Source organism: Castanea sativa, chromosome 1, assembly GCF_040712315.1.
Source record: "Castanea sativa cultivar Marrone di Chiusa Pesio chromosome 1, ASM4071231v1".
NCBI classification, from domain to species: Eukaryota; Viridiplantae; Streptophyta; class Magnoliopsida; order Fagales; family Fagaceae; genus Castanea; species Castanea sativa.
The window spans coordinates 10,563,428-10,634,656 of record NC_134013.1 but is presented as its reverse complement, the minus strand read 5'-3'; the positions used below and the strand labels follow the sequence as shown (position 1 = coordinate 10,634,656).

General features: G+C 38.2%; 5 protein-coding genes and 4 non-coding genes across 10 annotated transcripts; 4 read left to right on the top strand and 5 right to left on the bottom strand.

The window, feature by feature from the left end:
- Positions 1–247: 247 nt before the first annotated feature.
- Positions 248–320, bottom strand: TRNAE-CUC (transfer RNA glutamic acid (anticodon CUC)). The gene has a single exon. It is a non-coding gene; the product is annotated as a tRNA-Glu (tRNA).
- Positions 321–404: 84 nt separating this feature from the next.
- Positions 405–4,787, top strand: LOC142636273 (protein ACCUMULATION AND REPLICATION OF CHLOROPLASTS 6, chloroplastic). The gene is made up of 6 exons (XM_075813530.1): positions 405–1,032; positions 1,126–1,350; positions 1,841–2,101; positions 2,203–3,166; positions 3,493–3,626; positions 4,231–4,787. Exons 1-6 carry the CDS (start codon positions 514–516, stop codon positions 4,519–4,521), a joined length of 2,394 nt encoding a protein of 797 aa, XP_075669645.1. The 5' UTR covers positions 405–513; the 3' UTR covers positions 4,522–4,787.
- A 10,695-nt stretch (positions 4,788–15,482) lies between these two features.
- LOC142627546 (uncharacterized) lies at positions 15,483–16,698 on the bottom strand. Its single transcript, XM_075801426.1, has 2 exons — positions 16,070–16,698; positions 15,483–15,983 (listed from the first exon to the last, which is right to left on the bottom strand). Exons 1-2 carry the CDS (start codon positions 16,413–16,415, stop codon positions 15,934–15,936), a joined length of 396 nt encoding a protein of 131 aa, XP_075657541.1. The 5' UTR covers positions 16,416–16,698; the 3' UTR covers positions 15,483–15,933.
- Positions 16,699–23,497: 6,799 nt separating this feature from the next.
- LOC142608230 (kinesin-like protein KIN-7F) lies at positions 23,498–31,380 on the bottom strand. The gene is made up of 12 exons (XM_075779999.1): positions 31,182–31,380; positions 30,613–30,702; positions 30,429–30,529; positions 30,225–30,338; positions 30,046–30,127; positions 29,871–29,938; positions 29,714–29,779; positions 29,478–29,602; positions 28,055–28,391; positions 25,826–27,109; positions 24,455–24,753; positions 23,498–23,962 (listed from the first exon to the last, which is right to left on the bottom strand). The coding sequence occupies exons 1-12, from the start codon at positions 31,378–31,380 to the stop codon at positions 23,632–23,634; spliced, it is 3,096 nt and encodes a 1,031-aa protein (XP_075636114.1). The 3' UTR covers positions 23,498–23,631.
- A 5,779-nt stretch (positions 31,381–37,159) lies between these two features.
- LOC142619169 (putative TPR repeat-containing protein At1g05150) lies at positions 37,160–40,090 on the top strand. Its single transcript, XM_075792250.1, has one exon. The coding sequence runs from the start codon at positions 37,494–37,496 to the stop codon at positions 39,888–39,890; it is 2,397 nt and encodes a 798-aa protein (XP_075648365.1). The 5' UTR covers positions 37,160–37,493; the 3' UTR covers positions 39,891–40,090.
- A 3,021-nt stretch (positions 40,091–43,111) lies between these two features.
- TRNAE-CUC (transfer RNA glutamic acid (anticodon CUC)) lies at positions 43,112–43,184 on the top strand. Its single transcript has one exon. It is a non-coding gene; the product is annotated as a tRNA-Glu (tRNA).
- A 71-nt stretch (positions 43,185–43,255) lies between these two features.
- Positions 43,256–43,328, top strand: TRNAE-CUC (transfer RNA glutamic acid (anticodon CUC)). Its single transcript has one exon. It is a non-coding gene; the product is annotated as a tRNA-Glu (tRNA).
- An 18,703-nt stretch (positions 43,329–62,031) lies between these two features.
- On the bottom strand, positions 62,032–67,806 carry LOC142620579 (uncharacterized). 2 transcript variants are annotated; one of them, XM_075793939.1, is made up of 5 exons: positions 67,201–67,806; positions 66,674–67,096; positions 64,401–65,012; positions 63,986–64,113; positions 62,032–62,475 (listed from the first exon to the last, which is right to left on the bottom strand). In XM_075793939.1, the coding sequence occupies exons 1-5, from the start codon at positions 67,636–67,638 to the stop codon at positions 62,472–62,474; spliced, it is 1,605 nt and encodes a 534-aa protein (XP_075650054.1). In that variant the 5' UTR covers positions 67,639–67,806; the 3' UTR covers positions 62,032–62,471. The 2 variants fall into 2 exon arrangements, 1 of the variants encoding a protein (XP_075650054.1); XR_012841634.1 differs by having other exon boundaries at positions 62,338–62,475; positions 63,910–64,113.
- A 158-nt stretch (positions 67,807–67,964) lies between these two features.
- TRNAE-CUC (transfer RNA glutamic acid (anticodon CUC)) lies at positions 67,965–68,037 on the bottom strand. The gene has a single exon. It is a non-coding gene; the product is annotated as a tRNA-Glu (tRNA).
- Positions 68,038–71,229: the final 3,192 nt, after the last annotated feature.

Sequence of the window (71,229 nt, the reverse complement as noted above, 5' to 3'; positions counted from 1 at the left end):
GCTTTGGCTTCAGTTAATAAGAAACACCCTTGAACATTTGAGGCAGTTCAGATGTGAGTCATGTTGTCTTTAAAATTCCTACAAAACAGTTGCCATGTAAAGAGTTCTGTTAACTATTTGTGGCGTCAAAATACTTGAGCCAATCTTGTGGTGGAGTTCTTGGGTTATGTGAGTTTATGTGACAAATTTATATTAATTCCCAAAAATAGAAGAGAAAAAGTGGTAGTAAAATTCTTTAAAAAAAAAATTCCGTTGCCGGGACTTGAACCCGGGTCTTTCGGGTGAGAGCCGAATATCCTGACCAACTAGACTACAACGGATTTGCGACTACTTGGGTACAATATAAAAATATAAGGATAATTAAAATCTACAACTGAAGATCTGCATGTTCAGGATAGTGAGTGAACTCTGCAGAGAGAGCGTCACTCACTACTACTCGTAGGAAAAAACAAAACAACGAAAGCAAAAGAAGTAATAATAACTTCGAAGCAGTCTGGCGCTTCTTCAATTTCAATGGAAGCCTTAGCCTCCAGACCCCTAGGCCTCAGCATTGGGCTCTGCAGCACTCCAAGACTTTCATTACTCCCACTCCCACCGCCTTACTCTTCAAAATCCCACAACAAGCTCAGCTTCTCAACCACCTGCTCCGCCAGCAAATGGGCCGACCGCCTCATCGCCGACTTCCAATTTTTCGCCGAACCTTCCTCCTCCTCCTCCGACCATTCTTCCTCCACCGCCACTCTTCTTCCTCCTCTGGCTCCTCCGGAGCGCCACGTGTCCATCCCCATCGACTTCTACCGTGTCCTCGGCGCCGAAACGCATTTCCTCGGCGATGGCATTAGGCGCGCTTACGAAGCTAGGGTTTCCAAGCCTCCACAGTACGGTTTCACCGACGACGCCTTGATTAGCCGCCGCCAAATCCTCCAAGCCGCTTGCGAAACCCTCACGAACTCGTCTTCGCGAAGAGATTACAATCAAGGCCTCGGTGAAGATCATCTCGGCACCATTCTCACCGAAGTCCCCTGGGACAAGGTAGTAATTTTACCAATTTTGCTGATTGCCAATTCTCTCACGCCCTGTGTTTGGTTTGCTTATACAAAAATTTAATGCATTTTAATTTTCTAGGTTCCTGGTGCTTTGTGCGTGTTGCAAGAGGCTGGAGAGACTGAGCTGGTTATTCAAACCGGAGAGAGTTTGCTTAGAGAGAGGCTGCCTAAATCGTTCAAGCAAGATGTTGTGTTGGTGTTGGCACTTGCTTATGTCGACATGTCGAGGGACGCAATGGCATTGTCTCCCCCGGATTTTATTCGGGGTTGCGAGGTGCTCGGAAGGGCTTTGAAGCTCTTGCAGGTTTACTATATCTCTGAGTTAAATGCTTTTCATTCCTTTTTTGAATGTTAATTGATTGATTGAATATTTTGTATTGTTTTATTAGATTTGTTTCATTTATAGACGCCATTCTGAGTTTCAAACCGGACCTAATTCACACCTCTATAGTGGTTTTCGCAATGCATTACATGCTGATCAATAATAAGGAGATTTGCTTATAGAATTTTTTTTGGATAGAAAGCCGTGTAACAGCATGCCATTTAGGTTGCCAATCAAAGAGATTACAAATGCTGCATTAATCGTGCCTGAAATACATTTTGTATCTCTCAAAGGGCTGCCTTAATGAGGTTTCACGTTATAAAAATAGAATAAAATAAAGTACAAGGGAGAGAGAGAAGAATGGAAAATATCAGGTGTCTGTGTGATGAGTTCTGAATTTCAATCTTTAGTGTAGCTTGCTAAGAATCTTTTTTTTTTGTAGAAAAGTGATATATTTATCTTGGGCTTATAGGAAGAAGGGGCTAGTAGTCTTTCACCAGATTTAGAAGCACAGATTGATGAGACATTGGAAGAAATTACCCCACGTTGTGTTCTGGAACTTCTAGCCCTACCCCTAGGTGATGAATACCGCTCAAGAAGGGAAGAGGGCCTCCTTGGTGTGCGTAACATTTTGTGGGCTGTTGGGGGAGGAGGAGCTGCTGTTATTGCTGGAGGATTCACACGTGAGGATTTCCTGAATGAGGCATTCTTGCGTATGACAACAGCTGAGCAGGTATTATCACTGATTCTCTTTTCAATTCCTTCCCGTGAAAGTTTTTGTTTTAAACTCAATTTTATTAATATCTATGTTGATTTTTTTTTCCCCCTTGAAAGGTTGATTTATATGTAGCTACACCACCTACTGTGCCAGCAGAATGTTTTGAAGTTTATGGAGTGGCACTTGCACTTGTTGCACAAGCCTTTGTTGGTAAAAAACCTCATCTCATAAAAGACGCTGATAACCTGTTCCAAAAACTTCAGCAAACTCAAGTAACAGCTCTTGATAATGCTGTCCTTGCTGATACTCCCAGAGGAAACCTTGAGGTAGACTTTGCATTGGAGAGGGGCCTTTGTTCATTACTTGTAGGGGAGCTTGATGAGTGTCACTCATGGTTGGGCTTAGATAGTGATAATTCACCTTTCAGAAATCCATCTATTGTAGAATTTATCTTGGAGAACTCAAAGGATGATTATGACAAGGATCTTCCTGGGCTTTGTAAACTGTTGGAGACATGGTTGATGGAGGTGGTTTTTCCCAGATTTAGAGATACTAAAAATATATGGTTCAAGCTTGGGGATTACTATGATGATCCCAAAGTCCTAAGGTATTTAGAACGGCTGGAGGGAGTTGGTGGTTCACCCTTAGCTGCAGCGGCAGCCATAGTGAGGATTGGCGCTGAGGCTACTGCAGTTCTTGATCATGTAAAGGCTAGTGCAATACAGGCGTTGCAGAAGGTGTTTCCTCTTAGTAACAGGGATCAGAGGGCTGGGCATCAAGAAGATGGTGACATGAATTACTCTGTTCCCAGTGTGGAAAGTGAAGAGCCTCTTGGAGAATCTGATCGAGGTGATTCTGCCAATTTAGCTGAGATTTCTGGAAGCAATGGCTCTGTTGAAATCCATGAAGAAGAATTGATTATTGACAAAATTAAAGATTCAAGTGTGAAGATCATGTGTGCTGGTGTGGTCATTGGACTAATGACTTTGGTTGGCTTGAGGTATTTACCAGCTAGGCATGGCTCATCTGTTTTACGTAAAGAAGTTGGTGCTGCAGCAGCATCTGATGTCATCAGTGTAGGTATGACACAATGATACGTATACTCAGCTACATGAATTCTTTAGGCCATTCGACTCGATCTAGAGCAACATCTCTACAAATAAATGTCATTTCACTTCTTGAATACCATTTCCTTCAATTTACGAGACCTGATCAAATTAAACATTCCTTAGAAATTATTTTTCTTTTGAAATGTAATTTAGATTAACTTCAAAATTCCTTGACTGCAATTGGTTTTGCACGTTTAGATTTGATATGTAGCATTTGATGTGGTGAATATTCAACTTCACAAGATGCATATAACTGTTGAATCAGGCATTTTGATCGCATCATGCCTTAAATTTCAGGCCTAGATGATGAAAAAGCTGGAGAGGAATTACCCAAAATGGATGCAAGGATTGCAGAGGATCTAGTTCGCAAATGGCAGAATATTAAATCTCAAGCCTTTGGACCAGATCATTACATAGAAAGACTGCCAGAGGTAAGTTTGTTGCCCAGAGTCTGTGGTAATTAGTAGGGGATCATTTCCATGAGCTAGCCACCAGATGTGGACACTACATAATTAAAAAAATCCTTATAATAATGCTGTGTGTGTGTGTGAAAGGATTACGGAAAGATATTTCTCATTGTTCATGTTATTAGAAGTGCTTAAAGTTAATTCCGGGCAAAATTCTGCACCAAAAGTTTGAATTTTACTCGAGCATACTGAAACCCCTTTGCTTACTTTTCTGTCACACACACCCAAGCAAAGATGACTTTTTTCTTTGGTACAGCTTTACTTGTCTATGCCAGTGTTAAGCTACTTTTCAAAATAGTATATTCTTGACCTGTTCTGTCTTTTGTTTTGGGCGATTTTTGTTGTTTGAATGCCAACATTGTACTACTGTGCAGTATATTGAGTTTATATTGCATCGAGGTAGGCAGTAAATTGTTTAAGCTATGCGTAAACTTGAGTTTGTCAGTAGATTGTTTGTGACAGCCAATGAAGGTGTTTGTTGATGCATTTTATCTTTAGAATATCTAGTTAGTTATCAAATATTGGTTAATATCTTTCTGAACATTTCTCTGATATTGAGGATTGCCAGCTTTTGGACGGAGAGATGTTGAAGATATGGACAGATCGTGCATCTGAAATTGCCCAGCTCGGTTGGTTCTATGACTATAATCTATTGAACCTCACTATTGACAGCATCACTGTCTCGCTAGATGGGCGGCGTGCTGTAGTGGAAGCAACCCTCGAAGAATCAGCCCATCTAACTGTTGTGGACCATCCAGAGCAGAATGCCTCCAACAGCAGAACCTACACAACGAGATACGAAATGTCTAGTTCCAGGTCAGGATGGAAAATTACTGAAGGAGCTGTCCTCGAAGCATAATTAGTGTATATAGTATAATTTTTCTTTTTGGTGATCACATTGGTGGCAGTTTTGTTGCTGGTTAAGTTCTTATTTAACTTCGCATGTTTGAAGGTTTATTGCCACTTGTAAGGTTGGTTTGTTAAAGTTTAAGTGTGGCATATGTTGTTACTACGCTCTTTTTGAGCTACATCAGCGTAGCATTTCAGTCTAGTCGGTCCATTTAGTTCAATACGGTCCATTTCAACTGTAAAATCTATTAGTAAATAATTAAATGAGTTAAATAATTAAATGAGTTAATTTAATTATTTTGCCCAAATCAATTAATATATAGTCATTTAAGTTTTTTTTCTTTAAAATTAATATTAATCAAATAAATTGTTTTTTCTAAATAATGCATCTTATGAATGTTTTCATTTAATTATTAATAGTAAAAAGAAACATTTAAGGAATAATGTTTACTAACTAAAAAATTTACAAAGTACATGATTGGTTAATTTCACTTCAATAACATGATAAATAAATGTATAATTCTTTTTTAGTGATACTGTAGTTATCACAAATTTTACCATGTATGTTTTATAAATCTATAAACAACTTCGGTCCATTAGGCCATATGGCCCACTTCAATTTGTTCGGTCCAATTTGTTAATTTATGTCCGATTTGGGGCCGAATCGGCCCAATACCACCATTTCTAAAAAAATTTAGGCAGAAAACACTGTTTCAGAACTAATTGGGGATGTACCACTTTTTCCAGTACTCGAGATTGGTGAACTCAAGTACTGGATTTTACACCTCCATCGTGGCATGCCAGCGTGGAATATCTATTTTAAAAAAATTCACCACGTACTCGAGTTTGAAGAGCTCGAGTACTGGCAAATCTGGTACCCGAGTGTTTCAAACGCGAGTACTAATCTGGATTGACACTGGAATTGCTGTGGGTTATGCCCGAGTAATACTCGAGCTTTATGCGCTCGAGTACTGTGAACAGTACCCGAGTTTTTCAAGCGCGAGTACTAATCTGGATTGCAACTGGAATTGCTGTGGGTTATGCCCGAGTAATACTCGAGCTTTATGAGCTCGAGTACTGTGAACAGTACCCGAGTTTTTGAAGCGCGAGTACTAATCTGGATTGGCCCGAAGTTCTTGGGTCATGCCAATTACCATCAACTTGATTTTTTACAGTATTGTTAGTAAGGTCCTGCTCCTTTATATATGCGAAGTACCCGAATTTGTTGAGCCCATTCATTGTTGCCAATCAACATAACAAAGTAGCAAAATATATGCAATAGTTGGCAACTTGGCTTTCTTTTAAGTTTTTACTGCTAGTTGGCAACTTGGCAGTTTCTTTAGGCCAGTCTATATTCACCTTTAATCCATTCAATAAAAAAATGCTGTGTGCACAGCTTCCGCTGCACCCATTAACAAAGAAGGTACTCAATTGCACAAATTACAGAAAAATGATTGAATTAGATTGGTCATTGGAATTCAGTCTGCATTTACAAAGAAATACCTAAAAATATCTATGCATCCCTAAAGTGAATATATTCTAATTTTCTTTTGCACTCCTTCACCAAGAGGCAATCCCATGGGCATTTGTCGATATAGTTACAACTTTTGAGGAAAGAAAGACATAGTTACACCTTTTGAGGAACGAAGTTGTGAGAACGAGGGAAGGTTGTTGAATAATATGTCAAGGGACCAATAAAACATGCACTCACTCTCTTGAACAGCTACTACAGTAGGTGAACATTTAATTTGCAGTCATTGGTTGCACTACATGGTACACAGCTTCTTATAAATACCTGCAAATTAAGAAAAGCAAATTCATTAAGGCATAAGAACTGACCGATGAAGGGGCAAATCTTGCCATTTTATCCACTTTATCAGACCAAAGTGAAGGACTTCTAAACAGTTTAGTGTTGCCACTTCCAAGTTTGTGCATTTGATTTAAAGTATGAATCCAGGCCAAGAAAAAACACAATGCCAGTCTATTATTTTATATGTTATCCTATCAAACATATTCCATCCACTAGTTTGCTGATCAAAATATGATGCTGAGAGCTCTGAAACAGGCCCCAACAAGATTACTAAGCACTAGTTTTCTTGTAATATAATTGGCTTGCATAAAAATTTAAATTTGGTTTATAGCTTCAAAACTTAACAACCAAAACAATCAGAGGATGAAAAATTTATTCATTTGAAAGAGAAACAATCAAATGTCTAAGATAAAATGTCTTTTTTGGACAAACTACATATTTTAAAAAGCTGAGTGCGCAACATGGATAACATTCCATACAATCAGGTTCCTCATTTAGAATTTGATAATACAAAATAGAGACCTCAATATTAGAAGTAAGTTTTGTACCTTGCACCTAGGATCTTTTAATTCTGTCGGATTCAAAAGACTGCCACAATTTTCACATTGATCTCCTTGGGCAGACTGGTAATTGCACCCTTCTTTTGGGCAAGTAGCCTCCACAAGCCAGTCAGCTAAGAACTTTTTGCATGTATCGCAGTAAAGCTGAATATAGTATGAATAAAGTGTTAGTAACAAGAGGTTAAATAAATTTATCACCATTAAAGTCTATAATTGACCACAATAAAAAAGCTGTAGAACAAAAAGGAGACACCAGAAAAATATCCAATAATTGGACAACTAAACAAGAATAGAGAAGTCTTCTTTTTCTTTTTCTTGCATAAAAGAATAGAGTGGTCGAGAATGTTATCATGTACAGAATCACACCAAGTATTAACAAGAAAATAAATCATACTTGCTGCATTGAATTCTCAGAAAGCCAATTGTTCTCCAAAATTTTATTAAAAATCGCTTGGCAAATTTCCGTCTATTGTGGGGTTGAGGTACGCCCAAATTTATCAAAACTTATACTGAACCAGTCATAGACTTCCTTATGAATAGCATGGTATCTGTAAATGCAGAACACATAAGATGGACTGATGCATGTACATATCGAGTAGTCAAAAAATGTTTGTACTCTGCACGTTCAAGAATTAGAAGGATGCCATGGTTCAAACTTAGCGTACCTAGTCCGCGAGACCACCACTCGCCGAGGCCTCATTCCGCTTAGGGCATGTTCTTCGGTTATGCCCCTCTTGGTCACACAACCCGCATTGCACCTTCCTCCTGCCCTCCTTCCATGGTGTGGTTCTAGGCCGTTTCCCACCCTCGTCCATCTCATTCCTGATTCGTGTTGAGACAGGGCGACCTTTCTCTCGAATCAATTGGGGGTTAGGGAGGACCCTTCGAGTTTCTTCATGATCTGGCCATGATAATCTATCTTTCAAGACAGGGAAAACGGGAGCATAGCTCCGAAATAGTGCGTCCACGCTATAGCATTGGTCAATGTACTGCTCTGCATCATGTCGATACCTAATACAAACTGCAATGACATGTGAGCATGGTATCTTATACAATTTCCATTTCTGACATGTGCAAGTTCTTTGCAACAAATTAACTCCATGTGTGTGATCCCCATGTCCAGCAGTCCCTGGATTATGCGGTGTATCTACTTGATATGACTGTTGTTGCGCACTCAATCTCGTCACCCTGTGATGCTCCGCCTTCTCCTTATTTCTCATGAAGATATCCAAGGCATATTTACACCATTTTTTCCTTAAATTCAACTGCTCTATGCTCTTATTGCGACGATCATCGAAATAAGCATTCAGTTTGAACCATGTGTATTTCACCATTGCTGTAATGGGTAGGATACGAGCACCCTTTAGAACACCATTGAAGCACTCGGAGACGTTTGTAGTCATCGTCCCATAACGGTAACCCTCGTCAAAAGTTAGAGCCCATTTCTCTTTGGGCACATCCTTCAGACATTGGTGCGCATCCCGGTTCACATTCTCAATTAAATCGAAGGTGGCATTGAACTTTCGCTCCTGGGTTGCACTTGCTGCCCTCCATACGAGGTTCTTTAAAGTTTCATTGTTCCATCTAGTGTTCACGTTACTGCATAGATGACGAAGGCAGTAACGATGTTCTGTCATGGGAGGCTGCAAATAGTCTCGATTAGTGTCTCTGAAGATAGCTTGTATCCTAGGGTGTCTGTCAGATATGACACACAGGTGTCTCCGGTCAGTAACATACCTTCTTATACAAGCCAAGAACCAACCCCAAGTCTCTGTGCTCTCGCTCTCCACAACGGCGAAGGCTAGTGGATAAATCTTATTATTAGCATCTATCGCCATTGCAATCATCAATTTCCCTTTATATTTTCCATAGAGGTGGGTTGCATCAATACTAATCACAGGCCTACAGTTCTTGAACCCAATAATACATGGATGAAACGCCCAAAATACGGACTTGAATGTACAGGTTCCTGGTTCATCATTATCGTCCACGTTTAACTTATACTTTGTACCCGGACTTGCATCCTTAAGTCCTGCCAAAAAACGTGGCAACTCTGCATAAGACTCCTTAAAATCCCCGTATATAGCTGCAACGGCCTTTTGTTTGGCGTCCCAAACCTTGTATGTGAACCATAATGATTATGTTAGAAATTAAGTACAAGTCAAATAATTATAGTTGAAGAAAACAAATCAAGACTTGTAAGGCTATAAGATGAAGATAATATTTCTTTCTCTTTATTCGTTTTTTTTTTTCAATTCAATTTCATTTTTCATAACATCAGGTATTCATGGGTTTTGGGAATTACAATCATGCTTATACTTCCATGTATTGAAAAAAGAATGCAAGTTAAAGAATACCTTGTAGTGAGATACTTCGTGTTTTAAGTTTGCCAAAGCAACGTGACGTAAGTTCTTTATCTTATACGCGGGGTCTTCTCGTATATAGCGCTCAAGTACGTATGCTAGGAACACCGAATCAATCATCCGTCCATCATGAGCATTCTGAATTTTGTCGCACGTGTGGGGGCCCTTGCATTTTGCGATCTTCCAGACATTGTCTCCTTTGCAACAGATCGCACGGACTGACCATGGGTAGGAATCATCCTCACAACTCACCATAAGCCTCTCTGAGTCTGAATGCTCAGTTTTAAACCTAAAATTCTCTCGCAGTGCGTACCAAGTCAATGCATGTCGCACCGCGAATTTAGTCGCGAATACCATTCCTTTCATTGGCTGCTGCCCAGGCGTCCAACTTGATACTTCTGCTTGCATAACCGGTGATGGATCAAACATATTATTCCAAGTGTTTTTGGTGAACCATTCCGGCGTAGGATTGGGAGCAGGGCATGTGTCTCTATTCTCTTCAACAACCACATCCTCGATATGATCAACATCATCATGTTCACCCATGGTTTCTAGAAGCTCCTCAAACTCATCCCTAGTAACATCAATATCGGTTGCATCGTCACCAAGTCCGTGATCATATTCGGGTTCAGATGTGCCCCCATGCAGCTCATCATGAGATAAATGCTCTCCAGCATGCACTTCCTGGGGCCCTTGCTCCTCCTCAACGTGTGAAGCATGGGGAAATGTTTGCCACAGTTCAGTACCATACTCATCTCTTGTGGTTTCTGCACACCCTTGATAAGATTGTAATGGTATTGACTCAATGTGCTCATCTATAGTTCCATCTAAAACTGTGTGTTGTGAACCCTCCCCGGCCTCTACTATGGTGGGCTCAACAGTGACATAGAGATCCGAAGCAAGAAATCCTTTCACCACCATTTGCTCAACAATTTCCCACATCATCTTCACTTGGGCGCCACTCGATAACTGTAGTGAATTGTAGAAAACATGGGTGTCTAGAACTCGTTAAGGTGCTCGATACACGATGGAAATGTTATGCCTAGAGTGGTCTAACCTCATCACCTTCAATATTCTTCGTTGCAATTTCATAAGGCCTATCCCACGCTTCACCCTAACACAATTTTGCTTTTGGTTCGAGCCTTGGTATGACAACCCATGCAAGTCATGATAATACATCTCTCCATCGTAGTATACATAGAAAAAGTGAAAATCCATCACTGACCTGTTGGCATCAATATAAAATTTGTCATAATGTATAACCACTTACAATTGATCTTGCGTATGATAAAAACAATTTATATTCAAACACTGTTTCGTAATTATGTAAACAAACCTTAATGGTGATCAATGATGCTAATATGATTCTAAACTAAAATTTATTTTTGATGCCCAATTTATACTTCCAAAAATCCCCAATTTATATTTTAACTAATTATGTAAACAAACCTTAATGGTCATATAAAATATAATATGATTCTAAACTAAAATTTATTTTTGATGCCCAATGTCAATCTACTCTATTTTATTGACAATCTTTCATAATTTTTTTATTATTATTTATAATTTTTCATATTATCAAATTGTTGAAAGATTTATATTTATAATTCTTTTTTTGTTTTAATGTCATTGAAAGATAAGTATTATGCACTTTTGTTAATTTTTCGCCCATGTCTATGATTAAAGAAATTACATAACTTAACTAAATGCTTATATGGCAGTGAAGACAATTTTGCTCCGCCTTGCCTTAGTTTGCCTCTCTTTATTATTTAAACAAATAAATCAATACTAGCTTATATAAATACATAGATATTAAGATTTTTATTTTTATTGTGATATTGTCTTGTTAAACACTTGGATAATATTATTAAGTTCTTGCTAAAATTTAGTTTGATTTGTTGGGATAAATTTATTTATAATGTTAAGTATATATATGTTAATGAAACATGTCTTATTAAAAAAAATTATAATAGTTGTGGGGCAAATTAACATGGAGTAAAAATTTATGAGGCAAGGAAGGGGCAAGTAAGTTTTTCTTGTCATATGGAGTGGGGTGGGAATGAGGCAAGATTAAACCATTCATGGTGAGAGTGAAGATCCTATCCTTTGGCTCTGCGCCTCCCCTCTCCAATATTCTCCATTGCCATCAATATTGTGTTTTTAAAGGATAACTTGGTCTAGTATAAATAATAGTGGCAGATTAACGGAATGATATATATATATATATATATATATATATATATACATATTTTTTTTTGAATTTTTTTAATTGATAAGATTATTGTTTTAAATATGACAGAAAACTTGAATTTAAACAAAATTTCAGTGACAATATAGTTGATGATTAAGGTTACTAGTGTTGGTGTGCATTGGCTATGGTTAAGGTTTTTATTTTTATACATATATAGTTGATGATTTATGTATTTGAATCTTATATATTTTGATTGGAAATTAAAAAATGCAAAAAGTATTAGCGTCTTCATTAGAATTATCTAAACCCATTTGTTTCTTTAGATTATTAAACTCTTTTGGTGAACATAAGGACATTGACACAAAGCTAGGATAGTTTGATGATACTCTTTTTTATTCGAATAATGGAGGTTTGGAATTATGTCGTACATCTATAATTGACTACAAAAATTTGGAATTAATGTATGTTTCTGTCTCTACTATGATAGGGTTCAAAATTTATGGTATCTTACACAATAATTGCATGCCTTTCAGTAACTATTTTAATTTTGGTGTAGATAAAATCCAAACGTAAAAAATTTCCACTGCTAGAGTATAAAATACCATATTAGTTGAGTTAATTAAAACACCAATTGCAACTATTTCTATCTAACACATAATAAAAATTGTGAATATAAAGATACATTATTGCTCAAATACTATATTAGTTGAGTTAATTAAAACACCAATTGCAACTATTTCTAACGTATACAAATTGTGAATATAAAAAACTGAATTTGCTCACTCCATATGGCAGATTATCCCATGCGACATTATAGTCCTATTTAGTATGTCAAAAAATATATCCCATGCAACAGTATCCCATTCTCAGTAGGGGGCACAAAAACGCCTCATGCAAACAAAGCACGTTGGTCACATAATCTAAAAAAAAATACTTAACCATTATCTCTACTTACTGGTCACAGCAGTTGGTCTTGAATGGAGAACTGACACTGAGACTCAAAGACTTGCAGATGGTGACCCAACTACTAGTACCTCCAGTTCTTACACAGTCCAAGAGCGCTGACTTGAGTTGGAAATATAGGTGAGAGTTGGAAAGGTGGTCACAGTTGGACAGCTTCTTCCAGAATTTGGAAAGATACCGAGAGTAATATGCTTACTCAAAATAGAAAGATGAAAGCTGACGGGAAGGGTATTGTGAAGAGGTACTCGAGCTCCAGAGACGCGAGTACCATTAATTATCCATTTTAGTGGTTGCTGCTGTCAGGGAAGTCGGTGTAAGTAATAAGTATCTGAACGGGTACTCGAGTTCCAGAGACTCGAGTACCATTAATTATCCTTTCATTATGTTGGTTGTGGTGGTTGCTGCTGCCAGGGAAGTCGGTGTAATACTACTCGAGTTTGAAGAACTCGAGTACAGTGTAATAGTACCCGAGTCCTGTAAACTCGAGTATGCCACGGGTACCGCTTCTAAGAGTTGTGTTTTGACACAGCGTGGTACTCGAGTTTAGAGACCTCGAGTACTTTGTCACAGTATTGTATAACTGCACAGTTGTACTCGATTTTGTGAGGCGTGAGTACTTTGCTATAGTACCCGAGTTCTAAAAACTCGAGTATGGATCGGGCATACCTCATTATACAAAGTACAACCATACAGCATAGTACTCGATTTCTTTAGACTCGAGTACTGTGTAAAAGTACCCAAGTTTTCTAAACTCGAGTACAGAGCTGTATGATTGCAATGTGCTCATACCCGAACCATTCGAGTTTTGTGTGCAATGTTTATCTGGTTAGGAAGCCATGCATGTGCCATGAGTTATCCTGTCATGTCGTGCCAGTGTCACTATTTTTTTCCCCCGAGTGGCTAATGTCATTGGAATTGCTCATATAATGCTCAAGGCCTCAAGGGTATAGATGGATTTTAACTGGGCATGCATGCATATTAATCTCTAGTAATAAAAATTGCACTAATTACAAATTTGGTAAGGTTTTCCGCTGGTCCTTCTTGTTGCTCAGCTTTCATGAGATTAGAACACTTGCACCTCCCCTAAATGCAAACAAAAAATTTGCAATTCACACTTCTCCCACTGTAGTACATTTTCCAAAAAATTATCCTCATCCCTCAAGCTGCAACACCTCTGCCATCAGCCTAGCATCACAAGAAGTCATTCAACAGTTTCATTTTTTAAACAAGAGCACAGCTACTATAAAGTCATTCATTTCAGCCATAAACTAATGTTTACAAGAAAAATATGATACCTTTTTTTTTTTATCCTACAGAAATCAAGCTTATACCCCAAAAAGTATATGATAAAAAAAAAAACTGACCCAAATGAAAGCAGAAAGACAAACACTAGTCAAAATTTTCAATACATCATGGCAACCAAGTTAATTGTTCTTGGTGTCTGCAGCCTGCTTAGCACCAACTGAGAAGAACTCGGTAATTACTTCAAGTGGCATACCCTTGGTTTCAGGGACTTTCAAGAAAACAAACACCCATGACAAAGAAGCAGAAGTAGAGAATAACACTAAGGGTTGAGATTGATGCGTTCACAACACTGCCCATATCCACAAGACTTCCAAGGACTAGGATGACAAGAGATACTATCAAGATAGGGATTGTGGTAAGCAACAAAGTCCTGCAATGGGGAAAAAACGAAAAACAAACCATGAGATGAACCAAAACATGAAAGAACAAAGCAATTAAGGGAAAATGTACACAAGTTCACATCAAACTAACAAACTCAAATTAGCAGAGGTAAGATATTGATTTTATATGACATGACATATTTGCATTTAGTGGCATCTTTCTTATCATCCATTCATGCAAACATCTTTGTAGACATCCTTACAATGAAATGAATGTCAAGGACTTTGGAAGTCCTAATGTTACTCATCATCACATACAACAAGAAAACTTCTTTGTTCAAGCAAAATTTTGCAGATTCCAGTACATGTGAAGCATTTATTCCCAAGGAAAAAAAAACAAAAAGACACAAAATTAACACTCATTGTGACTCCAGCTGCACATAAAACATTATAAGACTCTAAGCAAAGTTCACATAACTCATTCATAAATATAACCATAGGAGATCTATTTAATAAACACATTCAACGCTAGCATTAAAAAATATTCAAGGTAATACCAGAGGGTTAGGCCTGTAACGATAACCAAGCATCATCCGCTTCTTGTACTGCTCATATATATCATCCTCAGGAGTCACATCCCCAGGATTGTGAGCACCCACCCCCAAGTTGTCTATCTTAACATTCCCTGCCATGATTGGATCTGCAATACCACTTTTGGAGCTCCCAAGGCCTTCACCTGCAATTCACATAAAGGCAAGTAAGTTTCTCACCAAATACACAGCATCTTGAAAGAATTATTTGGATTGTGAATCAGATTTTAAGACATGTATGTGTTTATTTGTCTCTATGTGAAAATGTGTCTGCACGCATTTACATGTTTGTGTGTGTTTGTGATAGAGAGAGAGAGAGAGAGGCACCCATGTGATGCCCTTTTTTAGAAGAAGCCGCTGTGACCAAGAATTGGAAAGAGGACAAATATGTTCATGGTGAGCACAAAATCAAAAAAACACACACACAGGGGAAGGCCAAAGTTGCAGATAAAAATAGTTGGTCAATGAAGGCTCAAATAAAAACGCCTTCAAGGAAACCAAAGAAAAAAAAGTCTTACTGAGCAAATCGGAACCTGGGGGCAGCAGCTGGTGGTGGCATCTCATCTTTTGATTGTTTAGGTTGTTTAAATTTCTCTTCCTGTGCAGCCTTCTTCATGTAAAACTCCATCATTGCTATGGGATCTGCACCTGTTGGTGCAGTAGCTTCACCTACAAACAAAAAAGCATGCAATCATAAACACGTGTATCAAACAAGTATTCAATACCAATCAATCAAAAGCACTTATACTTCATAATTTGGGAGGCGTCCCAACATAACATGATAATAAACAAGCAAGATACCAAGTATAAATCTGTAAGATACTGCCAACACACATGATATCCTGTTTAAAAATGTAAGTTAAGCATTCTAAAACATTCCAAAACACTCAGATAAAATCTTCACTCTCAACGGAACACAAAAAAAAAATGCTCCTCATCAATTATAACAAAGTTCTTACCAGTGTATCAAAAACAAAACTAGGGATTATCCTCCAATATTTCATAAAATAATCTGGTTCTATTAGTCCTTTTTTCATTTTTGTGAATCACCATTGAATACTTCTTCTGAAACAGAAAACATATCTTAGGCTTTTCCAAGAAGTAATGGAGCAAGTCACTTCATTTTCAATGGGAACTGTGGGAAGTCTTTCAAAATCCAGTCATAGGGTATGTGCAAGAGAGAATAAACAAAGGACATCCTTTAAGAAAACAATAACCCTATGCTTGGATAGAGGGACTTGAGGGGGGGAGGAGTGGAGAGGAGAGTGGAGGGGACGTGGCTCACCCTTTGGTTCCACCAATGCAATTGACCATCGAAAATCATTCCCGTTTTCTTCTCCTCACTGGTTCCTTAACTGGTCTCACCTTGCCTAAAAAGAACACAAGCAAATACTCATATTCAAATCATTTAACCATAAAGAGATGCATATGTAATCAGTATAAGAGGGGAGAGTACCATGTCCAGTCCCACAGTCAGGAGGATGTGTCCGTGTCCGTTGCGGCCTTCGCGGCCGATCCTCACTGTGTGAAGCCTCAGGTGGGGGGGTGGGTATCTCTGTCTGGATGGCACCAGGGGTGGGCATGAATCTCATCTCATCTCTACCACATACATCTCCGGGGATAGTGCCGGTAGTCGGTGGGGGAGAGGATGTGGGTGGGCAGGTATCATCGCGAACCATGGATGGGGACCGACATGTCTGGGCAAACGTATGGGATGGACCCGCATCATCATGTGCCATGGAGCCCATGTCATAACGAGTGTCCTGCATCATCTCATCTGATGTCTGACTTGCCTCCTCCATCGTGTGGTCATGCACGGGTGTGTGACGGCCACCCGATGTGTGACGGCTCGCAGTTGTGGGATGCCGACTAGATGCATGGCACTGACTAGATTGACGACCTCCATGCCCTCGACGTCCACCTGCTTGTCAACCATGCCCTACAGCCGGTTCACTTGCGTTGCCCACAGTGCGTGCATCGTCCAAGGTCAATCGATTGATCTCTTCAACAGATTGCAAGGCATTCATACAGTCCGTGTAGATCTCAGACCCTGGTTCGAACTTCGCCATAATCCTCAACTGTGATTCAACCTGTCACAAGTATACAAGAGTAGTGTTAGGATTTGGAACTAAACTATGCAAAGCAAGGTACATTTATAATAGAACAATCTTTGTAAACTTACCAAAGTGTCCTAGTATGAGGTCTCTTTTGTAATATGCCGAACAATGATGGGACGATACCACACCATATTCTCGTCATTGTAGCTCATTACCCCATGAAAGGGCGGTGCTTCAGCAATTGTGGCATGCGCAGCCCATCTAGCAATATGAGTGGCATGTTCTTGAACCCAATTTTTTTCGTGCTTGCCTTGGAGTGTTATCTTGTGAAGTTCAATTGAAGTATCGACATTGTCCGGTACGCCTTGCTTCATCCCAAACTGTCAAAGAACACGTTCAGGGTGATGGCCTTCAATCACCCAAAAATGTATAAGCGGCACGATGGACCTCCATATGTGTTGGCCTGCCGTACAATATGCGGGCAGGGAACCCAAATAATCTCTATATGGCTCCCAGACAATCTACAATGATCCAACAAATGGGAACAACCATATTAACAATATATGTGTAACGATATCTTACAAACAACCATAAAGTGGTTGGTTCCCACTTATAAGGCACGATACCTGATTTGGCCGGAGCGAAGCAAGCGACACACGATAGGCGCGTAGGACATGCATTGGATGGTCAGTTGTTATCTTAGCCCCTTTCCATCTATCAAACAACACAGACATAACCTTCATATTAATTACTTACATAATTCTCATGCGAAAGAAATTAATGCGGAAATGTAAAACGATAACTAAGTTGAAGATCCTACATACCTAACAGCAAGTGGACCTGGGGGCAGTGCCTGGTGTGGATGCCTCATCACAGGACATATTTGTGGAAACCTCGCCCACGCCCACAACTGCACTAATAGCAGTGCACCACCAATTTGCTTGGCTGTCTTCTCTGATGCCTTACAGAGGTGTCTATATAGCCAACTTAGTGTTGCACTACCCCAATTATAATTCTTTCCATTGCTGATTGGATTGAAAAATTGTAGATACATGATTGAGAGCCGTTCGCCAGATTTGTCCATAAACAGTATACTACCCAACATTTGGAGTATGTAATACCGAGCATACTGTTGCACACGCACCTCAGTGGCGTCGGCGGAAGAGGGTTGCGAAACCGCTCCTCCAACCATTTGGCTTTTATCCTCGGCCCTTCCAACACTCGCAGTGTTCTTTTTTGTACCAAGCGGTCCGTCCGGTGGAAGGAAGCCTAGTAAATCTATGCAAAAGTCACGCCGAGTTGTCCATATGGGTAAATCCTACCACCGGCAAGCCATGTACGGGTACCCCCGGGATGACCTCTATGTCTTGTAGCGTGATGGTCATCTCACCGTGTGGCAAGTGGAATGAGTGCGTCTCGGCCGCCATCTCTCCACTAAGGCCGTGATCAGTGCATGGTCAAGGTCCATATGTGGGACTCGAAGTAGCCCATCTAACCCCGCATCTGTGATGTAAGTGGCAATCCGTGGATCTAACCCACCATCAAACAGACCTTTATCTCGGTGACGACAAGTCAAAACACCTGGCACTTCCTGCAAACAAAGCAGCTTAGTATTAATAATAACATTCACTAACCACGTAATAATTACACTTCAAACATAATGCCCAAAATCTTTCTACTACATATATTGATTACAATGACACAAGTGCATACCTCGCCTGCCAAAGGAGCATCCCAAAGCAAACTTGAACGATGCATAGGTTGCCTCGTCAAGACAGTCCCTATAGAGGGTCCTGCTCGATGTAGGTCCATACCTGACATAAATTAAAGGTGATTAATGGCCCATTAGCATATTCATCAAATACCCATAAGCTAAATCAAAATGATAGCATCTCACTAATTTGTTTACTTGTTCCTATATCAATAATTTTTTTGTGGCCTTTAAGAGGGGAAATGCTATTGTTGAGGGTGGCTCAAGTGTAATTTTATTGAACCAAATTGCTAAAGTCAGTACAAACAATGTTAGAAATCCTTAAACTCAAACATCGACGACCATGGAGAGATTTTTTGACCACCCCGAAAAAAAACAAAAAACAAAAAACTATAGAACTTTAAAAGGGGAAGTTCCCTTTTTTTTTTTCCCTCAAAAACTCTCCTAAGCACTTGATTGATTTTCTTTAAAGGGCTCTAATCTAAGCCTTTCAATTCATGTGTTCTTTCTATTTTTAAAACTAATAAGTTCTTTCTAATAAGTGAGTTCTTTCAATTCATGTTTTTTAAATTCACAATATCCAAGATTCAACATAGCACAATCACAAACTAATATAATTCTATAGGGAATATTTCCACAACTACCAAATCACAAACTAAATATGTTTTGGAATAATTATAAGAACTTGTACAATTAGATATACATAAAAAGATCATGCTTTTATTAAGAAAGCAAAAGAAAAAGAAAGATGAGACATTTCAACTTTTAAGTTTATGTTCCACAGGCAGAAATGTTTAAGCTAGATTCTAAGGCCTAACACATGAAATGTACACCTCACACTCTAAATGTATAAGATGGTGGATTTTCACAAACCACAACTTAATGGATTCAGTCAACATTGATAACCAACAAAAGTAGATAATGGTTGAATCAAGTTCAACCACCTACACTCACTAGGATAAACCGTAGCCCAATAAAGATTCTACATCATTTTGAGTTATTTAAGCCATGAAAAAACTGGAAGCATAAAGTAAAAGAAGCAACCAGCAAATAACTTAATCAAACACTAATGGAAGCATATTAGTTGGTGAAAATTGAAGAATTGACATTGGTTATGGAGGATAAAAACTGGTAATCTAGTCAAAATTCAACTAAACTCCATTTAGATTCAACTTTGGTATTATTCCAAGATATTTCCTCAAGATTTTAACTACATCTAAGGAAATCCGCTCAAAGATATGAGTAGGGGTAACCCCTATTTGTGAAAAGATAAGAGAGAGTCACTTGAGATGGTTTGGTCATTTTCAAAGGAGAGCGATTAATGCACCGGTAAGAAACAGTGACATGACCCAAGTTTAGGGAGCAAATTAAGGTAGAGAAAGACCCAAATAAAATTAGTTGAAGTAATAAAAAAGGACTTATCAATTAAAGAAATAACAGATATATGATTCCAAATAGAATAAAATGGAGGAAAAGAACGCGTGGCTGACCCTAACTAATTTGTTGAGGATCCATAGCCCTGTTGTTGTTGTGACTACATCTAGTGCCATTAAGACAGTATTATCAATTTGGTAGGGCTAATGAGCTAGTTATCATCACAAAAAGGGTTAAATGTTATTTTAAATTGGCATTGTGTACCTATTTTTAGAATACACAGTAAACATATATTAAAATCGCTGTGCAAACTGTTTTCAAATAAAATAAAGGACAGAAAATAGATTATAAGCATATTTAATTTCACAAAACTCATCTCTTATTAAATATAGGAATAGGAACAAGAAAAACATGGCTTTTAAAATTAACGGGTTTAAAAATTTATTTCAGTTATTTGCACTCATAACTCTGATAGAGATAAACCCTACACAATTACAGATTAAAATAAAGGTGGGTATTTCATCATTAGGAACTATTCAAAATAACCACAATTGACTTCATCCTAAAACCTTCTAGTCCTTTGCCATCATTGTGTCCTCTCTCTTCACATCATAACCCCAAAAAAAAAAAAAAACTATGCTTATTTTCTTAGCAAATTAAGATTTGTTTTATGACCAGCATGATAACCGTACCAAAAATAAAGCCCAAATGCAACACAACAGTTCCTTCAAAGAAGAGAACTAATAGGCCGACTTTCTAGAAAACGATATTTAAAGTGCTTCGCTCTTCTCTCACTTATTCCATGTGGGACATAGACACACTATAATAGAACATGTGCCAAGGCCGAGATCTTTTGGATACTCTGGTCATCAGACTCGTTGTATCAGGTGCCCTCATTGGCTTGCTGCCTTTCATAGCCTTAGACCTGGGACATGATGCTTCTAAGACTTGGTATAAATTTCAGGCACAAACCAGGGCATTTTTTGTTGTTGAATGCTATACATTAAAACTTGAACAAATGAATCAAAATCGACAATAAATGCCTACAATCTTCAAGGTTTTCCGCCTAGGAAGCACATCTGGAGGTGCGTTGGCACACAGAAGCACATCATTATGAACTGTTTTCTAGTTTCTAGAATGATGATTTGACATGCCATGGTGATAGGAGATTTCTAAAAAAGATCTCAAAGTGAGGTTTCGCTACTCAAATGTACTCATTGGCTTGGTCCCTTTATATAGACAGTATGTAAACAAACAAAGAAGAGAGGTGCAAAATTTTATTCATCTCTAAGTATCTAACTCACTTTTAACATGTTCTAGGTGTTATCCCAATCAAACTATGTACCAGTAGAGAAGCAAAGAAACTCAGTCATAGTTACAAGACAAAAATTACCACAATTAGTTAAAAACTCATGGAAAGAACAAAAAAAAACCCCAAACATTGCTAACCTTTGAGTGCGACGTCGCCGGCGATAAAATGGGTGGATATCTTGCGAGGTCGCCGGCGATGAAATGGGTTTGGGGTTTGAACGCCGACGCCGGCAAAGAAACGGGTTTGGGAGTCCGACGTTGCCGGCGATGAAAGGGGTTTGGGGTTTCTACGGCGGCGCCGGTGATGAAACGGGTTTGGGAGTCCGAGTTTCACCGGCGATGAAATGGGTTTTCGGTTTGGAGAGTGAGAGTGTGCAACTGAGTGAGAAATGAGAGATGAGAGATGAGTGGTTTTAGTTCGCCATACTCGAGTTTGATATAATCGAGTACTTTAAATAATACCCGAGCCCATGAAACTCGAGTAATGGGCATGCAATCCAGATTTATACTCGAGCCTCACATACTCGAGTACCATGAAAAGTACCCGAGTTCTTAAAACTCGAGTACCAATCTGGATATGCAATTTTGTACCAGTCTGGATTGTCCGCCAAGAAGGGATGGGAATCCAGATTAGTACTCGCGTTTGAAACACTCGGGTACCAGTTTTGCCAGTACTCGAGCTCTTCAAACTCGAGTACGTGGTGAATTTTTTTAAAATAGATATTCCACGCTGGCTTGCCACGGTGGAGGTGTAAAATCCAGTACTCGAGTTCACCAAACTCGAGTACTGGAAAAAGTGGTACATCCCCAATTAGTTCCGAAACAGTGTTTTCTGCCTAAATTTTTTTAGAAATGGTGGTATTGGGCCGATTTGGCCCTGATTTGGTCTATTAGGTCCATTTTGGACTAGTTGTCCTTTTTTATTTATTTATAGTTTTGAGCTTCAAAAATTCAATTTTGTTTCTTAATTTTTGGGTTGAAAAGTTTGAAATATTCTTCCATTTAGATCAAACTCTTTTTGAGCTAAAAAATATAAACAAAATAGACATTAGAAATTAGAGATATAGGTCCTAAAAAAGTACTTCCTGTGTCCCAATTTGTTTGTTCTATTTGAAAAGTCAAACGTTTTAAGAGAATATTATTTATTGTCTTGTTTACCTTATTAAAATGTATAAGTTCACAAAACCCCCTTAAATAAATTTATTAGCTTTTTTTTATATATTTTTTTTAAAGAGAGTTATTTTTAATGAGACAACTAAAAATGGAGTCCAAATCTTCTGTCACACTTTTTCTGCTCTACTATATATTTCACCAATAAAAATTTGCCCCATGTTCACCTAATTAATTAAATACTACCATTATTGACTTATTAATACTACCATTATTGATTAATGGTAGTATTTAATTAATTAGGTAAACATGTGACAAGTTTTTATTGGTGGAGTATAGAGTGGAGTAGGAAAAATAGGATAGCTAAAAATGTGCTCCAATTGGATTGATTTTCTAAATATTTGTTAGTTTTCTTTTCAAATAGTTTTGCAAATAAGGTAGGGGTATAGTAAGAATATTAGTAAATTAATGACTTTTATTTTTAGAAACTGGACAATATTTTGGAACATCTCAAAATGGAATAAAGAACAAACAAACTAGGACGAAGGAAATAATAAAAAAAAAAATATTTAAATGATTACCTTATATAATAATTTTGCAATAATATAAACATTATAGTTATACTTGGGAAAAAAAAGCTACAATTCTAAAGATTAATATAATCAGAATTGTTGCGCAATAGGCTGATTGAGATAGGATAGTGAAAAATCATATGGATGGACTTCTGATAAAAAGGCCATCTTGCCTTTTTAAAGATAAGTATATTGTGTTTTCATTACATGCAAGCTGAAACACATTCACATTGTAAGAGAAAGTATACATTGTATTGGGTATATGCAGCATTTCTTTCACAGCAGGTGGGTCCCACACACCAGTGGGCCCACTTATTGTGTGAGAGATGATATATACCTGATTATGGGTATAATTTTTCACCTTGTAGGGACCCCACAATGTGAGTGTGATGCTCTATGTTGAAGGTTGAAAGTAAAACACCATATGCTGCCTCTGCTCTTTGGGTTTGCCTCCTAGCTAGTGTTGCTAAGGGATATGAACACTCTGAGAAACAATATCAACACGATGTTAACTTTCTCGGCTCTTTGGTCAAATGAGTTTGGTTGTACAAAATTCTTTAACTAACGGATATGGATTATTTTTAAGCTTATAATAACCAATGATGATAGTGGCAGAACTACCAGTTTACTGTAAAAACAAGTTCATTAAAAGCAAATGCAGCCAAGAAGTTTGAAAAGATATGCATTCATAAACGAAACAAAGAATAACGTTTAAATGCAATCAGACCCCCTTACAAGCCTTTCAATTAGTATTCTTTCGAAATAGAAGAAACATTACTTTTACAATTGGAGATAAAACTGAACACCCTATAAGCTCATTTGAACCAGTGAACACAAAGCAGGACCAAATATCAACAAATGTACCTCCCTAATTCCAACAAACTTATGATACAGAAGACAAACTAGACAAACTGTGTTTCCACTTAAACGCTCTCTGGTTTACTGGTCCAGGTATGACACTGAGTCCAAATATCTCCTTGGGGGCTTGTCCTGGCTCCACAAACCCCATCAAATTTGCAATAAGGGAGGCACTCTCGTTTATATGGTTCATGTCTTTTGTGTCCTTCCATAAGAGGTATGCCAATTGTAGGCACCTTTGCTTTGTGTTCAACTTAATACCCCACTTCTGGTAAAGGAGTACTCGTTCCTTTTTCGAGAACTTCTTCTGCATTTTCCTGCACAACATTACCCTCTCTTGTTTGAGAGCCTTTGCACTGTCCCCCCCACCAGAAACAATGATATTAGAGATTGCTTGTTGGAACTTAAAAAAGGAAATCGTTTAAGGATTACTTGTGCAGGTTTATATATGCATCAGGATCTACACCTCATACTTTCTAACAAATGAGACATATCCAATACCTATGGATGAATATGCAAGTATAAGTTTCTTGCATGACTCAGTAAATGTAATGAGTTTCCTTATTAATATCATGCTAAGAATACTATAAGAGAGATTTCATACGAATATGATCAATTGCAAAACAATACAAGTTTACATTGCTTTTATACATTTTTAGAAACATTTCTTCAAAAGAATCACAAGGGTCTCTTATTTTCATCACCTTTTTTTTTAATGTCATGGTATCAAAATTTTAAATTTTATAATACTATCTTTGTAATAATCTACATTTGGGGGTGCATATGAATGTTTGCGCTTGTGTGATTGTGTGTAATATGAATCCCCAGAAAGAAGAGAAATTCTATACCTTAAAGCTGGATCACTCTCTTTAGTTCTGCTAGTTCCATGTGAAAATTTGTCCTTGAGAAAGGACAACCTTCTGTACTCTACTTCCATGTACACAGAGTCTGAAGATTCACCTTTAAAGAGAAGGAAGAAATAGGTTCTGTGGATCAATGGTACATTGCATGCATCCCAAAGTTCAATTATGACTCTCCGCTTCCTCTCAAACTCGATGGGCCAATCAAAGCCAGGCTGCAAAGCATCCAGGCCAGCATCTTTTACATTGTCTCTGGACTCATAGGTCATGGCTCTGGCCCTTTGTACCTATCACACATAAAAATGACATAATAAAGGACATATTTCGACCCCAAAAAAAAAAAAAAACTTTCTTTTTAAAAAAAAGGACAAGCGAGGGAGGGAGGAGGGAGGGAGACTTAAACTAAATTCTCTCTATGGGAAGAACCAAGCAGTACCACTTGGCTACAGGGCACATGATAAAGATTATGGAGGAAGTCAAACTACCTAAAATTTCCAAAAGAAATATCCATTATCTAGTTTGTATGACTGATCTCTGAAACCACCACCATACAGATGTTCCAGTGTTTGTATCTATAAACAAATCAAGCTGGTTTGTTCTCAATATAATTTCCTCCAACAAAAAAGTCTAGGTGTAAAAACCCACAAGGCATTATTTCTAAAATGAACGCTCCAAAAAGAAATGGTGGAGAACAGTCATATCTAAGAGTAGGAGTAATCAAGCCTATGAGAGCGCTAAGAGAAAACCCACAGGGCACTGGTCAGCTTCATTTTGAGCAAAAAGAAAGGCCCCATAGAGCAGGAGCACATAATAAGAATTCAATTTTCAAAACTACAAACCCCCAAAGGAAGCAAAAGAAACTAGACAGACCTCTTATTAGAGTCATTGTTATAGGGCAACATGATGACAGCACTATTGGCCTTATACAAACAAAAATTTTCATAAAAACATGCATCCATAATAGTTTTAAGTATCATAGCACCAGGATATAAATGAGATTACTTGTGCTATTGCCAAGATGTAAAAATCAATCTCCCTGCAGTCTTGTAAATAACATACAGGAATTATTAAAACTTGAGCACAATATATAGTAAATGCTGAAATGGATATCATAACCGATAATTACTTTATTATATGTTTATTAGTTTTTGACGAAAATGATGAGGTTCAAGTGACGTCTAAAGGATGATATGAGGTACTCCAAACAAATGATATAAGACAAAACTTAGGTACAATTCCTTAGGTACAGTATTGTACTTGAGTTTTACCCAACAATATAATAATTGTCAACCTACAAGAGATGACTTGCATGAGAACCAAAAGAACTGAGAAAGAGAGAGAGAGATTTTACTTTCTCACCATTTCATCGTATTGTTTCTTGGACTGACGTCTGGCTGCTTCACTCGATTCTGTAGCAAAACTGAGAATGCTTCTAGTATCCTCTGAATCAGACTTGTCACTGTATTGAGATTCAGTCAAATCACTCTTAAAAGAACTTTGGGAACTTTTTCTAGACAAATTTCCAACATTGGAACTAAACTTTGATGCAGCAATCTTTTGTTGATTGTCTTCTGGTCTTTCATCGAAGACCTTTGGAGGCCTAATAGGTAGTGAGTTCTCATTCCGTTCTGCCTTCTCAAAGTTATAAGATGGCATGGGTGAGAGACTTGGCTTGCAACTTCTGCTTCTAGTTAATTTTAAGCTTCCAGATTTAGTCATAAATGCTTCAGATGAATTTGGAGATTGCTCTGAAGGACAGAAACTGATAAGACAGCTGATGGCCTTTTGCATGCTCTGAATTTTTTGCTTCAGATCATCGTAAGTGCAATCTACATTGGCATTACTTAACTCTTTAGCTTCCTTTTCTAAGGATGATAATGCACATTCATTCATAACCTTCTTATATCGCTTATATGGAGACGATATTGCATCTTCACTCATATCCTCCTTAGTTCCCTTCTGTGGGGATGTTATAGCATCTTCACTTATAGGCTCCTTAGTTCCCTTCTGTGGGGATGTTATAGCATCTTCACTCATGGCCTCCTTAGTTCCCTTCTGTGGGGATGTTATAGCATCTTCACTCATGGCCTCCTTTGTTCCCTTCTGTGGGGATGTTATAGCATCTTCATTCAAAGCTTCCTTAATTCCCTTCTGTGGAGGTGTTACAGCGTCTTCTTTCATTACCTCTTGCAAGGGTAATTGTCCAGCTATTTCTTTAGGACCATGTAAGGAAGGAGTGGCTTCTATTTTTTCATCCATTTGTGATTCCTCCACTTCAATGCATCTCACTTCTTTGCAGCTATCTTCAGATTCTGCGTCAGCCCTTTGAGCAATCTCCTCCCAAACCTTATATGGATCAGGGCCAACAAACTTAGGAGTACTATCCAGCGGAAAGTTGTCTTCAGGAATCTGTTGGTAATTCTGGCTGGAATTAAGCGTGTTAGGCCCGTCAAAATCTCTAGGCATATTGCTTGTTCTGGGACTTAAATTGAGATGAGGAGGATTGACTAGATTCAACGATTCTAATACAGAATAATCATGAATTCTTAGAATTCTATCTTCTCCATCTGATTGCTGTCTATTCTCGACCTGAGACTGAGCAAGATCAAGTTGCTGTTTCAATTCGTTAACCTCTTGATCCATCTGCATAAAAAGGCAGTGTGAGCCACACTTGAACATGTGAGCAAAATTTGTGAGGAAAATATTATTATTTTATAGAGACAATGTTCCAACTTAAACAGCTAACACAACCCTCCTTTTCAAATTCCAAGCACCAAATGCCATAATACAACGACTTTGGCAAACACAACAAGTTTTCAGTTCTAAATCAAGTAAAAGATCAACCATTCTAAATATATATACACCAAAGAAGTTTTAATTAAAATCAAGATGCCTCTGAATAAACGAGCTTCTCAATGGGTCTTTCACCTCATTCAAGATATGGGGCAGGAAGTGAACAAATTACAAGGTGATTGATATCGATTCCTATGTTTAATCTCCTAGTTGTGAAGAATTCTTGTCCTGCATAATAACCTAGCTCTTCCAATTACTACAGACACATTTCCTTTCATGGATATTCCCTAATATCTGTTTTTTGTTGGGATAAGTTTCAAAAAAAATTATGCGCAAATGGATGTCCAGTATTTCTCCCTTGTCATCAAATTTGATGTACCTTCTTAATTCTTTGATGCAATTGTTAGGATTATATTTGGAATATTAATATATGATTAGTAGGTGAATAGCAATTAATGTTACTTCCATAAAATATATGCCTTTTCTAAGTAGAGAGGTTTAAAAGAATAAAGTAATTGCTCTGAACCAAAAAAAAGGCAAAGCAGACTGTAACTGTTATTGATTTTTCAAACAATCTTTTATGTTTACTCTAAGTTGTCTCGGAAAGAGCCAAGGGGGCCCAAACTATGTATACATGACCAAAGAAATAAAAAAGATTTCAAAAAAAGAAAAAAGAAATTACAGAGTGAAAAAGCTCAAGGTAACAGAAAATGTCATTGTTTAACCTTTCTTTTGTCTGCTTGCCAAATAGCAAGGTTATTTGTAGAAGCAGGGTGGTAGACGTTCATCTCATACCTTTTCAATCAGAAGATCTTTCTCCTTCAGTAAGGCAGCAAAATCATATGTGATGGAACCTGATACCAAGCTCTTCAACTCATTCTCCAGTCTAGCCAATTCTTTCTGCAGTTGCTTTACCATAGCCTTATCTGACATCATCACATTGACTTGTGCATTAGTAGTCACCTTATTTGCACAACTTGCGAACAAGAGGGTGTTTCTTGATTGCTCAACATGACTGCGTGCAGGACTCATGGTGCAAATAATGGCTGTTCTGGCATTGCCTCCCAGGGAGTTCTGCAGAATGCGTGTTAGCTTAGAGTCTCTGTAAGGAACGTGCCCATTTCTTCCCTTGCTGCACCAGTCATGGCAGTTTATCAATAACAAACAAACAATTAAGCTATGTTCACAATAAAGAAGGCAACAAGTTCAAATGAACTGGGGGGGGGGGGGGGGGAGAAGAGTTTTCAAGGAGGAAAAATAAAAAATTTGAATCTTTTAGTCCAAGCCCAAACAAGAGAGAAAAAATTAAATAGGCAATATACATAAAAGCCAGAAAAATCATAAGGAATAAATACTGCTATGGAAACATTTGGTGTCCCTCCAATTAATTGAACAGAATCACATCTATCTTCAAGATCCTATATTACATGACCTGGTATTTTGCTCAAGGTTGAAGCAGGATCAAACAGTAACATTACATAAGAATCGTGAGGAAAAGAAACAAACAAAGCTACAGTCTACAAAACATAACAAGGGAATGAAAGCTAACTTAGCCAGGATAGTAATTAAGACATTACTATATGTTGCATATAAAAGACTTACATGCTCTAGCCCCAGCTCAGTGACCTCAAAAATTTTCAACAATATGTTTTCTTCAAAAAGTAACTAGTCCTGGCCAATAAGGCAGAAGGAGAAGAAAAAACATTGATCTGTATACAGAATTTCAGGAATACTGCTTGATAGAAGTGAGTCAAAATCTTAGAGCAGTGACTAGAATCTGCAAACATGATTTCCATAAGGGTGTCCTATGAAAATAGCTCAGTTTGGCAAGCTGTTAATAAACACGGATCAACCATGAACACAGGGGAGGCAAGACTAATTGACTTCTAGCTTCCTTCAGGACTTCACCCCTAGGTTGCTTGTATTACATGATGCAAAATGATACACGTTCCTTCCGTAGCTTTCATCAAGGACGGAATTTGCTAGCAAAAGTTATGTACTGTGCTGGCTTGAAAGCATCATATCAATCTCTTTCATTCTTTCAAGGCAAGCAGACAATCAAGTTGGACTTAAATCTGAAGGTCATCTAAGTATACGCAATTACCAAAGCAAAACAGTCATATTCAATGTCATGCAATTATCCTCACTTTGCATATTCTAGCTGCCATTTGACAGACAAATTGAAAATTTAACTGCTGAGAAAGAAAGATAAGCAGACCTTAATTTGCGGATTACAGTTCCTAGGGTTAGTAAACTGCGATTTATGTGGGAACCTTCTTTCAATCTTGTACCAACTGATAATGTCTGAGAAGCGCGCTCACTACCAGCAAGATCAACAAAATTCTGTACAAGGAAGCCAACTTAAGTAATTTATCATTTGAAGCACAAACATTCCAACATAACCTTAGGAATAAAGTTATTAGTAGTCACTCATGGATAATAACTATTTCATACCACTTGAGCTGCAAGAGTGCTTGAATTTTCCATTCTTCTATATTCACGAGCAGTACTTTCAATTGTCTGTAGAATAGATGTAGAATCCAGAAATTTATAATAAAAGTAAAACATGTCTTATATAAGAAATAAATCATTTTTAATTTAATGTGCATACCAGCCGCATAATTTGATGAGATCTGGAGCTAGTCTCATTTAGAGAAGTCTCTCCTATCTTCCTTTCAGCTGCAAGCATGCAATGCACAGATACCAATATAATGTCCATATAGTGAAACAACTGTAACATGAATATGAAATCATTTTGTGCAATAATCTAATACAAGTTCCCTTACCTTCGCAGATGGAAAGGAGCTCCTTCAGATGGCTCCAATCCTTCAAAGTGACCTCTGTAAGTCTCTCAACAACAGTACCTTTCTGTTAAAAGCAACATAGAATTATGAAAGATGATTCACGTAAAAGTACCTTTAAAGAACAATGGTACAAAAAGGGGGGCTGGGGAAACACTATTTACCTCTGGATCATCTAGAAGTCTAAGTGGACCACTGTCTGAGCTGAGGAGGTCTCTAACGGCTTCATTATAGATCTCCATAGCAGAGAACTTTAACAAATATTGTCTTTCTTTATGCTAAAAGACGATAAAACATGTCAAACTTATGCTAATTTGCCAAGGAAATGGATAAGTTGTATACATGTGATGCGAAAATTCTATACATACCATATCAATGTAGTTGTACATATCTGCTACTGCACATTCTGTAACTCCGGTCATGGTGTATGTCTTTCCACTGCTGGTTTGCCCATATGCGAAAATACTTGCTGTACATATACATCACCATCAGTAGTCTGCAATCGTATTCAAATATCAGGAAACAGTGGAAGAGGTCAAGAAAAATACTCACAGTTAATACCACTGACTGCTGAGAGAGCAACAGCTCTGGCTCCTTCTTCATACACCTGCTTTGTGGGGGTGTCAGCTCCAAATACTCTATCTGTCTCCAATGCATTGGTTGCCAAAGGCAAAATAAAAAGGAAAGAGAAAGTAAGGTCTTGCAAGAAATTCTATCTGAAATAAAAACTAAATGTTAGAAAAGCCTAGTTTCTTGGGGTTCATATCATACCACTACCACATACATAAATTCAATTTCAGTATTTCACGCTTGAGCCCAAACACCTTTTAAGCTATTGAATTGACCAGCATTTAAAAAACACAGGAGATGGTAGAAATTTTTTGACATACATTACACATACCATTTCATTAAGGTGCCTTCAATATGACATTTACAAACACAAGAGATGATTGACTTTAACAAACTATAACCAAGACAACAGATTTTCCTACATAAGCCTAACAACCTTATACGTGTTAGTTTTTTAAAAACAAAACATCATTGACGTAACATTTATCATATTTATTATCACGTCAGTTTATAAGTCGGCTTTTATTATGATCAAAGAAACATAAGCTTACCAAATGTATAGGCCGTAGGAAACATGGCGCGGTCGGGCAGGGTGTGCTTGAATATGATGCTGGTATTATTGATGCATTCCCAATCAGAAACATCATTCCTCGATATCTCCTTTTCATTCAAAGGTCTCACTCTAATCGAAACAAATATTTTCTCCTCTTTTGGGCTTGAGCCAATCCCACCCTCCATGTCCCCTTGCATTGTTAGCTCCTCACTACTCATTCTCTCTCAATTTATTCAAAACTCTAACTCCCAAAGTTGATAGCTAGCTCCAAACATCAGAAAAAAGAAAAGAAAAGAAAGCAACGGAGATAGAAACAGAGGATGGTTTTACCAGCAAAAAAAATGAATATCAAGGAGGAGAGAGAGAGAGAGAGAGAGAGAGAGAGAGAGAGAGAGATGAGCCAAAAATGTTGGGACAAAAAAAAAAACCAAGGAAAATGAAAAGCTGTAAAATGAGTCACGTTGTGTGTTTAGCGGAATTTGGCTTTAAGAAGACAGAGATGGAAATTAGAAAGAATTGGTTCTTACGTTCCTTGGTCTTTGACACAAGGATCAGTGCTGACCTTTGAAATATAACTGCCACCACTTTTAATTAACGGAAATTAATGATTTATAATCACCATCCATCCTTTTTTTTTTTTGGTGTGAATATATATATTTTTTAGTATATATAATTCACTTTTTTTTCTTTTTCTTTTTTTAGTAAATTATAGTTCATATGTTGATAATTTCGAAACAGATTGTGAATGATGTTATTGACGTTTTAAATAATGTAACATTCTTTTTAACTTTTACTCCAAAAAATATAAATAATTCCCATAAATATATATATATATATATATGAATTTTCAAAAAATTAAATTTTTACCTTAAAATATTCTTTTCTTCTTAAGATAATGAGAAAATGAAAAAATTCAACACAGAGTTATATTATTTAGTAACACTGTGTGTCAATTCTATCATTTTTCTAACTATCAATTTAAAATCAAATCAAATCAAAAGTCCGGTATGTAAGTTATCAAAGTTTTTGCACACAAAAAAAAAAAAAAAAACGTTTAGCACATATTTTCCATACCACTTTTTTCCCTATAATCCCCTAATTCCAATATTATTCTAAAACTACCTAACCTAAACTCTCTTGTGACGAACAAAAATGGTTTAAATTTTTTTTTAAATATAAAAATTTTACACTAGTTTAATCTAAGTGTATATATATGTGAAATTCTCTCCTAGTAACTTAAACCCCCTCCTCTCCATAATCCACAAACATTTATGATTACCAGTAGTTAGGTACCATTATCATTTGACTTTCCTAATTTAAACCATAAGTTTCTCAAAAAAAAAAAATTCAGCAATAATATTTGAAGTCAAATCAACTATTTTCTGCCCCTGCCTTTCCAACCAAAACTCTTCTTCCCAATCTTTTCTCCTATTTTTTCCTTTCTTTTTCTATCCCATCTATTTTCACTCTAACAACTCGGACCCTTCTTCTCCCTTTTCTCTCCTATTTTCTCTCCCCTTTTTCTATCCTTTCTATTTTCACTCTAACCAATTAGACTCTTAAGGTTTTTTTTTTTTTTTTTTTGAATCAAAGATGATAGCTTATAACAAAACAAGACTAAAAATCAATGTGTATAGTGGGAGCAATATATAAAAGGAGAAAATTCCTCCATCCAAACAATAAAATTATTTAGTTTATGGTAATTCATGTTGCAAGTCACGATTTCAATTATTTGTGTGCATGTGTGTACATACACATTGTGTACAACAATCACTACCCTTTAATTTAGAGCCTCAACAGGTAATGCAAAGCTAGCTTTGTTGTTGTGTTTGTGAATGCATTGGAATAGCTCCTTATGAAAGGAAAAACAAACAAGAGCTCTAATACCATCTAAACTCTAGAAGCAACCCTATGTAGACAAAGGCTTGATATCCAAGAGTGTCATGAGTGGGATAAGGAGTTGATAGAGCTTTCCCTCTAGTGGACAATACTTCTTAGCTGTAACCAGGGGTAGTAGTGGCTCTACATAGAGCTAAGGCGTTCATAATAACACCTGACTTGTCAACAAAAGAAATTATACTTACAAAAAAAAAATTATACATAATTACACTTATTTTTTCAACTTAAAAAAAAAATATCGAGCACCCTAACTCAAAAATTCAAGAGTTTGGGTTTAACAAAAGTAAGAGTAATATTAGGGACACAACAAAATGTCACAATATTCTTAAATTAGTATGCTAATTCACACATGGTTCCATCACAATCTTTAAATTAAATTAAATATTTTGGTATGCTACTTTAGGAATATTGTAAAATTGTCGTGTCCTTAGCATAGTCACAATAATAATCTTGGCTCACCAAACATAATTCTTAACCCCTTAAACAAAAAATTAAAAACCCATATAACAAAAAAAAAAAGACTCAAATAACAGCAAGCATTCTTATCCAAAAAAAAAAAAAAACAGCAAACATTCTTATCCAAAAAAAAAAACAGCAAACATAGCCCAAACAACAACAAAATTAGGTCAAACAACAATAAATGAACAAAATATTTAACAAAATGTTCATTCAAAAACAAAAAATAAAAACTCCTAATTATTCGTATTCATAACTTGTTCAACCCATTACTTTGAAAATATTTTTAAATTTCATTTTTCCTAATAAGTTGTACCAAGAGAGATAATATGGCCGAGTTACCCTCAGTGGTGTTAGCAGCTCTTCTTTCATTGGCTTTGCAATCACAACAACTTTGCTCTTCTCGACATCTTAGTTCGCAATCACAATATGTATTCTCTCTTTGCGCAAAACTAAGTTCACCCAAAGTCTCATACCATCTTCGTGCAAAGCCACCCTATATATCAATAAGTCTAGACGGTAAATTTCACAATTTTTGTAGCAATTTTTTTTATACAAAATCAAAAATTCTACAATAGCCTTTTTTTTAGGAAGAATATTATGCTTGCAATTTATTTAAGGAACTAGGAAATCAATCGAAACAAAAGCAACAATGTCTAGTGGAACAGACACAATCCAAACTAACAAAGGAAAAGAAAGTCTTGTTCTCTGAGCTAAGGCATGTGCAATATAATTTCCTTGCCTAACAATGTGAGAGAAAGAGATACTCCTTAAGCAGCTGACATTAGTTAAAGTATCTCTAACTAAATGACCAAAAGAGTTGAGAAAAACATAGTGCCCATCTGTAAAGCCTTAATCACAATTTTTGAATCACCTTCAAAGTGTGCTTGTTGTAGACCAAGTTCAGCGGCAAAAATCACAGCACGCTTTGTCGCCAACACCTCCAAGTTCTCAACCGTACAAGGCTTCCTTATTTTTTCGGCCAATGCAGCCAAGACCTGGCCCAAAGAATCGCGTACCACAATATCAATTCCTGCCTCCTCGCTTTCATTAAACATGGCTCCGTCAAAATTTAATTTATATTCACCCGGTTTTGGAGGCAGCCACCTGCATTTTCTTGTTTTTCTCAGCTTGTTTCTGCACTGTGAGTGTATAAAAATGATGTTGCATTAATCGCAATCTACAATGTCAAATGTTATGAAAAAAGTCCTAAAATTTGTTATATTTATAACATTTTTGTTTGTAAGTAAGTTTTTGGCTTTTACACTTCCTGCAAAAATATATGAAAAAATAAAAGATATTGCAAAGTGGGCTTTTCAATTATATGCATTTATTAAAAAACAAATTGCATTCAAATCGACAATAACATTGCCAATTTCTATATATATATATACTTAATAGTCAGATAATAGATTCTACGCATTCATATTATTACATAGCACACAATATATTTGAATTAAGTTTTTTTTTCTAATGTAGGTTCATGAATTAGCATGTAAACATAAATTATATGCAATTAGAATATGAGGAGTGCTATGTCCACAATATTTTCACAACACTTTCACAATAAATCATAAATGATAAGTTGCTTATGGTTCTAATTTAGAATCCACAACTTAAATTATTTTTTCACCTACCCATAACAATCAATAATAACATACCACTTATAATTTGTTGAGAAAGTGTTGTGAAATGTTGTGGACATAACATTTTGTTATTATTATTCATTTTTTTTAGAGAGTTTTGACCTATGACGTCCGCTCCTTATGATATCTCTTTATCATTAGGTCAAGACATCAATCAGATTTTGGTGAGGCGGAAATTGAACTCCAGATCTCTTATTTAACTATCAGAAAATTTACCAGTTAAACTAATTGGAACTCATTATTCATTTATTGATTTCTTGTTTCACATTAAAATTATGGAATAAGTTCATAAGCAAAATTGTGTAATGCAACAACCTTCCATTAGTTCAATTTAATTTTTCATTCGCCAAACATTGTAGCCACGAAATCCTCTTTAAAAAAAAAAAAAAAAAAAAACCTATTCGCTCCATTAATTAAACCCATGTTGATCACTACTTTTTTTTCTTTTTTCTTTTTTTTTTTGTGAAAGCAACTCATGTCGATCAATTTAATACATCAAAATCAATCATCCACACACAATATTATTTTGCATGATAGTAAAATAATCATATAGTTCAGAAAGAAAAATAGCATGGAATTTGTATTTTGTTTTTAAATTGTGAGTTTTATTCAGATGTGATAATAATAAAGGTGGAAAGAAATTTGGATTTTTTTTTTAACATGTGCTAGATTTGGATTTTGTGTGATTTGTCGTTTTATTCATCTCCACGGGTTGGAATTGGATCACATTTGCCATCCTCGTCCACCAACACCAACACCAACACCAACACCAACACATACACAGGGAGTGTGGGCTCCAGCCTCCCACTATGATTATGTTTGTAAAATTACCCACGATGATGCATAGTACTGTAGCATTGAAATGGACTAAATATTTTAATAAATAAAAAATATTTTAGCCAAATAATAGAATGATAGTTAAATATTGATATGCACATATACATATTTTTTCTTATGAAAAAAAAAAAGAAAGACTTTTATTTCTAAAAAGAGAAAAAGTAAGACCTTTTTTTTTGAGAATCATGAAAGACTTAAAATTCAAGGAAACTAACGGTCCAGCTAATATAAGTGACGGTTGAATGATATAAAATTTTCATTGTCAAGTCCACAACACGACATCCTGTTAATTACGACCCAAACTGGAAAAAAAATGGCCCCACCATCCAGCTGGCCAACCAAACATCTCTCTCTTTTTATCTTTTTTCCTAAACCAGCCATTATATACATACCCCCATACCCAACTCTCCTCACTCCTCACCAATAACTAAACTAATTGTCCGTTTAGCACGATTAATTTTGCTAATTTATTTTTAGGTAAACTACGTATTTAGTTTTTATTTTATACATCATATTTCAATTTGATCTCTAACCTTTTAATTGTGTCAATTTGGTCCATAACCTTTCTTTACCGTATCAATTTAATCCTTACAGTTATCTTTTGGATGAAAATTAATGACATGTCTAATGGCCAAAATAAAAAATTAGCTTCTATTGATATGATAATAAACAAAAATTTTATTTTGACTATTTGCCATGTAAATAATTTTCATCTAATATATAATGGCAAAGACTAAATTGACACGACATTAAAAGGTTAAGGACCAAATTGACACAATTGAAAGGTTAAGGACCAAATTGAAATATGGTGTAAAGGCTAAGAACTAAATATGTAATTTACTCTTTATTTTATTATTTAATTTATTTTTGTTAATATTCATAAGTTTTACTGTACTTTTTATACTATTTCAGTTAATTTTTACTTTTATCTACAATATTTTTAGCAAAAATTTTTCAATTTCAGCCAAAATTTTTTCAATTTCAGCCAAATAAACAGATTCTAAACATATCATAAATTTTAAATTTAAAACCAATCATTATTTACCTAGTACTTGTTTTTGAATGAAAGTGCAGTTAGTTGCAAAAAATAAAAAAAATAAAACTCACTATCATCACAGCCATTGAGAAAAATAGAGAGAGAAAGAAAGATAACATAGAGAGAGAGAGATATACAGAAAAACCAAAAAAGAGAGAGTTCTTCTCTCTCTGTCTCTCTCTCTCTTTTTCTCTCTCTTTCTTTCCTTTTCTCCTTCGCTTTTGGTCACCTTTACAGATCCAATGACAGAGAACAAAAAACAAAAACAAATCACTCTCTCTCTCTCCACTACTAACCCAAAATCATGCTCTCAATCACACATTTAACTAACCCCACCTCATGAATTAGCCTCTAATATATATATATATAAATATTTTTTATCCTCAATTTTTTTTTGAACTCAGATTTTGTGTCTGAAACGGTTGAAAACCTAAAAATGGCGACTAGAGGGAGCAGATCAGAGAAGGTGAAGAGAATTTTCCAGCAATTCGATGTGAACCGCGACGGAGGTCTCAACCGAGAGGAAATGGCGGCGCTAGTGGTGGCGGTGAACCCTAGAGTCAAGTTCAGCGACGAGCAAATCAACGCGATTCTCGACGAGGTTTTCCGAACCTACGGCGAGTTCATCGACGGCGAGAACGGTTTAACCTACGAAGGGCTTTTGCGAACCTACGACGACGGTGCCGGCGACGTGGACCGTGACTTCGACGCGCTAGGGTTGGAGCTCAATTTGGAGGAAGCGAAAGGCATTTCCGAAGCTTCGTCGTCTTCGATAGCCGATGAGAGAGCACTCGGCCTCGAGAGTCAGAAGAAGCAGAGAATCGCAGCCTGGGCGATCTCGCCGAACCACGGGATCGTATTCGATGACACGTGGAAGATAGTGGAGGACATGGAGATTTTGATAAAGAGGTTGAAGTCGAAGCAAGCGAAAGATGGGAAATTGAGAGGCGAGAATTTCGATGCGTACTCAGATGCTGGTTGGTCAAGGGAGCTTGGACCTTCGACTGAGATTTCAGACAAAAGGGTGTTTTGGGAAGAGTCTGGAGCTGACTATGCACTGTTTGTGAAGGAGTTAGGGGCTTTGAGAAGCCGAGCCGATGGGGCGAGGTCTAGAGAGGAAGCTTTTGATGGGCACATGGCAATTGGTCGCGTTTTGTATGAGCACCAGTTGTTTAAAGAAGCATTGGTGAGTTTCAAAAGGGCTTGTGAATTGCAACCTGTGGATGTGAGGCCACATTTCAGAGCTGGGAATTGTCATTATGTGCTTGGGAATCATAAGGTGGCGAAAGAGGAGTTTTTGTTGGCGTTAGAGGCTGCGGAAAACGGTGGGAATCAATGGGGTTATTTGCTTCCGCAGATTTATGTCAATCTCGGCATTGCGTTGGAAGGTGAAGGTATGGTTTTAAGTGCTTGTGAGTATTATAGAGAAGCTGCTATACTTTGTCCTACACATTTTAGAGCTTTGAAATTGTTGGGTAGTGCTTTGTTTGGGGTAGGGGAGTATAGGGCAGCTGTTAAGGCTTTAGAGGAGGCTATATTTATGAAACCGGATTATGCTGATGCACATTGTGATTTGGCGTCGGCTTTACATGGTATGGGTGAGGATGAGAGGGCAATCGAGGTTTTTCAGAAGGCTATTGATTTGAAACCTGGTCATGTGGATGCTTTGTACAATTTGGGTGGGCTTTATATGGACTTGGGTAGGTTTCAGAGAGCTTCGGAGATGTATACTAGGGTTTTAGCCGTGTGGCCAAATCATTGGCGGGCACAGCTTAATAAGGCTGTGTCTTTGTTGGGGGCTGGGGAAACTGAGGACGCTAAGAAAGCTTTGAAGGAAGCATTGAAAATGACGAACAGGGTTGAGTTGCATGATGCAATATCACATTTGAAACAGCTGCAGAAAAAGAAGGTGAAGTCAAATAATGGGGGTGCCAATGGGGAAGGATCATTTATCATCGTGGAACCCTCAAAATTTAAGACTGTGGGGGAGAAAACCATGTCAAGACAGGACTTGGCATGTGCTCTTCAAATTAGGACCTTTCAGAGGATCACTAGGTTGGGTCGTTGCGATTTGGAGGTTCTGAAGAAGGAAATGATTGATGGTGATGTGCCAGTGTCTTATTCTGGTAGTGGCATTCCGGAGAAATCCATACGTAAACCTATCTTGGAAGAAATTCTCCGCCGTTTACTTAATTTCCTGAAGCCTGAGACTTTCCAAGGAGCTGTCAAAGCCATAAACGAGAGGATACTCTCTGTCTTGGATGAACAGGGTTCAGGCAGGGTGGATTTGGGCATGTTTTTTGCTGTCCTTGCACCCATTTGTAGTGGCCCTCCAGAGAAACGCAAGCGTGTGGCTTTTGATGCTCTTTTGTGGCGTCCTGTGAATGAAGGCATCTCGCAGATTAAAAGGGTTGATGCTGTCAGATACATCAAATTATTGAGAGCTATCTTTGTCCCTTCTCAAGGGGTTAGTGAGATGATGGAAATCCATGGAGAAACAGATGATTCACTGATGTCATACACTGAATTTCTTGTCATGCTTGATGATCCTGATTGGGGTTTTGGTATCATGCCCACTCTGTTGAAGCTTGAAACAGGAGATAGGAACCGACATGGCCAACATGTTTGCTCTGTTTGCCGCTACCCAATTATCGGGTCCCGCTTCAAGGAGATGAAATCTCATTTTAGTCTCTGCAATCAATGTTACAGTGAGGGAAAGGTGCCTTCTACCTACAAGCTGGAAGAGTACAGATTCAAAGAGTATGGAAGTGAGGCTGAAGCGATGAAAGATAAGTGCATGTGCTTTAATGTGCAATCGCATAATGGTCCATAGCTAGAAGAATTTAAAAGTTTTTCTGTATTATCCCATCATGTTATTCTAGTTGTTAAGTGTGAGATATATAGTTCTTCAATGTTTTCAGCAAGCATCATGCCCTTGTATAATAAAATGTTTCATGTGGTTGCTCTCAATTGTTGTTATCTAATAGCAACTGTTGGATCCCTTTCCCTTCCCCATTTTTTCTTCTCCCAACACTCGTGGTGTATATTACCTTAATGATTTCTGATTCGTTGTGTAGAATTTATTTTAACTGATGAGTCCATATTTGCATTAGGGGTCAGTGGCTTTCTATTTAGAATATTATAAATGAGTTTAAATTTTAATGGAGGCATCAAATGGAGACAATTTTCTGTTTTTGGCCTTGAGTCCTAAGAATATAATTTTCAGTGATACTGACTTTTTTTTCTTTGGCTTGCATTTGACAATAACTTGACATGACTGGAATGACACAGAGTTATTATCTTTAGATGTGTAAGAATCAAATTAGTGCTTAAGAAGACTAACACTGGACATCATCAATCATGATGGAAGTTATGAAAGTTTTTTTTTTTCCCTTAAAAAAATGATGAGAACTCGTGAATCAGCAGTCTGTAGATTGATGATTGTGCTCTGTAATAGAGGTCTTTGGAATGTTAAATCAGGGTTTTAAATCTTGTTCCATTGCAGAATTGTGGTACTTTGTTGATGCTAGACAGCTAGTTCTGCTTTAGTAAATATAATAACCAAAATTATGGATTCCTTATTGTAATTTGTCACATATTTTTCCCTTTCAAACCAGTTTTCATAGGTTGTATGCTAATTGCTGGAGTCCATCTAGAATGTTTGTGCACCATGTCTGTAAAGTTCTTACATGATCGTCATTCGACATGTGACCTGACTACTTGGATTCCTTAAACAGGTATATAGACCATAGTTCCATAGGAACGCTTTACCAGTCAGTCGATTCCTTAAACAGGTATATAGACCATAGTTCCATAGGAACGCTTTACCAGTCAGTCAGTCGCACAAGGGGGAGGGGCAAAACTTAGGTTTGTGTTTTTGTGCAATGAACAAAACTTAGATACAGCTACATAACTGAATTTAATTTTCCTTAACAGAGGGAACAACTTTTGTGTTGCGTTGATCAATGCAGTTACATAATTGAATTTGAATGTCTAACTGAGGTAGTAGAGTACAGTAAGGTACATTTCTAAGAAAATGTACTATGCACACAGGTTAGAGATCTTTCTTGGTAAGAAGTGGTCAATTAATGAGCTCGTGTAGTGTGGTCCTGTTGGAGGGCGATTAGCTAGGGTCCTTAACTATATTTCTCCATAATTTTCTGATTTAAACTTTTGCCATTTGTCAACCTTTTTGAAAGGGTCAATATAGTTACTGGCACGATCAATAATTCAATACCAAAACGGCATTGTGGTGCACTTATTTTTGTCTTTAACATGCACAATAAGTCTGTGCGTTATAACTACGCCAAGAATTAGACGTGCCACATGTTGAAACTTCTCAAACGGGTTTAGCTTCCAGTAAATGCTAGACTAGGTCGTGTAGAGGATTTTACAAAATGTTAACATCTTGCTAACTAAAAGGTCAAATACGGTGTTTGTTTGTTTCTAACTTTCTCATCATCTAGAAGAGGATTTGATGGCAATTATGGTCTCTATAAATTGCAAAAGCAACCATAAAGGACAAATGTGAAGCAGTGGGGCATTTGGGAGGTATTAAAACAGTGAGGCATTTGGGTAATGATTAATGAACTGAGTTCTGTTGCACCAGTAAATCCAATTTTTATAGGCTCTCATTGCTTTTTCATTTTTAGAATCTGCTCTCATTGCTTATTATTTGCCTACGATTAACTGTGTTTTAGTTGCCTTCTTGCAATTTCAGGCATAGTTGACCCTTTCCAACTTCCAATTAGTAACCCCAGTGGCAACGAAACTATAGTCATGTAAAATGGTTGTAACAAGGAAAGCGGCCTGGAAAAAAATATAGTTATATTTGTCTAGTCGCATCACTACTCGCCACCTAAATTTGTATTTGTATATTTTTAAATAATTCAATTGTCATAACAGGAGAATGAAGATGTGAATTCTGAATGTCATTAATACATCAAAAAGTACTAATTAATTAAACTATAAGACTCTTGACAGATTTATATCAAAATAATAAAGAAAATAAAAAGAGAGGAAAAAGGGTGTTTACATTATCATTCAGAAAGAGTTTATTTAAAGAAAAAAAAAGGCATACAGAGAGAAGTTGACCGAGCCTTAAGTCAGAGCTTATTTTGTTGGAAAATATCAAAATACTTCATGCTTAGTATAGCCGGGTGAGAACGACATTGTCGTGATTGAAAAGTTAGAAACATAAAAAAACTACTGATAAATGATAATGACGCTTCAGTTGAAAAACTGAAAAAGCCTAACTGTCATGGGGCAATTGAACGCAGTATTAAAAGCCTTAATTAGTGCACAACTTATTAGTTGTCCTAGTAGGGCAGTTTGTAGGGACCAACTAGTGTGTATGTGTCAATCTGACAATCTCTGAAGAACTTGTACAATTTTTATTTGGCTCATTTCGGCTGGTTTGGTGGGAATTAAAAATCCTCGAACTTGTACAATTTTTTATTTTTTCCCCCATATATTAATCATTCAGCCATGTCCACCCTAATAATTTCAAAGTTTCCTTCTTTTATTTTTACTCAGAATGAAGTCGTCATTGATGCATGTGCTATAATTATGCTACATTGATATAATGGAAATCATTATTAAAAAACTTTTCGTAGCCAAACCAACAATAAGTTTAGCTATGACTAAGAGGAGGTTTGGATCCAGCTTAATTAGCTGCGTCCACTTTTTTTTTTATTTTTTCAACGCGTGTTTGTTACTGTTTATTGGTCATGAACAGTGATTTTAGGCCAATGAACAGTAACTTTTAGAATGAACAAAGTTTTTTACCCTTTAAAAATTATTTTGCTATAGTGTTTTTAGTTTTCAATTTTCAGCAATAAATTCTATCCAAACAGACCTTAATTTGTCTATCACAGATTCACAGTCAAACTATCATCTGCTCTCATTTATCTAAATTTCTCTTTTGGGGCAAAAAGAGAACGGAATGCACTATTAATCAAGTACAGTGGACCACCTCAAAAAAAACAAAAAAAAATCAAGTACAGTGGAGGTTTGAAAGAGTCAGATATAAAATTTTAGAGACAAACTAACAAATCCGTTGTAGTCTAGTTGGTCAGGATAATCGGCTCTCACCCGATAGACCCGGGTTCAAGTCCCGGCAACGGAAAAATAAATTTCCCTCTTTTCTATTGGTTTTAAAGAGTCATATATATAAATTTAGAGACATAGAGCAACAACTCCGTTGTAGTCTAGTTGGTTAGGATAATTGGCTCTCACCCAATAGACCCGGGTTCGAGTCCCGGCAACGGAAAATTATTTTCTCTTCCCTCTTTTTTTATGGGTTTCGTTTCGGCCGAATATCTTGTTAGGTCTTTGCTGTACAATCCAACAGTAGCCCAAAGCGAGCCCAAATAAACCAATTTGGAATACAAACGTTTTGATCGCCATCATGGTCCCAACTTCATGTTTCAAAATGGTTCTGAATACAATAGATATGTTTTAGTTTAGTCCTTTATCTTTTGTTCGTTTCCCATGAAAAAAGGTCTTTAACTTTTGAAGGTCAAGTGGCAATTAAACTATAATTTGTTTTGAAACCAATATGAATTATGTAATTTATCCGAGGATAAGAAGTAATGCTAGAGATACAAACTTTATTTAGTATAGACATTTATTTAGCGCAAAGAGAATTTTAGCCACTTGTCACAAATAGAAGAGATAGCCTTTGAAGGTCAAGTGGCAATTAAACTAAAATTTGTTTTAAAACCATCTTGAATTATGTAATTTATCCAAGTATAAGAAGTAATGCTAGAGATACAAACTTTATTTAGTATAGACATTTATTTAGTGCAAAGAGAATTTTAGCCACTTGTCACAAATAGAAGAGATCCATTTGATATAATCATTTTCTAAAATAAACTATTTGTTTCACTGAAAAACCTTCGGTAAAGATAGTTTTCCACATTTTTCAGTTAACAGAAAATGTCAACAGAAAATTATCTTTAGTCAACGGAAAACTCTAATAAAGATAAGGCTTATTTTCTATAGGTTGTGTAAGTGCACAATTGCACCTGGCCCCAAGAACAGTTACGGGCTCAGGCCCAACGAGCCTTAAACAATGTAATTTGTAGAGTGTGGGCTTGAAACCCAGGTTAGAAGTGTTTGAGGATTAATTAGCAAGCCAAAGATTATAAACACTTAAAAACAACAAAGAATGCTATAAGTCAATCTGCTCGGACGTAAGCCGAGAACTGTTCTTATATAATTTCTCTCTCTCTTTTTCTCTTTTCTTTAGGTTACAAGAAGGGGGATCCCTTTTTCTGTCTTAGATTGCTCTTTAAATACTACTCTTTTGAATACTTTGTACACGTGTTGCTTTACCTCCCCTTTAGCCTAGATATTTCCTTTCTCAGTGCCTTTGAATAGTAACCAGAAGTTTCTCTTCCACTGTTCAGGTGTCACTTCCCCATAAATGCGGCCAGGGTGGTAGGTGCAGGGTCTTTAATGTGGAGGTGGCAGCCTTTATCTTTGACATTTCTTCAACACCAGTGCTTCTGGGGCATTCTAGGGTTTACTCATTTTAACCATTGGCCTTAACCGTGTCATCCCCTAATCTTTATTACGAAATCCCGAGTTCTTCGGTGTCCATCCGAGAGTAAGTTCACCCTCGGCTGGATCCTCGGACCCTCGGCATATGGGCCGACCCATAATACCAACAAATTCTAAACCCAGTAGCAGGTCGGCCTTCCTTAACACGGCCCAAAAGGTCCACATTCTCATCAGGATCTTTTTGCCCCCCACAGGTTGTTTTCCAAAAAAATTTTTGGAAAACACACACTCTCTCTCTCATGCATCGCATTTCCTATAAATATTATCTTCATTTGTAGTAGTGGAAAACATAATTTTTTTGGCGCCTTCTCTCTCTCACGGTAAGCTCTCTTACTCTTTCTCTCTTCTCTTTACTTTTTCTCACCTCACTGTCACTAACCCTGGTCTCTCTCTCTCTCAATTTTTTTTCCCCTCTATAACATAGTTCTCTGATTAGATTTTTTTTTCCCTTCACTGATTGGTCTATAGCTCCGACTTGCGAAGGAGAACAGATTTGCAGCGGTAATTATTTCATTCTTCTCTACCAAAATCTCAATTCTTTGCTTCGAATTTCAAGCTTGATTTTCTTTTTTCTCTAAGAAATTTTTGGTTTGATGGATTCCAGGTAGAAGTTACTTCTTTTTTGCACATAAAAGTGCAAAAATATTTAATAAAAAAAATAAGAAGAAAGAATGAATGAAGTAAAAGATGAAAAGTTTAAAAATAGTGCCTATATGGCTCTAAATTGCTTTTACATCGGACAATCTTTATGATAAATTAATAACATTGTTATATAATGAATGATAATTGTTTAGGGGAATTGCATTTGTTGGCAAATACATTATACAGATACTATACAGTGGTGATATATTATGCGGATATATTATGTAAATACATAATTAGAGTAATATTGAAGACTTGTGGTTGATCATAGTAGACAATTAGTGTACTAGCAAAAAGAGTAGATAATTAAAAGTTATTGTTATTTGTACTTATTGAAGATGCATGTATGTATATATGTACGTTATTGTTCATATATATGAGCAAAATGAGTAATAGTGATCATGAAAATTTGACAATGAAAACCAAATCCATTCTTGGTTTTTTTATTTATTTATATTGATCACATTAGTTGGTTTACATAATACATATATTTTAAATTTTACAAGAAATATGTACGGGGAAGGGCTCCAGGCCCATTGGGCCTTGGGCCCTAGCCTTAAGATACAACACTTGACCCTATTCCCATTGGACTTATGACCTCAGTCCGAACGCACTATGAAGCCCAGTCTAAACCCCAAAAAACCATAATGGGGCCATCATGTCTTGAACGTCAAAAGCGAGCCCCTCCCGATCAACTTTAACTTGGTTGGGAGTGTGATTGCTCGGGGATACAAGGTCTCAGAGATCCAGTATTGTCTTGGGAAGTATCGCTGCTGAACAGCCTTTTGGTGGCAAGAACCAATTCCAATGGCATTACCATTGTTCCCAACGGTACCTCCACTTTGAAGCAATGGAATTGGACCCCCATCCACATGAGTGAGATCAGGAAATAATCATAACGCCCCCACTCACCTCCAGCTATAAATGGGAGGATAGGGTGAGAGGTTAAGGGGTTGGCATTGCTAAGAAAAAAACAGAGAAGAGAAAGAGAGAGGGGCCATATCAAGAGAAAAGAGGAGTAACTCAGTGAGGAAAAAGAGAGGGGTTTGCAAAAACAAGAGTGCGTAGCTAGGTCTCTAAGCAAAGGACTACCCATAGTAGGAAATCCAAAACCCACAATACAAATGAGTTATGAACCCAAGTATAGATTGAGTCCGTTGACTATATTTAGGGTGTGCACAAAATATATATAAAAAATTGCATACAAAATACCATAAAACATTCTCAAGCTCATTTTCAAACACCATAAAATGAGATAATTTTCTATAAAATGCTTTTTGAAATATGTATCATTTTCTAGAAAACGTTAATGCTGAAACAAACGTAAATGGCCTGGTATGCTTGGATAGAAAATGGAAATTAAGAATATTTTTAATATTTCGTCAAAAGAGTTTTGTTTTAACTAATTTAAATGATTATTAATTTAATTCAATTAAATATATGTTAGTTGGATATCAAACCTATACATATACATTTGAATTTGAATTATAGTCTATGTTTATACCAACCATATGAAACTGTATTCCGATTCACTTTATTTTGATATGGAACACATTAATTTAATTCAATTAAATATATGTTTTTTTTTTTGAGAAGCAAATATATGTTTGTTGGAACTCAAATATATACATTTGAATTTAGGTAATTCATTGTTGCAAGTGAACTCTTCCCAAATGGAGCACAAAAAATCATGACTTTCAATCACCATTTCGTCTGGGACAAAGTTTGGGGTTAAAAGTGTGATAATTCATCAATTTTTGAATTTGCTCTTGATTAGTAATATAAAAAAATGGAGCCAAGAAAATTACTTAGGGGGCATTTGGTTCGCTGTGATATTACATTACATTGTAATATTACGCTATTGTAATTGTAAGTGCACAATTGCACCTGGACCCAAGAACAGTTATGGGCTCAGGCCCAATGAGCCTTAAACAATAAGAATTTGTAGAGTGTGGGCTTAAAACCCAGGTTAGAAGTATATGAGGATTAAATGACAAACTAAAGATTGCAAGTAATTGAAAACAACAAGGAATATTGTAACCGGGCCTCCTCGGACGTAAGCCGAGAGCTGTTCTTCTATTATATCTCACCCTTTGTCTTTTGTCTTTTTAGGTTACAAAAAGTTCCATCCCGTTTCTGTTCCAGGTCCCCCCTTAAATACTCCTCTTTTTAATACTTTATACACGTGTTGCCCCAATTCCTCCCTTAGCCTAGATATTTCTTTTCTTAGTGCCTTTGAACAGTAACTAGAAGTTTCCCTTCCACTGTTCAAGTGTCACCTCCCCATTAATGCAGCCAGGGTGGTAGGTACAGGGTCTTTAATGTGGAAGTAGCAGCCTTTATTTTTGACATTTCTTCAACCAGGTGCTTCGGGGGCATTCGGGTTCACCCCTTTAACCATTGGTCTTGACCGTGCCACTCCCTAACCTCGTACCATGAAGTCCCGGTTCTTCGGTGTCGATCCAGGGGAAAAGCATCCTCGGCTCGGTCCCGGATCCTCGGCGTATGGGCCGACCTAGAGTATCAACAAGCCCTAAACCCAAGAGTAGGTCGGCCTTCCTTAGCAAGGCCCAATGGCCCATATCCCTATTAAGATATTTTTACTCCCCACGATGGCCCCTCAAAACTCTAATTTTCGACGTCCGAGGAGAAAAATAGGGTTTTGATCCGACGAGAACTGCTTCTACACACTTTATAAGTGACGGCACGTGTGGAAATCGTTTCGCGTCCCGAGAAGATGACACTTGGCGGTTTCATTTTCGAAAACGCGCGCATTTATTACTGTAAGTTACTCTTTGTCTCCCACGCACAACGGTGAGATGGGCATCCAACGGTTCTCCTCACTCCACGAAATTTTAGGCGGGACGGACATAATTTCCGAGGCCGCCTTTTCGCACGTCGTGACGCTTCGGGAACCTGCGCCTTCATTTAAGTCATCAGGGATCAATCCCATCAAAACAACAACAATCATTCTTCACCAGTAGAAAACCGTGGAAACCCGTACCTTCAACTTAGTAAGTTCTTGCTCTCTCTAGTCTTGACCTTTTCTCCTCGGATACAAATTCGGCTACCGATACAATCACTCTCCCTTTTAAAGTTTAGTCTATCGTCTCTCTGTAATGGGAAGATTCAAGTGTCTAGTTGATACCGCCTTGGGGATGGAAGGCTTTAGAGCCAAATACCATATTCCCGGCGACGTAGGGTTAGAATACCTGCCGGCACGCCCGTGGTCGGTTCTAGGAAAGAGGGAGAGGTTATCATTCCTATGATAGCCTTCATAGAGGGTGGGATGACCCTACCAATGAAACCCGTAATGAGGGAGTATCTTCGCAACCACCGGTTGTGCCCCGACCAATGCCTTCCAAACGTTTTTAGGGTTCTAGGTAGTGTAGATGCTCTAAACGAGCAGATGGGTTTAAACCTCACATGGCACGATGTCGTGTTCCTATATGAGTCCCACAAACTTTCTAAAGTAGGCTATTATATGAAATCTCGGTCTAGCACCGTTAGGCTAATCTCCTGTCTGCCCAAATCAAACAAAGGCATGAAGGACGACTACCTGATCGTGTCTGGGAACTGGCACGACGGCCTCCACTGCCCAGTTCAGTGGGGGGATCCAAGTGCGACACCATAGGATTAATCTCCCCACAACACAACTTCTCCTAACACACACACAGAAATGCGTATTTGTATTTACTTAAATTCGTTAAATATTTGTGTGAATCTGACCAGGTTTGTTTGTTTTGACGTCTTTTTTGCAGATAAGCAGCACGTGCGTCCTCGTCTGAGTCACTGTAACGTTGCCGATCTAAACCGAGTACTTCGATCCGAGGTATTCGTTAGTGCGGACCTACAACTCGGGCTGCTCATCTTATTCTAGGATACACCCCCCTCTCCAAAGACTTTCGGGAGATAGAGGACGCCATTATTGCGGCGGCCGAAGACGAAAGAGGATAAACGTAGCTCGGCCCGTTTTGGACGACGCGTGACCTCCCGGACGCTCCCGACACTATTTTGTACAACCGGCCGATAGCGGCGGTCCCCTCGCCATACACTCACAAACAAGCTGTCGTTCCGGAAGAGGAGGTGTCCTCATCACACACTCTTGACGACGAGATAGACCAATTCCATCTCGAAGACACGAGAGACCTCGCGGAAACCGGTTCGTGGTACTTTCCGACGAGGAGGAAGAAGCCACCGAGGCCTCCGGAATCGCGGGGTTTGTAGTTGCCACTTCCCGAGAACGAATCCGTAGAAGACATGGGACGAATGGAGGGTCTTCTCACTAATAGAGCCGCCAAAGTTGGAGAAGAAGAAAACGGGGACGTCCCAAGTTCCCCGGCTTACTTTACCTCCTCCTCCTCTAGCCGAGCCAAAACTTGCCACCGAAGATCCCAAAAAGAAGAGAAAGGGGGATAATGACGGGGCGATCACTAAAGACCCCAAGAAACCACGCCAACAACTCCCACCGGCCCCGACGAAGGCCGGACAAGTGCAAGGGTAGAGCACGTTCGGGTGAACCCGGGGAAATCGGGGATGAGGGCGCCGTAGTGCACCGAGCACCGGCCACTGGTCCCCGATCTAAGGCTGGACGGCGCTCCTATCTCCTGCTAGTCCGGTATAAGAGGCGAGTTCAACAAGGCCACGCCCACCACCTGGCCGAGGTCCTAGAACGCCCTCTTCGCCCAGGACATGGAGACCTTGGAAAAGATGGGCCAACCACGGCTATTCCTCTCTCTAAAAAGAGACTTAGCATTTGGTAAGTGTTTCTCCTTTTAACAATATTTATAAGTAAATTAGTTTTTGTTATTCCTAACTCCATCATGCTTTTTTACAGGCTATTCAGAGGTCTTTGTAGCTGAAAAGTTTATTGAAGACGCTCGGAAAGTAGCCGAGGGCCGAGCTCGAAACTAGGGTGGGCGAGAAGACCTTAGGTATGCCCTTGCCGAGAACGAGAAGCTGACCTCGGAGGTAGCAGAGCTGAGAGAGAGAAGAATGGGGTCGAGTCAAACTTGAAGACCATGAAGACCCGGATAGAAGGACGGCGCAAACTCCTTAAGGAAAGAAATGAAGAGCTCTCCAAGCTCAAAGGGAGTGCTCGGATCCGAAGAAACAATCGGCTCGATGAAGGAAGAAGCCGGCTCCTTCCAACTCTCTCTTCAAGCGCCAAGCGAGCAAGTTTTGACGAAGGGGTAGCGACCACCGAGGAACGGTGACAGAGGAATTCGCGGCTTTATGCCGCGAATACGTCAAAAAGTATGGGGGGAAGCTTTAAACGTAGCGGGGAGTTCCCCGATCTTCGGATTTGAGGAAGTCCGAGAACGTTTGGCTTCCCCTAGAAATACGAGGAGATTGAAGAGGCTCTGCTGCTACTCCTACCCCCGAGACAACTCTTCCCGTCCTACCTCCGATGGTCCCGGCAAATTCCTGATCCTCCAGAACCTTCTGGTTCCAATAAAGAAAAGGAAGGAGGAGTGGATGCGGAGAAGGACTTGAACCGAGATAGTGGAACCCAACGTCCTTCCAACAAAGACGCGGATAAAGTAAAGCCGGTTATGACTCCTTTTGAGCTGGAGTTGAGAAAGACCGAGGGCACTAGTACCTCTCAGCAAGATCCTCCTCCAACAGCTTAGGACTTAGCTTAGGGCTTCTCTTTTTCCATTCTTTTTTTTTGTTTTTTGAATTATATATTGTAATGTATATTCACCTTGATTAATGAAGAACAATTTCGTTTGCTTTTCACTTGGATTGTGTCTGCTTTTTCTTTATTCTTTATGTACTTATTACAAAAGTTTTCCCATTAAGTCATATCAGAAGTTTCTCAGAGCATCAAAATCTAACTCCAAGGATTGCATAGTCATAACTTTCACATAATCATGCGTATATTATTAAAGATTTAATACAAGGTGACATGGTTAATTCATTTGAATAATACCTCGATTAAAAAAGGAAAGAGGACTTCATATAACAATTAAGCCCTTATAATGCATAACACTGTTTTTAGTAGGTTGTAAGATCCGAGGACCATTCCTTACACAAATTTCCTCAATACTTAGAGATATAAAACTTAAGATCCGAGTTAATAAACAGTAAGGTATTAACATCCGGACACAATCGAAGTTAAGTTTAATCAAAGTCATAGTCCGAAGATAAATCTTAAGCAATCTTTCGTTTAATTCTTCAAAATTGTAACTCGTAAATGATAAGACATCAATTTCCACAAGGTTTGTGGTCCGAGGACTACACTTAACCATGTTTCGTTTGATTCTTTAAAACAATAACTTCAAATGTTAATTTTCCCAAAGTAGGAGGTCCGAAGACCCGACATAACTAAGGTTCTCCGTTTAACAAATGATAAGACATCAATTTCCACAAGGTTTGTGGTCCGAGGACTACACTTAACCAAGTTTCGTTTGATTCTCTAAAACAATAACTTCAAATGTTAATTTTCCCAAAGTAGGAGGTCCGAAGACCCGACATAACTAAGGTCTGTTTAACAAATGATAAGACATCAATTTCCACAAGGTTTGTGGTCGAGGACTACACTTAATCAAGTTTCTGTTTGATTCTCAAAAATTGTAACTTTAAATGTTAATTTTCCCAAAGTAGGAGGTCCGAAGACCCGGCATAACTAAGGTTCTGTTTAACAAATGATAAGACATCAATTTCCACAAGGTTTGTGGTCCGAGGAATAATCTTATATAATTTTCTTTTTGATTCTCCAAAATTGTAACTTCAAATGTTAATTTTCCCAAAGTAGGAGGTCCGAAGACCCGGCATAACTAAGGTTCTGTTTAACAAATGATAAGACATCAATTTCCACAAGGTTTGTGGTCCGAGGACTACACTTAACAAAGGTGCTGTTTGATTCTCAAAAATTGTAACTTAAATTGTTAATTTTCCCAAAGTAGTAGGTCCTAAGTCCCGGCATAACTAAGGTTCTCCGTTTTAACAAATGATAAGACATCAATTTCCACAAGGTTTGTGGTCCGAGGACTACACTTAACCAAGTTTACTGTTTGATTCTCAAAAATTGTAAATTTAAAAGTTAATTTTCCCAAAGTAGGAGGTCCGAAGACCCGGCGTAACTAAGGTTCCGTTTTAACAAATGATAAGACATCAATTTCCACAAGGTTTGTGGTCCGAGGACTACACTTAACAAAGTTTGTTTGATTCTCAAAAATTGTAACTTCAAATGTTAATTTTCCCAAAGTAGGAGGTCCGAAGACCCGGCATAACTAAGGTTCTGTTTAACAAATGATAAGACATCAATTTCCACAAGGTTAGTGGTCGAGGACTACACTTAACCAAGTTTCTGTTTGATTCTCAAAAATTGTAACTTCAAATGTTAATTTTCCCAAAGTAGGAGGTCCGAAGACACATAACTAAGGTTGTTTAACAAATGATAAGACATCAATTTCCACAAGGTTTGTGGTCCGAGGACTACACTTAACAAAGTTTCGTTCTGATTCTCAAAAATTGTAACTTCAAATGTTAATTTTCCCAAAGTAGGAGGTCCGAAGACCCGGCATAACTAAGGTTCTATTTAACAAATGATAAGACATCAATTTCCACAAGGTTTGTGGTCCGAGGACTACACTTAACCAAGTTTGTTTGATTCTCAAAAATTGTAACTTCAAATGTTAATTTTCCCAAAGTAGGAGGTCCGAAGACCGGCATAACTAAGGTTACGATTTAACAAATGATAAGACATCAATTTCCACAAGGTTTGTGGTCCGAGGACTACACTTAACCAAGTTCGTTTGATTCTCAAAAATTGTAACTTCAAACGTGAGAGCTAGCCATAACTTTGAAATATTAATTGACAAAGGCTTATTTGATTAATAATAATACCTTCTAAGATTATTTACATTCCATGGACGTGGTACAACTCGTTCATCTAGGTCGACTAACCTATATGACCCTATGCCTGCTATTGAAACAATGCGGTAGGGGCCTTCCCGGTTAGGTCCTAGCTTACCCCATGCTGGGTTCTTAGAAGTGCCTACAACTTTCCTTAATACAAGATCACCAGTGCAAGTGGCCTTAGCTTCACGTGGGCATCATACCCTCGTTTTAGCTTCTCGATAATACGCCAATTGGACCATGTCGCCTCACGCCGTTCCTCAAGTAAATCAAGATCTTTCTCAGAAGTCCCTCGTTTTTCTCCTCGGACTAAAAGAACTTGTCTTTAGAGTAGGAAAACCGGATTCCGGTGGTATCACCGCCTCGGCTCCATAAGTCATAGAGAATGGAGTTTCTCCGGTGGACCTACGCGGTGTGGTCCGATACGTCCACGAGGACATGAGGAGCTCTTCTACCCACCGCCTTTCGCATCGTCTTCCAACCTCTTCTTAAGCCCGTTGACTATGACCTTGTTAACGGCCTCGGCCTGCCCATTTCCTCGAGGATAAGCCGGAGTAGAGTATCTATTTATAATACCCATCTCACCACGTATTGCCTAAAGGCCTTGCTTTGTCAAATTGAACGCCATTGTCCGAGACGAGTGTATGTGGTATACCGAATCTAGTAACAATATTTTTCCGGATAAATTTCTTGGAATCAACATCTCGGATATCGGCCAAAGGCTCGGCCTCGACCCACTTAGTAAAGTAGTCTGTTCCCACGAGCAACCATCTTTGTTTCCGGCGGCTCTCGGAAAGGGCCCTACAATGTCCAAGCCCCGTTGCGCGAAAGGCCAGGGCTGGAGAGAGGGTTAAGAACCCTCCGAGTTGGTGGATATTAGGGGCGAACCTCGACACGCGATCACATTTTACGGCATAGTCACGAGCCTCCCTCTCGCATATTGGGCCACCAATAACCCCCGAGTCGGGGCTCATGGGCTAAGGATCTTCCTCCAGTGTGGCTTCCACAAATTCCCTCATGCAATTCCTCCGGTAATGATTCTGTTGATTCGGGTGTATACACAACAAATACGGTCCCGAAAAGGATCGTTTGTATAGCTTCCGGTCCTCGGACAACCAGAAACGCGGCGCCTTTCGACGTACCTTTTACGCTTCAACTTTGTCTTCGGGAAGGATGTCATTTTTGAGAAAAGATATGATCGAATCCATCCAACTAGGACCGGCCTTATTAGATGGATGTGAGGTGCGTCGGCGGCTATAAGAGAAGGTTCTAGATCCTCAACGAGAATCACCCTTGGTAGACCTTGAGCCGAGGATGTGGCCAATGTAGCCAAAGAATCTGCATGAGTGTTTCCACTCCTAGAGACATGAGCTAAGGCAAATGAGTCGAATTCGGCTCGGCGACGTTTAACTGGGCCAAATATTCTTGCATTCGGGGTCTCTAGCCTCCATGGTCCCCATGACTTGGCCGACCACTAATTGAGAGTCCGAGAACACATGGATTTCCTTGCCACCCATCTTATGTACCATTCGCATGCCTACCAAGATCGCTTCATACTCGGCCTCATTATTAGTAGCCGAGAAAGCCAATCTCGAAAGATTTTTCAAAGACAATTCCTTCGAGGGGACATTAGAACAAGTCCAACGCCGAGACCTTTTATGATTAGCAGCCCCGTCCACATAAACTTTCCAAGCCGAGGCGATACGGCCGTGATCACACCAACGATTTTTCACCCATGTGCGCTCCCTTTGAAGTTTCTTCTAACAATGGTTCGACAAACTCGCCACCAAATCGGCGAGGACTGACCTTTCACCGAGGTGCGAGGCTTGTACTTAACATCAAAGGCTCCCAAAATGGTTCCCCATTTTGCCACTGCGAAATAATCAGCACTACGCAACACGGCCTTGAGCGGCAACTCGGGTCAAAACAACTACGGTATGAGATTTGAAATAATGAGGAAGTTTGCGCGTGGCGTGGACTACAGCCAGAAGTGCTTTTTCCAAGGGCAAATAGTGCACCTCGGCTTCATTCAAGGACTTACTAACATAGTAGATCGGCCTCTGCACTCCATCTTCATTCCTTATAAGGACTAGACTCACCGCATGAATAGTCACGGCCGGATAAGCGAATAAAACCTCGTCCACCTCGGGCGAGATAAAATGGGTGGCCGAGATAGATATTGCTTAAAACATTGGAAAGGCCGACTCACAATCCTCGGTCCACCGAAACCCTTTCCACTTGTTCAACAACGAAAGAAAGGACGGCACGCCCTCGGTGACCGAGAAATAAATCGTTCAACGCGGCAATCATTCCGGTCAATTTCTGAATCTCCTTTGGGTTCCAAGGCGGTGCAAATTTTGAATAGCCCTAACACTGCACCGGGTTCACCTCTATGCCCCTATGAGTGATCATATATCCTAAGAACTTTCCGGATCCCACGCCAAAAGAACACTTGGAGGCGTTAAGGCGCAACTTATACTTCCTCGGCATTTGGAAGGTGTCGGCCAAATCTGTCATGTGCGAAGGTACCGTCTTACTCTTTACCACCATATCATCCACGTATACTTCTATGGTTTTTCCCGATTCTTTGTTCAAACATTCGGGTCATCATTCTTTGATAAGTAGCCCCGCATTTTTTAACCCAAATGGCATGACCTTATAATGATAGTTCCCCGTTGGAGTAATGAAAGCGATCTTTTCTGATCCTCTAACGCGCGGGGATTTTGGTGGTAACCACGAAGGCGTCCGGGGAAACTCATCCGAGGATGTCCGAACGGTAGCATCTACAGGTTGATCAATCCGTGGCATTGGGAAAGAATCTTTAGGACGAGGCCTTGTTCGGATCGGTAAAGTCCACACATACTCTCCACTGCCGTTTTTCTTCTTAACGACAACGGTATGAGCCAACCATTCGGGGTAGAAAACTTCTTTGATAGCCCCCGCCCTTTTGAGTTTAAGAACCTCTTCCTTCACGGCCTCGAGAATGTTCTCGGGAAGATCGCCGAGGTGGCTGCCTCCTCGGAACGATGGCCGGATTGACGTTTAAACGATGACAAATAAAGCTCGGATCTACGCACGGAGCCTCGCCATAAGGGTCCCACGCAAAGACATCTATATTGTCCTTCGAAATTCCAACAACTCCATCTTCTCTTGGTATGGCAAAAGTATGCCAACTTGGAAGAACCTCTCCGGATCATCTCTGCTATTACAAACTTCTCTAACTCCTCGCAAACGCCTCATCTTGTCATCGCTCCAGTGCCCTCAGGAGCCGTTAATTGCTATGACTCGGATGGGCAAGGTTGATAACTCGACTTCGGCCGACGAAATGCTGCGGCGGAGATGCATTGCCTGGCCAGCCCCTTTGACCGCCGAGGATTTCCTCAACATGTTCCCAGGGGAATTTAACCTTAACGTGCAAGGTAGAGGAGACGGCTCCCAGGGGCGTGCGGCCATGGCCACGGCGAGGATGGCCGTATATGGAGAGTACGCGTCAACCACAATGAAATCTACTTCAACCGTTTCGTGCGGATTGAACGGGTAAACGGATCCGTCCTTTTGGCACAACGGCTCTCCTTCAAAGCTAATAAGAGGTGAGTCATAAGGAGTTAAATCTTCCAACTCCAACCTTAACCCCTTAAATAGATCGGGGTACATGATATCTGCACCGGCTTGCCCCGATCTATCATCACCCTCTTCACGTCATAATTCCCTATTCATGAAGGTAACCACGCAGCATCGTCATGGGGCTGGATAGTTCCTATTTTATCCTCCTCGGAGAAACCCAAGACAGGTAAAGTGCTCTTTAATCTCTTCGGCCTACCACCCACATCCTCGGCACTGCGGATGGGAAACCGCCATGACCCTAGTGGGACCCGAGCCGGTCCTGTGTGCGGCGAAGATAACATTAATTGTTCCAATGCTGGCCGAGATGAATCGTTCCTTTGGTTGTTTGAACCAACTTGGACCGACTTGCCCGCGGGGTCGACACAAATCGCTTCAACTTTCCCTCTCCGACGAGCTGCTCTAGATGGTTCCACGTGGTCCGGCGGTTCTCGGTAGTGTGGCCCACATCCCGATGGTACCGAGGAAAAGGTTTTGATTTCTTCTCGCGAGGTCCCCCTGCCATCTTGCCGGCCATCTAAAGAAGGGCTCTTTACGAACTTTTTCTAATAACGATGTACCGGTTCTCGGAACACGGTATTTACGGCTTGGGTGTCCAAGCCGGATTGTCCGAAATAATCCCTCCTCGGCTTGTTGTTGTGATATCCGTCCGACTGGAAATCCCTTCTCTCCCTGGCGGGATAACCTTCTCCTTTCCTTTTCCTATTTGCTCGGTCTTCCTCTACCCTTTTATATTCATCAATACGATCCATAAGACGACGTACGCTCGCGGACGGGCTTTTTCGTCAAAGACTTTCTTAGGTCGTGATCGGTAGGGAGGCCTACCTTAAAGGTATTTAGCGCCACCTCATCAAAGTCGCCGTCTATTTCATTAAACATCTCCCAATATCGTCGGAGTATGCTTTCGGTGTCTCCCCTTCCTTCATGACCATGGATAGCAATGAGTCCGGTGGCCGAGGGACTCGCTACAAGTAATGAACCGAGAAGCAAACGCCCTAGTTAGTTCCCCAAACGAGCCTACGGACCCCAGACTTGAGACCGTTGAACCATCTCATAGCCACGAGTCCCAGTTTGGAGGGAAGACTTTACACATCAAAGTCTCGTTGTGTGAGTGCCGCCATCCTTTGGTTGAAGTGACTCACGTGCTCCACCGGATCAGTCCGGCCATTATAGATGGTAAACGTGGGCTGGGTGAACCTCCCCGGGAGCCTCCCCTCTCAATCCTACGTGAAAACGGAGATTTAGAGAGTTGGTGCAACGCCCTACTCATGGTATCGTTGCCTAAACCCCTAGGACGAAGCTTCTTACGTCTGCGGATTGGCTGGTCGTTCTCCTCACCAGAGGATGTTGCACTGGTGGGGGAATATGACCTTGAACCGTAGCCATGTCCCCCATCCTTCTCTGAGGAAGAACTAAATGAGGACGGGGAAACCTTACGTTTAGCACGGCGTAACTTCCTCTTCAAACGATTGATTTCCTTCTGCATGGATTTAGAGCCCTCATCGTGGGTAGTGCTACCCCCTCCATGAGTATGGCTAGCCCCTGGATATTCTGTATAGACGCTTCCCTCACGATCCCTACGATGTTCAAGACGTTCGAAATGATCTTCCAGTTGTGATCCTTGTGACTCTGCATGGTGAGAGCCTAAGCCTGCCATAATATCCCTACTACTCCTAGACTAGATTCCCACAGACGGCGCCAATTGTAAGTGCACAATTGCACCTGGACCCAAGAACAGTTATGGGCTCAGGCCCAATGAGCCTTAAACAATAAGAATTTGTAGAGTGTGGGCTTAAAACCCAGGTTAGAAGTATATGAGGATTAAATGACAAACTAAAGATTGCAAGTAATTGAAAACAACAAGGAATATTGTAACCGGGCCTCCTCGGACGTAAGCCGAGAGCTGTTCTTCTATTATATCTCACCCTTTGTCTTTTGTCTTTTTAGGTTACAAAAAGTTCCATCCCGTTTCTGTTCCAGGTCCCCCCTTAAATACTCCTCTTTTTAATACTTTATACACGTGTTGCCCCAATTCCTCCCTTAGCCTAGATATTTCTTTTCTTAGTGCCTTTGAACAGTAACTAGAAGTTTCCCTTCCACTGTTCAAGTGTCACCTCCCCATTAATGCGACGGGGTGGTAGGTGGGGTCTTTAATGTGGAAGTAGCAGCCTTTATTTTTTACATTTCTTCAACACCGGTGCTTCTGGGGCATTCTGGGGTTCACCCCCTTTAACCATTGGTCTTGACCGTGCCACTCCCTAACCTGTACCATGAAGTCCCGGGTTCTTCGGTGTCAGTCCGAGGGGAAAAGCATCCTCGGCTCGGTCCCCGGATCCTCGGCGTATGGGCTGACCTAGAGTATCAACAAGCCCTAAACCCAAGAGTAGGTCGGCCTTCCTTAGCAAGGCCCAATGGCCCATATCCCTATTAAGATATTTTTACTCCCCACAGTAATCTTATATTAATGTAATCTTAACACAAGAATACAACTTTACATTATTTAGGAATGTAATAAGATTAAGATAATGTAATATACTTTGTAATTTTAAATTATAATAATGTTAGAAAAATAAAATATACCAAAAATTTTAATGTTACATTATCATGATGTGCATTACATCAAAAGCATATTACAGCGAACGGAACGTCTCTAGTAGTAAAAGGTTGCTTTTTTTTTTTTTTTTGGGGCTAAATTAAGGAGAAGCTCTATAACAGTTCCTCCTTCCCTCAATGCGTTGTTGCGTTACTTGCGTATAGGTTTTCCACTATAAAAATAACACCAGTAAGCTCCTAAACACATGCAAGAAACATGCGGTGTCATTCACTTTGTGTGAAAAGAGTGATCAATTTAATTTAAACACTGCTTTTAAGTTTATAAATCATCTCAATAAGAACTCTAAATTATCATAAATCAACTATAACTCCAGATAAGTGGTTGATTAGATGCTTAATTTTCTTGAGGTTAAAATAAGCTTAACCAATAAGATGAGGTTGGATATGCAGGCAAACATCATGACTGGAACTTTAAGGTTAGTCATGCTCTTGTCATGCATGATGATGGTTATTATGATGCCCATGATAGCAACAGCATCATCGTCAAAGTCGCCATTATTATCAGCACCATCAATGGCATCTGCTTCGCTTCGCCCACAACAGGAGATGCACAGAGGAGAGGAACAGCACCAGGTTCAACCAGAGATTCTTCCAGAAGACTATGGCATCTCTGATCCCCCACCCAACATTGGTAGAGGAGCCTACGCCCCTATTCTACACTAAGAATTTTGATGTTGTTCTAGTTCCCAGGTTTCATTTTGTAACCCAACAAGAACCTGAATATGATGATATATACCATCTTACATGGCGGTGCTACATTTGTATAAGTTTCTTGTTGGTACGCAGTTTCTATTAATTTAATTAAATATTTGTAATATGATGTTCTCTATTTCTCTAGCAGTAAATTTTATATCTCCACTGTATCTGAATCATTTCAAACCCATGACCCCACCCCTCAAAAAACTCTTTTAATACGTTATAATAGACTCTGTAATATAATAACTATTTTTTAAGGATAACTATTCGGTTATTTGGTTGTATTTTTATTAATTACAAGTAATAGTTATTCCTTACAAGGAATAGCTATTATTTAAAATGAAGAAAAATTATTCCTTACCAAAATAGTTGTAATAACTATTCCTTAACCTACATAATAAATACAAAAATAAAAATTACTAAAAGACCCCAACACTAATAACTCTCTCTCTCTCTCTCTCAAGAATTAATTCATAATTTTTTTACTATTTTTTGGCTTCATTATCCTCCATGTTAATTTTTTATTTCTACTATTATTCTCACTATTTGTTCTACATTCAAAGTTCAATGATGTAAAAAAAAAAAAAAACCCACTATGCTAGCATGTAGGGGTGTTAGTGGTGTGGTGCGATACAATGCAGTTTTGGGCCATTTTTAGTATTGCACCTTGCATTATTGTTTAACTAAAATCATAACTGTACTGCACCTTATTTTTGCGGTTACATGTGTAGTGCGGTCTAGTTTAGAGTTTAGCCAAAACCATAACCACACCCACACCTCATTTTTGTAGTCACATATGTAGTACTATATATAAGATGCAGTTTGAACGATTTGAATGGTATATTTTCAAATTTTGGGATTTTCCTACCCAGTCCAAAATGAATTTTTCCCTTTGTTTTGGGCCAAAATTTAAACTATTGAGCTAGTTTCTTTATTTCGGGTTGGCTTTCCTAATCAATATTTGTTAGGGTTATTAAACTTTTTAAATTTTTTTTTTTTTTTAACTAGGTTTATTGAACTATTATTAATAATATTTTTAATATTAAAAATAAATAAATATATTAATATATAGAGAGGGTGCGGTGCAGTGCGGTTTATGCAGTTTTCTTATTATAAAACCGCAAACCACACTACACCATGCGATGCAGCGCACTGTTACTTGCGATGTGGTGCAGTTATGCCATTTTCCGAGCGGTTTTGGTGCGAATTTTGTGGTTTATGTGGTTTGGTGAACACCCCTACTAGCATGTTCTCTGTTATGATTTGGTATTAAAATTTTGAAAATTATAAATTGTATTTAGTTTTATATTATTTGTATTTTATAATTTGGTATCTATATGTTGTGATAAAAATAACTATATTACTATGATATGCTGTTATCAATTTTGTATATTTATTAAGATTAATTAATAAAAATAATACTAAGCCATATTGTAAAATATATATCTTTTTAAAAATGGTATTTTAGGAAATTTGATAAAAATATAATGACATTCTACCATCTTAACATAGATTCAAGCTTCCACTACAGTTTTACCACCAAACAAATTAATAAGAATGGTTATGCTATTCCAACTTTTTGTATTACTTGTAATACTTATTCCTATTACAATGTAACTTCGGCCACAAGTTTAGAACAAATTGCTCTTTGAGCTGACCATTTATCAACTCACAAATCTAGGACAGATAAAACATATTAGAATAAGGCCTTTGGTTTCTTGTGTCAAAGTTGGATACAACACCCCTAACGTAGGTGTTAGTTTCCCAATTGTTAGGTCTATGCCCATGTGATAAAAATGTTGTATGCAACCATTACACAAGATAATAAATTCATCCTTCCTCAATCCAGACAAAGTTGTTCCACATAAATGGAAATTTTTTGAGACGTTAAGGGGACCCCATTTATCATTCGCAATCGAAAACAGCCATAGGAATCTACTTAAGTGCTAACTAAAATGAACGCCTTCAAGTATGGAAAAACAGATCATGATTGTTAGCATGTACAAAGAGTGAAGGTAAACAACAATTGCGTTCAGTATATCCCAAAGATTTTCAAGTTTCTTTGTTTTGCAAGTACAAAGAAATAATGACGTAAAATCTAAATTTATTGCATAAGTAAGATGAGCATGTTTCAACAAGAAAGACGTATATATTAGTAGCAAAAACCCAATCCAGCCCAGCCCAACCCAACCCTCGGAACAAGAATAGAACCACCATAAATAATGAACTTCTGATGAACCATGTGGCCTGAATTCACGTGGCAATCAAGGATTAGCTGAGCGTACAGGCTCCTTTACTTGGTGGAATATGACAGTATAACAGCAACAGCATTGTTCTTCATTGGAATTTGGAATAACAGAAGCACCCCAATGGAAGACCACACTGTCTTGGTCAAAAATCTGGCAATAACTTACCTATTTGACAAGAAAAAACAGAATCAGTTCTGGGACAACAAGGTTAAGCATAACTAAAAGAAGGAAAAAAGGGATGCCTACATGCCCAATGGCAGTTGAAGGAATTCATTGAATTGTTAGCAAAATTTAAGTTGAGAACATTATGCTATTAGGCATTTTTGTATAAATTAGAAGAGACAATAAAAGGCAAAAGTGAGGGTGCAAAGATTTTGCATTCTAACTCACAAAGAAATACTGATGGGGAAGATTTAGAGAAAATAGGGCCTGAGGAAGAAGAGGTATCAATAATTTCTTTTGATTACTTTCACTTTCTCTACATAACCAAATAAGGAAAAACAAATCTGCTATTCTTTTCTCTTATTTTCCCTAATTTTATATCTTATCTTGTAGGAAGGAAACTAAGATTCTGTTTGTTTTGTTGTAAAATATTTTGTCAAAAAATATTTTCAGCAAAAGACTTGCTTATTTTCCAAAAATAAATCTAAAGCAAACCAAACGAAAATAATAGTTTTGATTTTGATGCTTTAAGCTCCATTTGATTGCTTAAAGAATTTTTTTCTATAGAAAAATGTTTCAATTTTCCCTCAATTTTCTCTGCACCGGCAGCAGAACGGGCGGTGATTGGGCCAGGTGCAGCGGTGGATTGAGTTAGTTTCACACTAGCATTAGGTGGCTTGCGGTAGGGTTCACAGAAGCTGCGTTCATAGACAATACGATTTGAACGGCTGGGCTAGCAGGTGATGGCTGGGTTTGGCAGAAAACAGCAAGTATAGGAGGGATGAGCAAAGAAGGTTGGGGTGGTGGGGTGGGGGCAGTCTCTGTTTGTGTGAGAACTGATAATAAATAAGATAGAATTTCAACCTATGGCATCCACTCTATGATGATTGCTCTTTATTATGAAGCCAAGACATCAATCGGTTTTAGGTCATGATAAATAAGATAGAATTTCAACCTATGACATCCACTCTATAATGACTGCTCTATATCATCAAGCCAAGACATCAATTGGTTTTAAGTGTAGGTGAAAATTCGAACCCCAGATCTCTTATTCTACGACAAGAGACTTTACCAATTAAGCTAACTAGAATCCACGAAAAAGTCAAAAACGTTTTATGACTATTAAACATCAGAATACATCAAAACGTGGATTTCTTTGCCATAGTTGAGGTCTATGCTCATCTAGTTTTTTAATTCTTCCTCTTAGTCTTATGTTATTATCTTTTTTTATAACTAGTATTTATTTTTTTGATAGGTAATAAGAGTAATATTATTGATAAAAGTTTTTTTTTTTTTTTTTTAAAGGAGAATACAAGGTGTTCACGATGCTGAACATAGAAAGAACAACAACCAACAACATAGAAACAAAGAAATCAAGAGACTATTCTAAAAGAAGAAAGAAACTCTATAAATTTTTTATAAATAATATTAGCAAACCTTATGTTATTATCTATTTCTCTTTTCCTTTAGTGATGCAGCAATTCCATTTACGCATTCAACAATTACCACTCACATAAGATGTATGGAAGATGGGCAAGCAACAGCAGCAACTTTCTGAGCACGCTGTGCTTCGCTCCTATAAAGCTCCTTCATTTCTTTTTTCACACGCCTTGCTTCACGGCGTTCCTCCTTTAAAGCAGCCTGCAAGCAGAAAAATCCAACGCCATTATAGTAGACAGAGTCGAAATTAGAATATACCATCACAACAGTGTAAATCCAGGCATGATTTCTTAAAGCAACAGATGCTTGAATAGACAAAGTACTGACTGCAACTTATTTCCTTCTGAAACATATGTCGTAATGGCAGTTTGCAGACAGGCAAAGGACCGAAATTTATTATATCAGCCAATATTATATCAGCCAACAGATGTTTGAGGCACTGACTATTCAAGAATTCACATAAGATGAAACAAGCAGCAAGGAAATACCTTCCGATCTTTCTTCTCCTCCTTTGATTCCTGACCATGAGGTTTCCTCTTCTGCTGCTCCACTTTGTTGCTAGCCACATCCTTCACTTTTTCTGCAGCAGGTTTTCTACTAGGAGGTAGAAAATCCACTGGAAGCTTCTGTTTTCCTTGAAGGGATATTACATGACTTGTGGCACCCCTGGCATTGGATACAGTTTCAGCCAACTTCTTTTTCCTAGTTATTGGAGCCCCGATCTTAACAGGGTGGTTATCACAATTTGTATACGTGGAAACTATGGTTTCACAATCCCACATTTCTGATTCATCACTACTTTCTTGTTCAAGAATCATATCTTTGTCTTCATTTTCACTTTCGTTTTCATACTTCTCAGCATATTCCACAATGCGATGAATCACATCAGCAGCAGTCTCTAATAGCTCTTTACTTTTTGGTCCCTCAGTATCATGCAATAAATCTGCAGGAGCCCTATATTTGCCATCAAGCTCCAAGTCATCAATCAAACTGTCACCTAGAGTATGTTTGAGCTTCTCTGCTAGGAACTCATCTTCTTCAGCTACATAACCACCATCATCATCATCATCATCATCAGTACCATATTCTTTACGTTCAAGCTGGAAAAGATAAAACACTGTGAGAAAGAGAAATCTAATAGGACAAGAGAAAGTCCATCAAACAAAGGAAGATAGTGATTCCACCGTATAATTTAAGCTAAAAGGGTAAAAAGTTTATTTTTGATAAGTAAAGAGGATAAAAAATTTTCCTTTTATTTACAACAAAATCTGTAATAAATGCGTCAAGGCCTACCAAAATTCCCTGATACTTGTGGTACGTGATCAAGGTAGACAATCGATACAAATTACCCAGTAATAGCAAATTCCTTTGCAGCCATGTAGAATAACAGAATAAGGGGGGAAATCAAAACTCTTCATGAATAGAAAGATTACAGGTCGTTGGAACCCATGCATGAAATAACATAAATGACCTAGTGATATGATAAAGCTTCAAATCCCCCAGGAAGCAAATTAACTGCATGGATGTCATCTAACTCACATAATAATCAAGGTTTAAACACACTAAATATAATGTGTACAAAGGGAGCGCACGATTTCTAACACCAACAAATTGGGCTCAGCTCCCAAACTGTATGTGAACTGCCTCATATGACTCAGCATCAGCTCATCCACCTTCCTCAACTCCTCTCAACACACACACAGACAAACTGTTATGTACCTATCTAAGATGACCTGCATATATACTTGTCAATTTTTTTAGCACCTTCTTCCTTGTAGATTAAAGCTAAACCTTAAACGGATGATTTTTTTTTCCTGGAATCGATTGCTTCTTTTCTTTTTTTTCTATTGAACAACTATTAGGCACAAGACGTTAATATTTGAAATTATGCAATGAATTAGCACACACCCAAAAGACTTTGAACGTACAACATGACTAGTGGCGGTCCCATCAATATTATCAGCAAAGTCACATAATGTATGCGCACCACCTCAGTTAATCAGAATCAGGAATCACTATGTTATTAAATGCTTTACAATCTAAGGCTAAAGAAAATTTAAACTTTCAAGTTGTTGATGAGAAGAATTATGTAGAAAAGCCAAAAAGAAGTTCCAAACATAGATTTATAACAATGTGTTTACAGAGAAATTTAGAAAACAAACAATTTTAAAAATAGGAGGAAAGAATAGGAATTAAAACGACATAGCACATTGGAATGCGTCCAGAAATAAAGTGATCCAACTGGCATTTAGTAAATTGAGCCTAGAAACTACCTTAGGGTTGGGAAACTACCTTAGGGTTGGGAAACTTAAATAGTTAATTTCGATACTGTTTTTTTTTCCTGGGGCTACATGGAAAGGCTTCTTAATTGTACCATGTGATACATAGAGTCCATTATCAGAGAAGACATCACAATTGGAATGCCATTGGGTCGAGCAATGGATCAAACGATCAGAGCGGTTTGTGATATGTATTATGCTACCTTATTGTACCATCTTCTTCAGTTTTTCCTTTTATTCAATATACATATTGGACCATCTTGTTTTAGCATGTAATATGTATTATGCGCACTACTATTTATCTCTTCTTTGGCAAACTTAGTTTTAGACTTAGCTTACACTGATCATGCATCCTAAAGACTAATATAATAAATGAGAAATTCAACATTTTAACGCAACCCAAATATGCGATTATCTAGAAAAATAAAGAACAAAACAAGAAAAAGTAAAAATTACAATGAAAAACAGGAAAAGAAACTCACTAGATCAAATTGCTCATCCAAAAGACGAGGGGCACGTGGCTTGTCACCCACAATTTCATCTCCTTCTTTCACCAGCTGATGTCCAACTCCATTCTGAAACACAAGGCTATCCACAACTTCTTGTTGGCCGGAAGCACCGGCTTTATCAACCACATTTTCGGGTTTTTCCTCAACTATATTCAATCTACTATCCTCCTCTTCTTCTTCTTCCGCAAGGTTTGCCTGAACAACAAAATCCTCTTCCAAGTCCTCGTCATCGGAAGCAAACCGCGACAAATCACTATCATCAAGCAATGCAGCAACTTCAGGATCAACGGCTTTCTGAAGCCTCACACCAACAGTCTTAGACGCAACACTGAAAATCGATTTCTCATTGGAATCAGCATCCCCTTCAGAAATCCGTACTCTCGAAGCATCATATGCCTAAACAAAACAACAACACACATTCACATCAAGCTTATTCCAAAAAATTTAAAATTTTCTCAGCATCCAAACAGAGTAGAAAGAAAAACAAAACCTAATCCGACCTTGACGTCACGAGGAAGCTCCTCAAGCTTCGCCTTCGGATTCTGATAATACGCGGAACCACCACCAGTGTTCTTAATCTCCCGCAAGTGCTTCAGATAATTATAACCGTCATCCGGAAACCCTAGCTCCAAAATCTCCTTCCTCACGTTCTCCGGCAACGTTCTCCTCGACGGCCCCGCCGCCGGAGTCCCGAAAACCCGATCATCGGCCTCGTTATCATTGTTATCCTCCGGCGCATCCGCGAATATGGAATCGGAATCGCCTTCGTCTTCGTACTCGCCGGAGTCGGCAAAGAGGGAGACGGGGTTATTGTCGATGCGGACGAAGACTCGGTCATTACCAGGTGAGTCGTCGTAAATGGGATCGGACGAGTCGCGGGCGATTAATTGGAACGTTGCGGATTTCTTTTTGTCGATGAATTTCTTTTTCCTGCCCATGTTTCTGTTAAAGTGAAATTTGGTAAATTGAAAGCAGGTGGGTGAGAATGATTGAAGCTGCGATAAGTTGAGAATGAATTGAATAAACCCTAGCCGCTGGTCCGTCTAAAGAGTAAAAATTCTAAACCCTAGAGCCAGGAGAAAAAGGTCGAATCATCAACACGTGTCATTTTAGGAACTACTGTCGTTTTCTTAAAAAGATAAATAAAAATTGTCGTTTTGTTAAAAAGATATAAAATCATTTTACGAACGACTGTCGTTTTGTCAAAAAGATAAATTAAAATTGTCGTTTTGTTAAAAAGATAAATAAAACATAAAAAAAAAAATTCCGTTGCCGGGACTTGAACCCGGGTCTCTCGGGTGAGAGCCGAGTATCCTAACCAACTAGACTACAACGGAGAGTTGTGAACTAAGTAAAATAAAATTACATATATGCTTAGTTGATCTGAACTCAAATACACCATGCAAACTTTATTCTATTTTTAAGCTATTTGACCTTATAATAAATTTTACACAATACTATTTTGGTTTAACCCAACAGCCTAGATTCATGACATGTTAGGGATATGGTTAAAGACTAAATTTGTTCATAGGCTAATTGTAAACTAACCATAATACTTTGTACAAGTTATAATATGTATTACATGTACTACAAAAATACAAGTCGTATAAAGTCATATAAGTATATTGAACATAAATTGATATTTTTTATCCCCCTCACCCTCAAAGTGTCCATGTAAGCTTAAAGACAACTTGAGTTTGAAATGTGAAATGGAATGTGTAAAATAGATGTTGATGACATCGTATGGTAGTGGCTGGTGACAATCGATTGGAGGATGGTTGTTATGGTCGACTAATGGTTGTACTAGTGACCATAAGGATGAAATCAACAAATGAAAGCGTTGTGGGTGGCCGAATGACAGTGACACCCATAATCGGAATGATGACATTGGTTGTGCATAACATCATCAATGATTGTTCAACAATTGGTTCAAGGGTTTCATCTACCCTTGTGAGGATTATCTTTGGTACCATATTATAATTTTTATGTGATCAAGAATGTGAGAGCAAAATTGAGACCTAAAATAAATATTTGCGAGATTCAGCTCGATACCTTACATATACAATATCAAGCCCTAACAGACTTCACATTTACTATAAGTTATACAAATATATTGAATCTAAGCTGATGAGTTGTCGTGCAAAGAAACACAAACAAAAAGGGGGTTAGGAAGGGGGGGGAGGGAAGGGAGAAAAAAGGTGCTTATAACTTTTTTGTTTATAATTGCAATCCTTGGGCTTGGGCTTCTCGAACCTTAGAAAAAGATCTTCCAAATCATCAGGCCAATGGTCCTTTCCGATTTTGTGAAAGACATCACATTAGGAGTAAAGTACTCTACAATCGTCCCTTGATCAAATAGGAACCTAGTCCCATCCACCTTAACCACTTGCTTATCTCTCAAATTGATCCATCCTATAATCGATTTCACCAAATTTAAATTTAACCAACAAGTAATAGATCAATACTCGAATAAGCCTAATGATTGAATTAGATAAACTTCCTCAAAAAGAGTCACTAACAATCCTATCATACATAAGCATTTATCATTTCTCACCTACTTTTAGTCACATTTATTGTGATTAATATCGTCATCTACTTGTGGTCCAAGACATGTCTTCTTGAAAGTTTCCCATCGGTTAAGCAAAGGAACTCATTTCCAACTCTAAGAGCAACCACATTAGTTCATTTATAGTCTTCTAAAATAGAAAAAAGTACAAATTTTACACATTTTGAGCAAAAAAACACCTACATTAGTGGGTGTAAAAATGTGTAAAGATGTGTAAATATTTTCACGAGCTACAGTAACCGTGCATATTTACATAATTACTGTAGCTCATTTATTCATTAATTTAGTATTATCTTTGTACAGTATAAAACACATTTTTCGCTCTTTTTTTCTCTCTCCTCTCACTAAGCAACACCAACGCCTCTCAAGTCTCAGCTTCTCTCTCTCTCCCCATTTCATTCTTGAGCTCTTCCTCTCATCTTCTCTCTTTGTCTGCTTCTTTTCAACTTTTGCTCATTCTCATCACCACGGAAAATAATGTGATCGGTTTGGGGGTTTTGCAGCCCCGTAAGGAGGGTGGATCAATTGATAGACTCATATTTTCTATTGACAGACTTTGGGGCTAATTTCTCTAAAAATGTATGGGTTTTTCTCATTGAGATTTTAGGGTTTTTTTGTTTTTTGGTTTCAAGCAAGAGTCTTGGGAGTTTCTCTAAACTAATTTTTTTTAGGGTTTCTTGCGAGTTTCTTGTTTCAAATTTTTTCTGGTTTGGGGTTTCTTTTTTAGGGATTCTTCGGAGCACACCCGAAGTTATTTTTGGAATTTATTAGTATTTCAGATTTTGTGTGTATTTATATTTGATTATTTTAGAGTTCAGGTAAGGATTAAATTTTATGTCTTTTGATAGGGATTAGTTCCCCATGTGTAGGGAGTTTTTGAAGAATTTGGAGTTTTTTATACTTGTATTAAATTTCTATTTCTCCCCTGTTTTCAGACTGATTGAACAGGGTATATACTTAGTTATATACTTAGTTTTCGGATTGTTTTCCCTGTGCTGATTTGGTGGAGTCTCTTATTCCATGTGAGTTTTATCTTAAAGCTGAATGATTGTGCTTGTAGTTGTCTTTTTGATTTTCTTTTTTGTGTTTTGTTGGTGGGGTTGAAAGTGAGGGTTTTTATTTTGATTTTTAATTCTGTTGCTTTAAGGTTTGATTTTCTTATGTTTGTACATAAATTGGTCAATGAATTAGCCCATAAGGGTGGTTGGTTGTGATTGTGGAATTTGATTAACTCTGTGCAATTAGCCCATAAGGGTATTTTTTTCCTTTTATATTTGAAGTACACTCGGAATTTGAAGTACACTTGGTTGTGATTGTGGAATTGATTAACTCTGTGTAGTTAAATGGAATATAGTGAATTGGTCAATATATTTTGGTTGTTGTATTGCCTGTGAGTTTCCTTGATTATGTATTAATATAAGTACAAATGCATGTGGGTTTTACTTGAGAGTTGAGAGTTCTATTGATAATGTTATTGTTTTAAACATGGATAGATCATGTGTCAATGGGGACGATTGGTGTTCTTTGATCAAATTTTTGTGTTAATCTTCTGAGTTTGTGAGATTTCTTTTAGTTTCCGAAGGATAGAGAAGCTCTATTTTAGATCTCATACTGTTTACCTTTGTGTTTTCAGCGAGTTATACTCTTAAATCTATGTTTTCAGTGAGTTATACCCACCTCTGTCAATTCTTTTCCCTTGCATTATCTAGTAGATAAATTTCAACTTCAATTTTGTTGCTTATTAGTGCCGCTTCTGAATTACTTTGGTGTTTGTTAGGTGGTGGACTCACAAAATCCCTTCTTCCTTGACATTTTACAAGACAATGAACAAGATTTTGAGTCTTTTGATAGTAGTATTTTGATGTTCACTCCGCATTCAAATGTGAATGTCCATCAATCTCCACCCCAAGTTGAAATGGGACAATTTATACCCAGCATTGCAAAAAAATCAACTATTAAGAGA

Bases quoted from the DNA above. Each gene is read 5' to 3' on its own strand.
- LOC142608230 (XM_075779999.1), bottom strand. From the start codon at position 31,380: ATGCAAGGGGACATGGAGGGTGGGATTGGCTCAAGCCCAAAAGAGGAG. The intron at 29,603-29,713 runs GTATGAAATAGT...TTCCTTGTACAG, and splicing joins GCACTCTTGCAGCTCAAGTG to AATTTTGTTGATCTTGCTGG. The intron at 27,110-28,054 runs GTATGAGATGAA...CTTTTTATGCAG, and splicing joins AAGATCTTCTGATTGAAAAG to ATGGATCAAGAGGTTAACGA.
- LOC142619169 (XM_075792250.1), top strand. From the start codon at position 37,494: ATGGCGACTAGAGGGAGCAGATCAGAGAAGGTGAAGAGAATTTTCCAG.
- LOC142620579 (XM_075793939.1), bottom strand. From the start codon at position 67,638: ATGGGCAGGAAAAAGAAATTCATCGACAAAAAGAAATCCGCAACGTTC. The intron at 67,097-67,200 runs GTCGGATTAGGT...TGTTTTGTTTAG, and splicing joins AGCTTCCTCGTGACGTCAAG to GCATATGATGCTTCGAGAGT. The intron at 65,013-66,673 runs GTGAGTTTCTTT...TATCTTTTCCAG, and splicing joins TGGATGAGCAATTTGATCTA to CTTGAACGTAAAGAATATGG.
- LOC142636273 (XM_075813530.1), top strand. From the start codon at position 514: ATGGAAGCCTTAGCCTCCAGACCCCTAGGCCTCAGCATTGGGCTCTGC. The intron at 3,167-3,492 runs GTATGACACAAT...CTTAAATTTCAG, and splicing joins ATCTGATGTCATCAGTGTAG to GCCTAGATGATGAAAAAGCT. The intron at 3,627-4,230 runs GTAAGTTTGTTG...GAGGATTGCCAG, and splicing joins ACATAGAAAGACTGCCAGAG to CTTTTGGACGGAGAGATGTT.
- LOC142627546 (XM_075801426.1), bottom strand. From the start codon at position 16,415: ATGGAGGAGGCAAGTCAGACATCAGATGAGATGATGCAGGACACTCGT. The intron at 15,984-16,069 runs GTACTCTCCCCT...TGTTCTTTTTAG, and splicing joins TGACTGTGGGACTGGACATG to GCAAGGTGAGACCAGTTAAG.